At 44.4% G+C, this 72,089-nt stretch overlaps 1 long non-coding RNA gene across 1 annotated transcript; it reads right to left on the bottom strand.

Moving 5' to 3' along the window:
• Positions 1-19,268: 19,268 nt before the first annotated feature.
• LOC144894091 (uncharacterized) lies at positions 19,269-26,325 on the bottom strand. The gene is made up of 2 exons (XR_013624810.1): positions 26,063-26,325; positions 19,269-20,811 (listed from the first exon to the last, which is right to left on the bottom strand). It is a non-coding gene; the product is annotated as an uncharacterized LOC144894091 (long non-coding RNA).
• Between the last annotated feature and the right edge of the window lie 45,764 nt (positions 26,326-72,089).

Consider the following 72,089-nt stretch of genomic DNA (forward strand, 5'->3'; position numbering starts at 1 on the left):
TAGATCTACATGGGAGGTGTGCCAGGAGGAAACCTTTGCTGTCCAGAAAGAACATCAGGGCAAGACTAAAGTTTGCCAATGAACACCGAGGCAAAGACCAGCACTTCTGGAACAATGTGCTCTGGACAGATGAGTCAAAGGTAGAGCTATTTGGCCACAGTACCAGAAGACATGTTTGACGAAAACCAAAGACAGCATTTGACCACAAGAACCTGATACCAACTGTAAAGCATGGTGGTGGAAATATTATGGTTTGGGGCAGCTTTGCTGCATCAGGGCCTGGGCAGCTCACCATCATAGAATCCACTATGAATTCTTCATTGTACCAGAGGGTGCTTGAGGATAATGTGAGGCCATCTGTCGGAAAGTTGAAGTTCAACCGAAGGTGGACCTTGCAACATGACAATGACCCTAAACATACCAGTAAATCCACCAAGGAATGGCTGAAAATAAAGAAATGGAGGGTTCTGGAATGGCCAAGTCAAAGCCCAGATCGAAATCCCATCGAGATATTGTGGGGGAGATTTGAAATGAGCTGTGAATGCAAGAAACCCCTCAAACATTGCACAGCTGAAAGAATTCTGCATGGAGGAGTGGGAAAAATTCTCCCAGTCGATGTCAGAGACTGGTAGACAGTTATAAGAAATGCCTACTTGAGGTTGTTTCTGCCAAAGGGGGAAATACCACCTATTAGAGCCAAAGGTGTACTTACTTTTTCCACATGCGAAATTTGCATTTATGGTTATTTAAATTATACAATGGACTACAAAATGTAAATGTTTCATGATATTTGTTGAATTATATCACCTTTATCTATCAATATTGTTGAAATGAAGATCAAATAGCTGTATGTTGAAATATGTTGAAAAAGTCAAAACTTTACATGGGGTGTACTTACTTTTTCACGTGACTGTAGATCTGTCATGTTCACCATTTTATCCTTGGTGAAATCTTATAATTATAGGGTTAGTTAAATACTTCATTAAAACTTGTATAAATTTGGGGCACGCATAAAATGACCAAATGTAAGTCATAAACTGCCCATGAAATCCTAAAACCCAAACGCAGATTTCTTATACCTACCAGTTAATGGTAAAACTATACCAAGATATATTAAATGACCATCAACAATCCTCACTCCTGTTTTACCCTTGTAAAATCCATGTGGCATCAAAAAAAAAAAAAAAAAAAAAAAAAAAAATATATATATATATCTTCAACTATTAATCCATTAATTCTCAATTAAACTCGGTGTGAATACATGATGCCAGATTTGTGATTTGCCCTTGTAGTCAGAGAGCCTACTACACTCTATTTCAACCCATAGCATACAAAAGGTTTGACCCCCTAGAGTTGTTGGGGGTATCAAGCTGAGTAAAAAAAAGTATGTAAGATTGACCCCCCCTGCTGGAACTAGTCACCAGACCCCCCTAAAATGACCCCAATAATGGGTTATTTCAACCCATCTCATACATGGACCAAATTTGGTTACAATATAGTGTCATGTCAGGACATTACAAAAATGTCAAATCTAACAACTTACCCTGCTGGAAAGGTGATGTTAGACCCCCCGCAAAGTACCCCCCAAAATGGGTTATTTCAACCCATCTCATACATGGACCAAATTTGGTCACAATATAGTGTCATGTTAGGACATTACAAAAACATCAAATCTAACAACTTACCCTGCTGGAAAGGTGATGTTAGACCCCCCGCAAAGTGCCCCCCCCTAAAAACGGGTTATTTCAACCCATCTCATACATGGACCAAATTTGGTCACAATATAGTGTCATGTCAGGACATTGCAAAAACATCAAATCTAACAACTTACCCTGCTGGGTAGGTGATGTTAGACCCCCCCCCCCCCCGGCCCCAAAGTACCCCTGTTTCAAGCCATCGTTTACATGAACCAACTTCGGTCACAATCATGTCATCAGGATATTACAAATTATCAAATGTAACAACTTAACAGCTTAAGACATGTCTGTACATTGACATACATCATCATTTAATGCCCCTAGTTTAGTAAAAGTATGCAAATGACCTTGCTAGGCCCTCCTTGGTAATATTTTTTGTAAACTACGGAAGCCAATAGAGGACAACCAATAAAATATTGTTGATGCACTTATAATAGCATGACATGATCAAATATAATATAATAATAGAAGCCTGAATGAAACCAATCAGAGATGATTGACTTGTAGGCATACTATCCTAAATTTCATGAGCATTATATGGTCAAATAGCAAATACATTTTGTATTTAACTTTCACAGATACTGAACGAGCCCCTCCTTGAGGAACTGCATATTCTAGATTTTCCAGTTTTTAAGCAACATGCTTTCATATAGTAAGTATGGAAACTTAATCTGAAGAATTTATGTTTTCCTCTTGACATTCCCCTCTTCTTTTTGTTAATAATGATAACAAAGTTGATATTTGTTCCACATTAGAGGATATTAAAATGTTTAACAATCAAACATTATTTGAAATGCATTGGTTTGATAATTTTAAATGTTTAATCTTATTACAAAGATTAACTAATAAAGCTCAGAAGCCTCTTACAATGGAGATTAATAGTTAAATCAAACTTCTATACTTGTAGTTGTAACTTGTAGTGTGTATGCTGATTTCATTAACCAACACTTGTAGTGTATGCTGACTTTATTTGATTTGTGATATTAATTTTCAGATACAGATGGACTCTGACAGAGATACCACAATGGATACAGTAAAAAAGAATGTACAAGGTACAAAATTACATCCCTTATATTTTAAGAATTTGATGATGCACATTGGCCCGTTTGAAATTTGATGTTGCAATGATGCTGGTGTGAAAGGAATGCAAGTCACTCTGAAATATAAGTCCACCCTCCTATCCTTGATTTAAAAGTAAGCTTGATGCTCAGTATTGCATAGAGATGACTCCCTTAACCTCACCACGCAAGGTTTACCTATTTCATGTATATTCCGGGGGGGGGGGGGGGGGCTTTTATTCCTTCCACACAGGTTCAAATTATGACAAATTGAACATGACCAACACAAGCCTCAACAAATTTGCTTACCATATATTTCTTTTGTTTTCTTTTGTTTTCCTTAATTATTTTGTGTTAATGCAGGTCCCATTTGTTCACTGCACGGGGAAGGGACAAGCAAAGCTGTAGATCATGGTGCTATTATTCTCTTCACACCCGACACTTTAAAGAGATGCACAAATATTCTAGAAGTACGAAAGCGTTGTTCTCTAAAGTATGCAGATAGTGTGTTACCTGAAGAGGTAGATGGTATGCATGGATATCATAGAAGCTGCTACCAAAAATTCATCGCTTTGTCTAAAGCACATCGAGATGCGATCAGTAAGGGTACGCCCCCAGACACCGAAAATATGCCATCCAGCAGTGTGAATAGAATGACCAGGTCAAATATCCAAACCCCTAAACCTACAGATAGGACAGGTATATTCCCTGAAGTATGTATTTTCTGCAGTCGTGCAAGAAAGATGGTGAACAGGAAAGAGCTAACTTAGTGAATGTCACAACAGCCAACTTTGAAGATAACATACGTACATTTGCGGGTTGGAAACAAGACAACCGAATGCTTACTCTGATAAGTGGAGCTGACTTCACAGCAAAAGAAGTGAAATATCATGCCATTTGCCGATCAAAGTATCAACAGGAAGCACAAGCTACAAAACTTGCCATGGATGAAATGAAAAAGGATGGAAATAAAGCTAAAACAAGTGGTTGGCATCAAGAGAGAGATGTACATGCTACAGCATTTGGTGTCATTATCAGCTACATTGAAGACACAATCATCAGAAACAAAATGGTAATGCAACTAACTGATGTAAACAATCACTACCAACTGCTTGTACGTGACATAGGAGGAGAGGACTACGAAGATGCAATGCCAGCTGTTCACAATATGGAGGTAAAGATAGCAAAACACTTTGGTGATCGTATCAAAATCGAGAAAGGGAAGACCAAGAGAGGAAACATGATATACTAGCGGGGTCACCCGTGGGAATCCCACGGGCATGGATGTGTGTGACATTTCGACATATTGAGTTAGATGCTGCACCTGCACATTCAGTTATATAAAATGGTTACTGGCAATAATTGATCACATCCACAAATGATGTAATCCACACAATTTATGTACTTTACATAACGTTAATAGGAATACATACATGCCCGTGTAGATGGGAAATACAGTTTGTTTGAAAGAAATCACAAATATCAGAAGAAAGTTTTAAAAATTTAGAACTATTCTCACTCAGAGTTAAACAACACCGTAATATTATGCGGTTGCTTCAACGTTTTCGTTGAATTATATGTCATCATTGTGAGATTTTTTTGGAATTTTTTTTTTTGAAATGAGATTTTTAGGCAAAACGGCAAAAAAGCATCAGAACAGCTGTGAAACAACATCAAAACAGCAGTGAAAAAGCATCAAAACAACAGTGGAAAGCGTCAAAACAGCAGTGAAAAAGCATCAAAACAGCTGAAAAAGCATCAAAACAGCAGTGAAAAAGCATCAAAACAGCAGTGAAAAAGCATCAGAACAGCTGTGAAAAAACAGCACTGAAAAAGCATCAAAACAGCAGTGAAAAAGCATCAAAACAGCAGTAAAAAGCATCAAAACAGCAACAATAGTCCGGTGATTTTTCAATCACCGCAACTAAATGTGTCGGAGTAATTAACTATTTTCCTTCGTGACCTCCTTTTGTTGCCTGAATGGTGTCACTGCAGGACCTCCGGGTAAACAACATTACGGGTGAAGATTCCACTGCGGCCATCAATTTTTCCCTGTTGGCCATTACTGACTACCTTTACCTTGACATCCTCAAATCGTTTAGCACGCGACAATGCAACATATAATTGGCCATGGCTGAAGACGGGTTCTGGTAGGTAAATCCCAACTTTGTGTAATGTTTGACCTTGACTCTTGTTTATTGAGAAAGAGAATGCCACACGAACTGGAAATTGATGGCGTTTGAGTACGAATGGTAGTGTTGTATCGGAAGGTGCAATACTAATCCTGGGTAAAAATGTGCGTGTTCCTTTGTGACTGCCAGAAATTATTTCTCCATCTATTATGTTTGGCAACAATCTTTTAACAACCAATCTTGCACCATTGCACAGTCCCTGTTTCGGATCAAAGTTACGGAGTAACATGATGACAGCACCATCTTTGAGACGAAGTTTGTGCAATGGCATTCCAGAAGGAGTTAATTGATTTAGGAATTCCATAGGATAATTTAGTGCCTCTTCAGGGTCATCACAGACAATGGAATCAGCGCTGAAGTACGTCTTTTCTTCCCCAGGAAATGCATCCAGTATCTCATCGTTGATCACAAATGTGGATTCATTCTTTGGACACAACACGGCTCGTTGTGCCAGCGCATCATAGTTTGAATGGATTTCGTTCAAATTACCAAAAACAGCCTCTGCTAAAGACATGTTGTCTTCTACACAGATACGATCAGGCAGTCGTATTAAATCTGAGTCAGGAATTGTTTCCACAGTCCCATTTCCAACCGACAGTAACCATTTTGAGAATTCTTCGTCATCATTAGCTCTCATGTTTGATTTTAAGTTCAGCAGTTTGAACTTTGGCCACAACTTGCTACGCTTGATGCATGTGGCGATGATTGCTGCAGGTGCAGCGCGAGGTACAACGGGCAAAACCTGCCTGAAGTCCCCACCAAGAAGTAAGACCTTTCCACCAAAAGGAATGTTGTTGCTGGTTACATCCCGGAGACATCGATCAACAGCCGCTAAAGCATATGCTGGAGCCATAGGTGCTTCATCCCAAATGAATAGGTTGGCCTTCCTTAGAGTATCTGCATCTTTACTCGTAGGTGATATGTTGCATGTGGAGTTTTCCAAAATGGGCACTGGCAATTTAAATCGATGGTGCGATGTACGGCCCCCTGCTAGCAATGTTGCTGCAATGCCCGAGTACGCCATTGGAAGAACCAAACGACACTGGCCTTGCAAGATGTGCAGAAGCGTATTATAGAGAAAGGTCTTGCCACTTCCGCTCGGTCCATCAACGAAAAACAACCGGTTGCCTGTGTACTGGTCCCTACAATGAACGGCCTGTAGGACCTCATCTACAATTTTGATTTGGTCATCATTTAGTAGTTGTCTGTTGTTTTCACCTTTTTCATGTTCATCTCCCGGTACATACTGATAATCATCGCTCGAAAGATCTTCAACAGTGTCTGGAGGTACTGGTAACTGAAATGCTTCCAAGGTCTGTCCATGTCTTAGGAGGAAGGACTGTATTTCTCGCAATGCCATGAAAATACTTTGTTCCAAGATATGGCCGCTGTGCACAAAATCTTCGCAAAGGTCGTTTTTATATTTTTCCCACAGTGCCGACGTGTCTGTTGGTGTGCAGAATATGCATAGGGTTGCAAAAAGAGATCTCAATTGTTGTGGCATGGCAAAGATAACTCCATCAGCTAAGGACCTGTCCCATTCTGTATCATCTTCTGTTAAATGTAATTTCCTGGCTGCATCCTTGTATGTTTCACAAACTGCTCCATCTACGGTTCTGAGATCTTCAAATGATGTTTTACCAGGGCAGTGCAGCAGGAGTACACGAAGATGAAAGCGCTCAATGTCCATAGGGCTTGCCGAAACCATGCGTCCGATAACCTTGTTGCCGCCCCGGCGTCGAAGTTTCCATGTCTTTCGTCCATCTTCAAATACGTAATATTTTGGAATGTCATGGTACAGATAACTTCGTGCCTCAGGGTCTCTCTGGTTTAACTGAAACCAAGCTGTAAGTGTTGTACCCCTATGTCGTACAATGGCTTCTTCCTCGTTACCATCCCTGAACACAACAGTCTGCAATTCAGGTAAGTGTACCGCAAGTCTGGTGATGGAATGGGACTGTTTGTGCATTTCAAATTCCATCAATCTCCATGCTGCCTCTGGGGCACTGACATATCTACAGTCCAAATAGGTCTTTATTTCGTCCACCTCCACTCTCCCGCGCTCTCGAATTTCGATGCTGGCACAGTCATGTCCCTTGTACACATATTTAAATAAGTACTTTATACTCTTTATGCTTGCGCAAACCTCAATGTTGATGTGTGCTCTGTACTTCTTCAGTAAATAAGCATTGAATGGGACGACATATTGGCAATCAACATCGGTTCCATGAACGGTTATGGTGGGTCCATTTGGGGGACGCTTGTAAAGGGCATAGCCATCTATGCTCGCAAGTGTCTCTGCAGCATACGCTTTTGGAAAGCCTTTACTGCACACTCCATCTTTCACACAAATCGAATGGCGATTTTAATTGCCACACGGACCATGTATCATGTGAGACTTCACCAAGGAATGGATCTCTGGTGACTCATTTGAATTAGGAATTTGTGCGGAAACAATTCTGTCAATGTCTTCAGCGGTACAAATTTTATCTTCTTGGCACAGCATGAGTAATATGTGGGCATGCGGTAGGCCACGCTTCTGATACTCGACGACGTAGAGAAATGCACGTACTTTGCCCAACACGTGCTTCTTCGTTATATCGTCGATTAACTCTTTTAATTTCAGATGAAACACGCGTGCCACTAAATCTGGTCTGCCTTCAGCTCGTTGGTGTTGGCCGATGTTTTCTTGTATCTCTGTCCATTTTGGATTACACGTGAACGTGATGAAAAGATCTGGTTTTCCGAATTTGCGAACAATGGCCATAGCATCTTGGTAGTTCTGCTGCATAGCTCTGGGACTCCCTGCAAAACTCGACGGCAAAATGACGATACGACCGACAGGACGTTGGTTATCAGCAGCAACGTTCTGGACGTGGTCCAGTAGTCCTCTGTATTCCATGGCTCTAAGGGTTTCCTGATTTTGTTTGAAGTATTGCAGTCGATTTGCTTCTGCCTTGCAATAACCGTCGACAACATACTGCTGGAACAATTTCCCCGAAGAATGGATAGTGCTGAATTCATTTCGAATAGCCAGTCGGTAGGCATAGAATTCACGATGAGTTACCTTGTTTCGAACCGCAGTCTGTCGCTGGTGAGGCATGTTTATCATCCATCCAGGCTCGCCATGTGGAAAGAGAATGGGATATGTCATGGGATCAATGTGAGAGGAAAGTGGAGAGAGATTGTGTAAGCCCTGGTCATGCAAATGAACCTGGAAATCCCTGTTTGCAGGTGGTTCACCATCTTGTCCACTAACGAAGACAGCAGCAATTTCATCAGCAGTTGGTATGTTGTAACGTCTTTGGTCGTCTGCACACAGTCGACGAAAATGCATTTCCAAGGTAGAAGGGAGGCGATCTTCAAGGACAGCTTTCCTGATTTCTTCCTGTTCACGCTCGAACATAGTCTTGTAACATGTGACATAAGGATTAACGTCAGATAGTATGTTGTGCAGTTCTGCCATCAATTCTTGCAAACATCTGTGATTCTCAGGTCGATTCATACGTTCCTTTGTAGCTTGAGCTGTATCCAAAATAAATAATTGTGCAAATTGTGCTTGTTCATGTACATGTGATGGATGTAATGGACCACAGCGATGGTAAATTTGACCGTGGATTTTGAAACAGTATGGTCCATTTCCTGGAGGAGATGAGATCTGAGCACCCATTGATGCAAAAGCTAATGCCGAATTGTAATTCCGGATATTGTCTCGGAAGTTGCGACATTTTCCATCGTCACCCTGATAAAGTTGTTGCAGTCGAGCAGGTACGGCAAATAGTGGAGGCAATTTAACTTTTCCCTTGGAACAACACAGTGTAAATCCATCCCCTTGTCCTGTTGATTCATTTGTGAAATGGTGTGCAGAACAGTACACACATGGTGACGTCATTGGACCGCATTTATGCTCTTGAACAATATTATCGGATACTTCGGCCGGATTCATTATGGCTGCGGTTGTATATGTTTGCTGAGCACTCCAACGTCTTTGTTGCTCAGCATGCCGTGCGAGTCTGTGTTGGCGTTCATCGACGGTCTCGTTCTCGCACCTCATCGTTGTTGCAGCAGCATCCTGTGCGAGTCTGTGTTCACGTTCGTCGAGGGTCTCGTTCTCCCTCCTCATCGTTGTTGCAGCAGCATCCTGTGCGAGTCTGTGTTCACGTTCGTCGAGGGTCTCGTTCTCCCTCCTCATCGTTGTTGCAGCAGCATCCTGTGTGAGTCTGTGTTCACGTTCGTCGAGGGTCTCGTTCTCCCTCCTCATCGTTGTTGCAGCAGCATCCTGTGCGAGTCTGTGTTCACGTTCGTCGAGGGTCTCGTTCTCCCTCCTCATCGTTGTTGCAGCAGCATCCTGTGCGAGTCTGTGTTCACGTTCGTCGAGGGTCTCGTTCTCCATCCTCATCATTGTTGCAGCAGCATCCTGTGCGAGTCTGTGTTCACGTTCGTCGAGGGTCTCGTTCTCCCTCCTCATCGTTGTTGCAGCAGCATCCTGTGCGAGTCGGTGTTCACGTTCCTCAACTGTCTCGTTCTCCTGTCTCATTCGTTTTCTTGCTGCAACCTGTTCAAGTCTGCATTGACGTTCGTCGACGGACTCGTTCTCCCGTCTCATTCGTTTTCTGGCTGCATCCTGTTCAAGTCTGCATTGACGTTCGACGACGGACTCGTTCGCCCTTCTCATTCGTTTTCTAGCTGCATCCTGTTCAGGTCTGCGTTCTTCATCCATTTTGGAAATGGAAGTTTCCACGCACCGCATGAATTGTCACGATCCTCAATAGGAAGTGTCTCATAATTATCAAATGACAAATGGCAAGTAAATTACATTGTGAAAATTTAATATTTCAAATAGACCTATTTAAAGTGTATGCGCAAATAACTAATAAATAAAAAAACGAAGAAATATGTCTCGGTAATTTCCTGAACTCGGTAATTTCTCGGTAATTTTACTTCCGGCTAAAAATGTTGAATGAAATAAAAACGAAGAAATATATGTCGTTTTGTGACGACTGTCACCAAAGGTAAACAGTGAATTCACTCGGTTTATTCGGTTCGGCTCGGTTTAAAGAAAAAGCGATAATGTCGAAATGTTGACGTCTGTGTCATGTTGGGCGGTGTATGATACTTGTTGGCTGTTGGGCGGTGATATGGTGTATTTTTAAAAATATATCTCTGCGTTTTCCCGCGTTGCTGACACCGAGTCTAAAACCATGATGGTGAGTTATATTGGAGATAAAGGCGTGAGAGAGACTCAATGGCCTTGAAGTTACAGGCATTTGAGAATTCATTTCGTTCTATAAACGGCAACTTTCATCGGATTTTCTTCTCGTTTTTTTTCAACCGAGTCTAAAACTATGTTAGCGACTGTGAAAAATGAAATGATATATCGAATTTAAAATAGATATCGACACATTGCCGTCGGTGTCATGTTGGGCGGTGTATGATACACCATGACGCGATTTTAAAAAATATATCTCTGCATTTTCCCGCGTGTGTGGAATGTTTGTGGAAAATTAAAGATTTCAAATAAACCTATTTAAAGTGTATGCGCACATAACTAATAAAAAAAACGAAGAAATATCTCTCGGTAATTTCCTGAAACATATTTTACTTCCGGCTAATATGTTGAATGAAATAAAAACGAAGAAATATATGTCGGCATCATTGTTGACGTTTTTGTGACGACTATCATCAAACGAAATAGTAATATATCATAACGGAAAAGCAAAAGCGAATTTTTAATATATATCGACACATTGCCGGCGGTGTCATGTTGGGCGGTGTATGATACACCATGACGCGATTTTAAAAAATATATCTCTGCATTTTCCCGCGTGTGTGGATTGTTCTCAATTATTGCTGACACCGAGTCTAAAAGTAAAACCATCGATAAAAATGAAATCATATGGTGAGTTAGATTGGAGATAAAGGCGTGAGAGAGACTCAATGGCCTTGAAGTTACAGGCCTTTGAGAATTCATTTCGTTCTATAAACGGCAACTTTCATTGGATTTTCTTCCCGTTTTTTTTCAACCGAGTCTAAAACTATGTTAGCGACTGTGAAAAATGAAATGATTTATCGAATTTGATTTGAAATAAAACTGGGGGAGAGCAAGACACCACGGGCCTACAAAACAGGACTCAAAGCTATGCGAGTTAATAAAATGGTGGATATTTGTTTATAGCCACTCCCAGAATGGGTGGAGCTATGGGTGGAGCTACTCTGCAAACCGAGTAAGCCACACCCCGGACAGACACCCAACAGATAGACAGACAGACAGACAGAATCATCTACGGCTATTATAATATAGATAGTAGTGCTCTTACATCAGAAGAAGCCTTGAGGAAAAAATTTCATCAAGTAACAGACAAAAGTACATAATCGCGAATTACATAATTAGTTCAGTAAACAATATATTATTTATTATAGTTTTGGAGTTCTATTTTTACATAATTACTGTGCAAAAAGTTTACATAAGAGATATGTAATTTTTTTTTACATATGAATTATGTAAAACTTAACATAATTAATTAGTAAAATTTTACATATCAGGTCCTATGTAAATGTTTACATAACAGTTTTGGAGTTCTATTTTAACATCAGAAATGTGTAAAATTGTACACAAGCTGTGTAAACATTTCTCTCTGTGTAGCCTTAATAAACTTAATAAACCACGCTGATGATGATGCTGATGACCACACCAATGACCTATTCCTGTATCATTTATTGTTTTAAATGAATTTTAAAACAACGATAAATCATGATGTCTTCCCTAAAATAAGAGCTCTGTTGCTGACAGGAAGTCATGTTTCGTTTATGTTTGAGTCTTGTGATAATAAATAGTAATCCTCATTGACTGATGGTGAGTTTATATATTTGAAGTATCATGTATTTTGTGTGTAGATTGTTTTGAGGAAGGGTCTAACATCACCCACCTTTTCCAGAAGGGTAACGTTAGATTTGTTATATTTGTACATCGTGACCAAATTTGGTTCGTATATGCAATAGGAGATTGCGGGGGGTCTAACATCACCTACCCAGCAGGGTAAGTTGTTAGATTTGATGTTTGTGTAATGTCCTGACATGACACTATATTGTAACCAAATTTGGTCCATGTATGAGATGGGTTGAAATAACCCGTTTTTAGGGGGGGGCACTTTGCAGGGGGTCTAACATCACCTTTCCAGCAGGGTAAGTTGTTAGATTTGATGTTTTTGTAATGTCCTAACATGACACTATATTGTGACCAAATTTGGTCCATGTATGAGATGGGTTGAAATAACCCATTTTGGGGGGTACTTTGCGGGGGGTCTAACATCACCTTTCCAGCAGGGTAAGTTGTTAGATTTGACATTTTTGTAATGTCCTGACATGACACTATATTGTAACCAAATTTGGTCCATGTATGAGATGGGTTGAAATAACCCATTATTGGGGTCATTTTAGGGGGGTCTGGTGACTAGTTCCAGCAGGGGGGGTCAATCTTACATACTTTTTTTTACTCAGCTTGATACCCCCAACAACTCTAGGGGGTCAAACCTTTTGTATGCTATGGGTTGAAATAGAGTGTAGTAGGCTCTCTGACTATTAGCATGGTATGAATTAGATCGCTCTGATCGGGTTCCAATAGCAAGGTAACAGCACTTCGGACCACGTGGTACGCCATCCGCTCGGGTGTACTCAATTACGCGTGGTTCGTGCGAGACTCGATCCCCGCTTCCGCTGCGGCGTGGGCACTTAGGTACGTGTGAAAATTGTCCCGAGACCCTTTTCCACGTCTGCCCGGAAGTGGCGACTCAGTCTCGCAGTTTTAAGACCCAAGGAGAACAAGGGGCTTAATCTCACCTTGGTAAGGGAACGGGCTTCGCAAAACCACAACAATATTAAAGGTCGTGTAAAACAAATTCTGGAAGTTTACCGCCGTTGTACAGTGTCTTATACACAACCTTATTTAACATGTCCAAGTGCTGCAAAAATGTAGGTTTTTGGAAGCGGTAAGAAGGTGATTTGTGTTCTACATAGTTAAAGTATACAATTAAATTTAAATAAAATAAAGATTTTAAAGATTGTATAATTTTTTTTCCGGAATTTACTGCCGTTGATGGAGGACATTCCCACCCGTCTGCCTGATGGAGGACATTTACACAATGTCTTTTACATCACCTTATTTAACACGTTACATTAGTTCTTCATGCCTGTCGTTTGTGTCATTTATGACATCCTTAAAAACAATAACTTTTCTGTACGGAATGATTTTCAGTTTTGTTTGACTGCCAGATTCAATTCACTCACTCCTCTCTGCACATGTGCGACCATGATGAATTCAGACCCAAAGTACTACGAAACTACAGGTTTGTTTTCAAATTCATGTTCCAATTCTTGTTCAAAATATAACATTCAATTAAAATTAACTTGATACTCAATCATAAACTGACATTTGTGGGCACACAGGCAGACAGAAGTGCTTTTCGTTTGGTGTGGGCAGGGTAAATAGGGTATCCAAAATCACCGTTACAAATTCAAACCATAACTAGAGAGTTCATAGAACACCTAACTCCATGCAGTCTTGAGAAAAAGGACATGGGAAGAGTCCTTTAAACTCTTGCATTGCATTTCTGAGCATGATCTATATTAACTTTATTTGGTAACTTTGAATAACAGACTTGATAACAACCATGCAAAGCTGACGGGTCAAAAAGAACAATCCAGAGCCGAACCTTCTCCCAACTCTTCCTGGAGAAACTGACGATTTTGGAATGATCATTGAGAAAAGGATGCACTAAACACAAGTACATTTGGGATGAAGTTAAATTTTACGAATTTGGTAGAGCAAAATGTAGCGCAGAGTAGATCTGAGTTGGTAACATGCTTCGAGATGTCGCGATAAGGAACACTTCCACTGTAATAAGTCCATGTTTAGGCGTTTTGTCGGTTAAGGTGTATAATTGTGAATCTACCAGGAGATTCGTGTGTTAGTGTAGGGGTTAATCAGTAAAGCCCTTGTATGTCTCACCTAGTAGTCAAACCTTTGTCCATTATGGCACTGCAGACCACATAAACATTAGTTAGGACCTTTAGTACAACACTAAATGACACCCTCTCCCCTGACATGACTGAGGAAGAAATCAGGCTGGAACACCGCCACAATTGGCCACCACCATTTACACCTCCGAGAGGCCTACCCGCCTCGCATAGCACGTGCTGTGACCAAGGAATGGGAGGGACGGGAGTGAGAGTGGCGCAGTGGGCGTGCCCTTGGACGAGCCGGTGAGCCGGGGGAGGCTCTGATTGGCAGAGCAGTGCGCCAATGTGACGTCATCGGCCGGAGATATTATCGAGGGCGTGATGCCATTTTCGGCAGTTTTCAGTATAGAGTTCAGCACGTTGGGTGAGGTCTGAGTCAAGAGTTCGTGTGCACCCGAATTGAGTTGAGATCCTGAGTTCAATTAAGAGAGGCAGTCCAGAGAGTTGGATCCCGAGTTGAGATCCTGAGTTCAGCACGAGCTGAGTGAGCATCGGACGCCTTTGCTGGCAGTTGGATCAGGAGTTTGAGTTGAGCGCAGAGAGCCCAAGCAGTGCGCAGTTCGCAGTTCAAGTGCAGAGCCCGAGTCCGTTTTGAGCAGTTGGTTTGAGACGCGGCAGGACTTTGGTCCGAATCGACCTCGTGTGGAGCCGCTAGCCTGCGTGGGACGCGTGGCGCTGGAAGCGAGGCCTTGTGGGACTTGGAGCGAGGGACCTCGTGGTGTGTGTGATCAGGCCGGAAGGAGCGGTGTTGGACGGCAGCCACCAAGACGACAAAGACAAGATAAGGCCGAGCTCCGCGTACACTTGCCATAGAAGACGTGTTTCTTTTTGTTAATCCATATTCCCCCGTTTTGTATTTGAGGTCTGGTGTGCGGGATCCCGATTAGGCTATTTATTACCGGCGCGTGCTTTTTCCTGTCCTTGCCCTTTTCCTGAATAAATCCTTATATTATTTTTGTACATATATCTGAACGCAGTTTACCGGGTGTTTGATTTTAATAGATAAGGCTGCGGGGCTCTCGCCGTTCCCCTCCATTCCGCGCGCTCAAGGGTTTTCGGTGTTGATTTTGGAATCTGCTATTGAGCTTCCGCCTCGGGAGTTAAAGCCTTCGTAATCGGCATCCGCAACTCTGGTGTTAATCGCAGTTGCGTGACAATATATATATATATACAGACTTGGCATTTAATATGGAATTTTTTTTTTTTCTTGACTTGGGTTTACTTTCTGAACTCGGTATATCAGTCTGGTGAGTTTCTTTTACGCTTCGGTGATTTCTTTGTTAAAAGAACCATGTCACTGATTGTCTGTCGCAGCAAGAAGTCAATAACAGGATTATATCACAGGTGGCGTGACAAAATGTACGGACAGGCACATTTGACGATTGGCTTCACAATCGGGTATATAAGGGTTGTTGCATTCTGTATTAGTGGAAAACAACTGCTGCACGTCTACAAAAGTTATTGCCGCTTCCCCTGGAGATGGTCCGTCAACTCGACAATGCTGTTTGTCATTTAGTGGTGGCTTTACGAAATTCCGGCATGAAACAGCGTGCTGTTGCTTGGCAGTATGGCATCACTCAAGGTCAGGTGTCAAATATCCTGAAACAAAATGCTCAGAGGGGTGTCCCTACTCCAATACCGAGGCTAGGACGTCCCTGCAGAACCACAAGGAGGGATGATCGCCAGCTGCACCGGTTAGTCCGCAATGGCCGTACTAAGTCAGCTAATCGGCTTAGGGCTGAGTGGCAGCAACTGACAAATGTGCCTGTATCCAGAAGGCTAGTCAACCAACGACTGGTTCAAGCAGGCTATCGTGCCTGGCGTCCCCTGAGAAAGCCACGTCTGACAAGACAACACCACCAGCGCCGATTGCAGTGGGCCAGAGAGCACCGTCAATGGCAGCCAGGACACTGGAATCACGTGATCTTCAGTGACGAGTCTAGATTTCTGGTCTATCGTCAAGATGGCCACGTCCGAGTGCGCAGACAAGTGTATGAAGCCTACAACGAAGATTGTATAGTGCCAAGAGTCCAAGCTGGAGGTGGTGGGGTGACCGTTTGGGCTGCTTTTCATGCAGGGGGCAAAACTGACCTGGTTGTTCTGAATGGAAACCTGAACCAGTTCAAGCACAGGGCCATTCTGGAAGAAACATTGCTTCCATTTGTTCGTGCAGCCTTTCGAGGAAACTTTGTCTTCCAAGATGACAATGCACGGCCTCATCGTGCTCGCATGATCCAACACTTTCTTGCTGACCGTGGTGTCGAGCATATGGAGTGGCCTGCCATGTCCCCGGATATGAATCCGATAGAGAACTTGTGGGCAGAATTAACGCGTCAAATCGACAACTTCGACCAGCAGCCTGCCTCTGTGCGTGAATTGTAGCAGGCTATTGTAACTGCATGGCAAGCGATTCCTGTCCAAACCTTGGCAAATCTCGTGAACAGCATGCCTCAACATGTACGTGCTCTCCTGAATGCTCGTGGGGGTTACACGAAGTACTGAACTGTAATTTTACTGTCCGTAATCCCAGTCGTAATTTAACTTTTGTTTTTGTTAAAAAAAATTTGGGCTAATGTGCAAAATAAAGAGATACTTCTGGAAAACGCACAGAAGTTTAACACAGTACTGTCTGTGAATTGAGTTCGATATCAGTTTACATCACTTTCAAGGATCAATTTATTTGCTTCGAAATGTCAAATGTGGTTTTTGTTTCTTTTAAAGGTCACATTAACAAAATCTAGAATAATTTCAACATAATTCCAATGAACTTTTGGTTCTAAGTCATCTTGAAAAGTAAGTTCACCCCCACAAAAAAAAATTCCATATTAAATGCCAAGTCTGTATATGCATACACACACATACACATAAATATACACTCATATACACTACATGGCCAAAAGTATGTGGACTCCCGAACATCACACTCGTATGTACTCGTCGAACATTTCATTCCAAAATCATGGGCGTTAATATGGAGTTGGTCCTCCCCTTTGCTGCTGTAAAAGCCTCCACTCTTCTGGGAAGGCTTTCCACTAGATGTTGGCTGTGTGCTTTTGGGTCTTCTGTTTTTTCTCCTCTCTTCCTTAATAAGTTTTTTTTTTTCGCTTGAGCAACGCTGGGTACTTGAGCAACGCCGGGCCTCATTCAGGGGTGTGGGGGGCCGGGAGAGGGCGGTAAATAATTATCTGTGTGAATGTGTACCGTGTAGCGCCACCTGGTGATGGTGGCAGAGGGTGTTACATTTCATTTTTTACCTTGGCAACACTGAGGTTAAACGCTCTTTGCAAGGGGAAAAAAATTCTCCTTCTCATCCTCCCCTCCCATAAAAGTATATGCCTGTCAAAGCCACCCCTCACCCAAAATATGTATATGTACCTAGTATATCTTTCCCCTCCGCCTCCCTCTCCCCTCCCCACCCTTATCCCCCCTGTCCCCTCCTTCTCCTCCTCCCTCTCCTCTCCTCCTCTCTCTCCCCTACCATCTCTTCCATCTCCCCCTCCACTCCCTCTCCCCCTCACCTCCCTCTTCTCCTCTCCTCCCTCTTCCCCCCCCCCTCCCCTCCCCCTTCCAATCCCTTCCCCACCCCTCCTTCTCCTGCCTCCTCCCTTCCCCCTACCCACACACCCTCTCCCCGCAACGTCTGGTACTCCTACTAGTCTTCTATATATTAAAGTAGCGGCAGTTTTGTGTCACGCTACGTCATTACGTCTATGATGTCATTACGTCCATCTTCTACTGAAGTATCAAAGAAGCCCAGCTACATCGCTGTTAGACTTTTGGTCTTGTCTTTTTCTGATTATCACTATTTTTCACCATCACAAAGCATAAAGGATGCAAATGGAAACAATAGGTGGTTCGCCTAGAACGCTAATTCCCAACGTTAATTTTAGTGAGATGTATAGAACACATTTGTTTCCTGATTGTGGCTTTCATTCACCATCATTGACACTTTCATTTTGCAATTTATCATTTATTTTCCCTTCAACGTCTGATCTCTGGGAATATAAAACAATTTCATGATGACATTATTTTTGCAATGAGTGTGCGGGTGACTATAAATTAACACTGGGGTGTTAGCAGTAAACATAAATAGCCTATACACTGCCCAAACAAAGGGAGGGTTGTCCGTGGAACCCTGTTCCACGGGTCCCTGCTAGTTTTAACAAAAGTATAAATGATGATACAATCCACGTGGTTTCGTTTAGTTTGCTCTCCCTGGTAATCCAACATGGCGGGTCGCAAGTATGGTGATGTCACCAGAGTGTGCATGCATGCATGCAACTTATTACCATTAGGGGGGACGGGTTTATTTTTATGTTCCTGAGTTTCATGCATTGTTTAGTCAGTTGCAAATCCTGTCCCTGTTACACAAATATACGTACAAGTATTGATTAGATTTGTTGGAATTTCACTGACCCATTATTTTTCATTTACAGTGTATTAAGCTTTTGTTTGTTTCACATTCAGTCATCCCAAACGAGGGTGGTTGAATTGCTGGGCTTCACTTCTTTCGTTTGAAGAATAAAAATCTCTTTGCTGCATCCATTATGTCTATAAAAAAAAACACAAAAAAAACACCTTCAGATGCCATTTTTCCCCGCAAAGCGGGGTTTGCCCTTTTTCGGGCACTGTGGTTGTTGTTGTTTGTCCCCTTTTTGAAGCAATGTTTTACGGCCGGATGCCCATCCTGCCGCCAACCCTGTTTGTCACCTTTTACGACAAACAGGGAATTACCAGTGAACTGGTACTCAATTTGCCGACCTCGGAAGGGTGACAGGCTGAGTCAACCCCCCTGGCGTTAATTCAGCGATCGAAGGGGATTCAAACCCAGGATCCTAGGATCCTAAGCTGGCACGCTAGCCACTAAGCCAACACCAGGCTCAATATATGTCTATATTGGATGGAATTAATTATTTTTTAATGTTAATTCATCGATATCCCTTTGCGTGTTTTATGACTGACTATGTGTAGCGTTCACTCTGTACTTTCTGCTGGTATATCTGAAGTGATGAAGATTCGTTCAATTCACTCGTCAACTTATACACGATTAGGTCTCTACCTCATCTATGTACTTGCTCTCTTCCTACTCTCTTTTACCTTAAATGCATTCCCCTTTTCCTCTCATTTTTACTCCTCAAAATCCCTTTCTTCCTATTTCCTTACTCTCTTCTGTCTTTAATACACTTCTCCCTTCCCTATCTCGGCACCTTTCCTCCTCCACTGCCTCCCTTCCCCTCTCTCACAATTTCATATTCACTCTTTCTCACTCTCTTGCCTCTCCTCTTCCATCTTCGAAGTCATACTGATTATTGATTGTGCTACAAGGAAGCTTACAAATTTATGTTCAGATTAACTTGACACTTTAGTTGCACAATGTTGGTGAGATGATCTACAAAAGAAAGAATGTATGGTACATCCGATTGCACACAGTTAGTTGAACTGCGAAAGTATCTTTACTGCTTCATGAATGTACACACAAAGCAAGTACATGTACCGTAAATTTCGGACCATTGAGCGCATCGTTATATAAGCCGCATCCCCTAATTTTTTTTTTAAACTGGAATTTAAACACACACAAGCCGCACTGGTTTATAAGCCGCAACCATTTATTAACCACAAAAAGTGAGAAACTCGACAGCCACAGAAACTTGTCAGACGCGCGCAAAGCACAAATTCAATCACGGTTGCCTTTTTTGTTTACAGTCCGATTGAGAGGTAGGTCAAAGGTCAGAGGGACCTCATCCATATTAATTATGTCCTGCGGAGCAATGACGTTCTCTGCTATTTTCTCCTGCGTGTAGTTCCGAAAGTTTGCGATTTTTTCTTCGAAGTCAGGAGGGAGTTGTTGACAGAGAGTCGTTCGTGCTCTGACAGAAAGACCTTTGCGTTTCATAAATCTGAAACACCATGACTGCCCGCCCTGAAATTCTTCTATTTTCTTTTCTGCAGCGATCGATCTTGCTTTGAGTCTAATCTGAACAGTAGAAACACCCCGACCATCCACTCTCTGTGTGCTAACCCAGTCTTCAAGTTCGTCTTCCAGTTCGGGCCATCGGCATTTCCTACCTCTGAAAGCCTTTGTTGACTTTTTGCAGCGAGAAAGTTCGCCCCTCTGCTTTCTCCAACGTCTGATCATGGATTCATTCACTCCAAGTTTATGAAAATTCCATAAACAAGCCGCATCGTTATTTTAGCCGCAGAGGTCAAAGTTGAGGGAAAAAGTTGCGGCTAATAGTCCGAATTTTACGGTACACACATTTGAACATATACATGTATTTGAATTCCATGTGTTAACATGTTATGTCCACTTGCTGAGGGCTCCTTGTAGTTTATATGTTATATGCCCTTAAATTATTGCAATTTTTTTAACAACTTCTCCCATTGCCATACTCTTGCTTCCTGGTGCTCCACTTGACTTCGATTTAGTTAGTTTATCTTTACGCATCTTCCCCTGTTTCCTCGCATAAAAGTGTAACCTCGTCGTGAAGAATTCCATGCAAACTTTAATTGAAGACCTTTTTTGACAGTGTCAGCTGACCATTTATTCCCCGTGTACTTGCATGATTGAGTTTGGCAAGCTGATCTTTGTTGAAGACACTTGAAACTGTCGCCTCCAGCAGTTTATGCTGTTTAAGAACCTTCTTCTTCTCCTCTCTCCTCTCTCCTTTCCTTGGCCAGAGTCTGTTTTAGTCTTGATATCTTGTTTGTCAAAGCTTTCAGTTTCTCTTCGCAGCTCACAGTCTCACCAGAACATGATGCATTCTGCAGGGTGTTGCTTGTCAGATCCAAGTCTGCATGGTTAGGTTGGTAATCTGGAATATCCTGTTCGCTGCCATCTGTTCAAAAAAGCTAAAGAAAAGTGGAGAGAAAACTGATTAGAAACATCTGTTGCATACCCGACACACACATGCGTACAAACTAGAAAATCAAGATAGAATTACACACGTAAAGTAATATAAGAAAATGAATTTCTTAATACAGAAACTAAACATTAATGCCTAAGTCACACATAGGCGGATATTTTGGCGACTACTGGCGACTGCCGGCGATCAAGATTTTTCGGCGACCACTGGCGATTTCGGGCGGTCAAATATGGTCAGGCGGCAGTATGGCGACTGCAGGCGGCCACATTGCGACTGCATTGCGACGACGCCCCGAGTGGGATGGCGACTGTTGAAGATCGACGACGACTGCATTGCGGATGCAAGGCGGCAGCGTGGCGACAGTCTGGCGGATCGCGGCGACTGCATTGGGGCCGGGTGGCGGTTTACTCCGACATCCGCAAGACTGCAATAAGACCGCCGGCGATTGGAGACGATTCACACAACTTTTTAAATATTTATTTCTCTATTTTACATTTCACTTTATTCATTTCAGTGATGTATGACATGAAGCATAAAGATGTTTGATGTACAACAAGAAAGTTAATAAAGATGTATCATTGTAATGTAATAATCAAACTTTTCTGCAGGGAGAGAGAATGGAAATAAAGTCCAACAAATTATTTCCACTGGTCCCAAGTCCCATAAATAAAGTTTCCAAAGGACCAAAGTCCCAAAAATAAAGTTCCCAAAAGTCCCAAGTCCAAACAATAAAGCCATATCCTTGTCGGCACCACAGGACCTCACTCCACGGAGACCCTCACACCATCCTGTCTTGCCATGGAATCGTGGTATGTCGTAATGCAGTCGCCAGGCAGTCGTATCTCTGTCGCCAATGGCCGTAACTCGGCCGCCACTAGTCCTACTGCTGTCGTCGTCAGTCTCCCATAGCCGCAGGGGAGACGTGGCTGTTCTTCTGTAGTCGATATGCAGCCGCAACAGTGTCGGCCCGTAGTCAGGAAGATGCCGCAGGAAGGCCGTATGGCATTCGCATCTCTGCCGTGCTAGCTGGTGGGGCGATTGCGGAAGACTATGAGCGACTGGGTTGCGGCCGCTTTACGCTCTTATTACGGATACCGACGACAGCATGGCGGTTCCATCACGACAGCATGGCGGATTTTTTTCGATTGCGACTGAGCGCGCCGTTTTTAAACATTTAAAAAACTTTTTGGCCCCTTTGCGGCTCTTGCCGACTGCAGCCGACCTGGAGAGAATAACCACGACTACAGGCGACCGTCCATTACGGTTTCATTACGATTGTCGGCGGGTGGTGGCGATTTTTTCAGTCGCCAGTAGTCGCCGACAAATCCGCCTATGTGTGACCTAGGCATAACAAAAAGAAATGAATGGAAGTATCTTGTAAGTGTAACACGATACAGTAAACTCCTGTCCACTTTTTCTTCTCTGTCAAACTTTAAAAACTTATTTGTTAATTGTATTTTAAAAAATTAATATGCGTGGCTGTACTTTGTCGAATTGTTCACATTGCACACTGTTTATACATCGATTTTATCTTGAAGTTAATTAACAAGTCTTTGCAAGCAAATATGTTGTCATAAAGCTAAATATTTTTTAGAAATATATTTTACTGAAATTAATAGTCATATTGATGTTCTTAATGAAACTCTCCATACAGGTTGCTTCTGACAAACCAGACTTGATCTGCTTAACAGAAACTTTCCTCCTTCATGATGTCTCTGATTCCTTAATATCTCTCCCGGGTTACTCCCTCCTCCGATATGACAGACCTGAGCCTCGTCCTGGAGGCGGGGTTGCTATCTTTATCAAAAACTCTCTTCCTCACTCGTCCTGCACTGCCCTCTCTGCACCTCACCCCCAGGAGTACCTCTGGCTACGGCTTCCCCTACACTCCCACCTTTTGTTCATATGTGTGTTGTACCGTCCACCAAACAGTGATGACTCCATCTACATCTCGCTGTCTGATAATATGGACCAACTTCTATCTACTCATCCCAACTCTCTCTTCCTCATATGTGGTGATTTCAATTGTCACCATGCCAGTTCGCTGGGTGTGGGTACCTCTCTCACCAGCCATGACTCCTCAGCAAAGGACTTCTGCGACTCTCTGGGACTGACACAATCTGTCAATTTCCCGACCCTGATCTCAGGCAATGGAGCATCTTCTCTTCTGGACCTGGTTATGACTAACTTCCCTGCAAATGTCTGCTGCTCTTCTTCTGCTCCAATCGGCTCATACGATCATGTGCTTGTTAAAGTGGACATCTCTCTGACCATTCTCAGAGAGCCTCCTCAGCGTCGACGAGTCTGGCATTTCAATCAGGCCAACTGGCACGGTCTTCAAGTAGCCATCATTCATCTGGACTGGACTCCCATCTCGACCGCCTCTGACATCAACTCATCCTGGGAATTCTTCCAAAGTAAATTGCTCTCTCTCATGCACAGATTTATCCCATATCGTCTTCAGTTGTCATACCCTTCCTCCCATCGATGGTACACGGAATCTTGTGGTGAGGCAGTTGCCCAGAAACAACTTGCCTTTGCCTCCTGGAAAGCAAATCCAACGGAAGGAAATCTCATTTCCTTTCACAAAGCCCGAAACAAGTGTGTGTCCACCCTCAGGAGAGCCAGGAAACAATATCTCTCCACTCTCAAGACAGAACTCTCAAACCTGTCTCCCTCTTCCAAATCTTGGTGGCGTCTGGTCAAATCCGTTTCTGGTGTTTGTTCCCCCTCCATCCACCCCGCTTACCTCAATCGGCTACACAGCTGACTCCGCACGTGAAAAAGCTGAATGCCTCAACTCTGTGTTTGCCTCTAAATCTTGTGTCCCAAACCCATCTCTCTCTGTACCCACCGTACCCAGTCGTACCCAGCTGTTCCTGGACTCTGTGTCCTTTCCTCCTGACGAGGTGGAAAAGTTTCTGTCAACCCTCGACTCTGATTCTGCAACTGGACCTGACGGCATCAGCCCACAGGTCCTAAAATCCTGCTCCGCCGCTCTTTCACTCACTCTCTCTGTTCTCTTCACCCTCTCTTTTGCTCAAGGTCATCTGCTATCACCTTGGAAATCAGCCAAGATCACTGCTTTACACAAAAAAGGTGCAAAAACAGATCCTTGCAACTACAGACCAATCAGCCTTCTCCCAATTATCAGCAAAGTCATGGAATTCATCATTGCTTTGGATATCAAATCTTTCCTTTTCTCAAATGGCTTGATCTCTGATCATCAATTTGGTTTCAGACCAGGTCACCCCACTCTGGACATGCTGCTTCTGCCGTCTCAACAATGGATGGAGGTCCTCAATGCCAAACAGGAAATTAGAGCTGTCTCCCTCGACATATCACGTGCCTTCGATACGGTCTGGCACCCCGCTCTGCTCACCAAACTCTCCTCCTATGGTATCCATGGAAATCTCCATGCTTGGCTTGCGGACTTCCTCTCTAGTCGTAATCAACGTGTGGCCCTGAATGGGTTTCTCTCATCTCCCCTTACTGTTCAGGCTGGAGTTCCCCAAGGTAGTGTTCTAGGCCCTGTGCTTTTTCTGGTCTTCATCAATGATCTCTCTGACTCTCTTGAAAATCCTCTCTCTCTCTTTCTTTGCTGATGACTCCACTCTCTGCCGCTCCATTCCTCATCCCTCAGATCGGCAGTCTGCAGCCTCCTCACTCTCTGCAGACCTGGACAAAATCACAGACTGGTCAAGCAAGTGGAACATGTCTTTCAATCCTGCCAAATCTCACTCTTACTATGTCTCTCTGAAAAGACCGACTGGACAACCCTCCCATCCACTTTCTGAATAATCTTCTCGAAGAAGTTCTGTCACTCAAGCTTTTGGGTCTCACTATCTGCCATGATCTTTCCTGGGAAAACCATATTTCAAATCTGGCCTCCAAAGCCAGTCGCCGAGAGGGCATCCTCCGTCGTGCGAAGTCCTTCCTTGGCACACCTGAGCTCCTCACCACATACAAGGCTTTCATCCGCAGCTCAATGGAATACTGTTCTCCCCTCTGGGCTGGTGCTCCTGCCTCACACCTAGCTCGTCTTCACGCTGTTGAAACCAAAGCTTTCAGAATCATTGGAATCTCCCGTGACGAAGCTAACTCCGAGGGCCTTTCACTTACTCACCACAGGCAGGTTGGTGGGCTTTCTGTCTTCTACCGACTCCTCTCCGGCCTTGCTCCCCCAGCTCTCTCTGGGCTCTGTCTCACAAATATTCCTGCAGGTCGCACAAGATCTGTTTACAACCCTCTTATGGTTAAACTGCCAAAATCAAGACTCTCTGCTCACCTTCACTCCTTCATTCCTCTTTTCTCCCACCTCTGGAACAAACTCCCTCACTCTCTTCAATCCCACTCCTCCCTCCAGGTCTTGAAAACAGCTGTTCACCACCATCTCTTATCTTCCCCCATCCAAAACCTTGATCTTTTCTACCCCCACTAATTTCACCCCAGATTCACTTTTTTGAAATACCAACTTCCTTCCTGGAAGTCCTTGCAGTGTCCTTGTGTTTTATACTTCTCCCACCCCTCCCCCCCCCCTCCCCCTTCCCATGCCTCCTCCCCCCCAAGCCCTCCCACAGATCTACCGATGTCCCTGCTCTCAAATGTTGTTTGTGTGTTTCCCCTTCTCTCCCCATCGTGTCTACCTCTACCCTTATTATATGTTTTGTGTGTCTGTTTGATTTTAGGTTTTTTGTGTGATAAATGTTAGCTCTTTCACGAGCCTCGATCTTGTATACAAAAAAAAACAAAAAAAATACTTTGAGTTCACATACTGAAATATGCTCCACCTTCAGTTGTTGCCTCTTTTTCTGTGTGTGTGTGTGTGTGTCATGTGCTGGAATGTATGATTCTCTTTTAAATGTCGACACATTCAAGAATCAAATTATTTATTAAAGACCGACTCTGATGGCCTTTAATCTAGTAAATTTAAAATTTGAATAAATTTACAAATTCGAGAAGAAAGTATGGTAGACATGTGGTATTCTTTTATTTTTTTAAACAACATAATTTACCATAGGCACTGGACTCGCTTCGCTGTATCTGGGACTGAACAGCATCAAGGGATGAAGTACAATCCGAGTGCTCCAGTCGTGTTTTTTTTGTTGCATTGTTGGACGGTTCGTGTACGTAGGCCAGAGCATATCCAGGTGTATTGACCTGAGCATGTGTCTTGCAATTTACTTTGTTAGTTAGTGTTACGCAAGACTGAGACTGTGAGAGGCATGGACACTTACTTCGCACAAGAAAGAGTTGTCGTTTGGTTTCCGGCCTTCTCGTCGAACCTTCATCTCCCAAATTTCCCTTCGTTCTGGGTTCCGGGGATAACGGTGCATTCATTTCCCGCTGTCTGAACGATTCGAACAACCGTACGCCGAACAGCACGGGTTTTTGTTTTTTTTGACTGATGAAAAACGAAGCTAATGCATGCAATGCGATGCGCGTTCTGCGAGTTACGGAGGTCGGGTAAGAACATGGCGCCTGTGAATCACATGACAGCGCTGACGCTGAACCAATCATAGGGCAGACCAGTTGAACCCGGGTTCACCGAACTCCCTGTCGACACGGAGGTATATAATAAACTGGAGAGCCAATGACGGCTGTCGGCTGAAGCTAGCGGAAGTTGCTTGGCGGCCATATTGGGAAGCCGATTGTGACATTCGTCCACATCCATCAGGGCAAGTAATACAATACACCGGACTCGAACATGCAACTAAATTGGAAGTTTATTGTTCAATATTTGTTATTTTTCCTTAGCTATCTGATGCCAATAACTGCAAATGAGGGTTGTATAAATTACAGCACTAGGTGGTTTGCCATTGCCTTCCCACTTCGCAGTAGCAGTAGGTAGGGCAGGAAGTTGTTCAGGGTCCTGGTACGAATCCCGATCCTGGTATTTCACGGGCAGGGCGACTGATCATCCTGGCGAACGTTAAGCCGGCTGTCTTGTCTGCTAGTGAAGGAGCTGGGGCTCCCACGTCGATCGGGGAATCGGAATCGGGGAATGGAAGCTGAATGACAGTTGGAAAGTGCCTGTAGCATACTTTATGATAAATGGATTGTCGGGGAAGGAACAGGCGAATTTGGTGACACAATGTCTACTAAAATTGCATGATATCGGTGCAGAGGTGGTTTCCTTAACTTGCGATGGACCGTCCGCTCATTTGACAATGTTACGTGAGCTAGGTGCCGACATCACGCCGCAGAATGTGAAACCAACATTTCCCCACCCAGCAAATCCCGAAAAGAAAATTTGTGTTGTACTCGATGCATGTCACATGCTTAAACTTGCAAGAAACTGTCTTGGATCCATGAAAATGATGGAGGATGGCAACAAAAAAGTCATCGCGTGGAAATACATCCAGGCACTCTTTGATCTGCAGAAGAGGGAAGGCTTGCGTCTGGGAAATAAGCTCTCCCGGAAACACATCGAGTGGAAGAGCAATGTCATGAAGGTGGACACAGCTGCTCAGACATTGAGCACTAGTGTGGCAGATGCAATTCGGTTTTGCAGGGACACTTTGCAACTATCAGAATTTCAGGGCAGTGAGGCTACCTGCCATAACATTGAAACATTGGACAAACTGTTTGACATTCTAAATTCTCGCAATCCATTGGCACGAAACTACAAGGCACCACTCATGACATCACGAGAAGGACTTTTCCTGCCATTCCTGGATACTGCCTACAGTTACTTGTCCAACATCAAAAACATGAATGGTCAAGTTATGACCAATACGCGTTTGAAAACCCCCTTCATTGGTTTCATGATCTGCATAGAGAGTGTCAAAATTTTGTATTTCACATATGTCAAACCTGCCTCATCTCCCCTGCGATACCTGCTCACGTACAAAATGAGCCAAGACCACATTGAACTTTTCTTTGGAGCGGTCCGCATTGCATGTGGAAGTGGGAATAACCCAACGGCCCGGCAGTTTGTTGCCGCATATAAGCGCCTCTTGATGCGACATGACATCAAGTCTGCAAGTGGGAACTGTTCTGCACAGGACTCAACCAGAATCCTGAATGCGGCTTCCTTCAAGTGCGTTGCAAAGCAGGCTGTGCCTGACGAGAGTCACGACATGTTGGTGGCCAGACGATACGACCTGGAGTTGAGATCGCCGGCAAAAGAGGACCACGACTATGCGGATATTCCAAATTTTGAGCAACTTTCCATCTTTACAGAGTCATGTGTTGGCTATATTGCCGGCTATGTGGTGAGGATGGTGAGGAAGACTCTGAAGTGTAGCCAATGTCTTTCTGCATTGACCAGTAACAACGAAGAATGGCAAACCACACCAATGTACAGCCTGATTGTTACCAAGAACAGGGGTGGCCTCATAGTTCCCTCGCACAGTGTTGTTCGTGTCTGTGAGGCGACTGAACGCTGTGTCAAGAGGCTCCTGGCTGTAAGCAATGGCAAAATGCCTCGTGAAAGTGGGATAAGAGTGGCAATTTCCACTTCTGTCCTTTCTGAGGTCGGTCGGTCTACATTTGCTTCCTTGGATCGGCACATGTTTGACTGTGAGGCAGACAGCAACCATGTGTTTGCTTTAATACATTCTGTATCACAATCATACAGCAAGATACGTTTCCATCATGTTGTGATAACACTCGATGATGACATGAAGGAAGAGCGCATCAGGAAAAAATATTGCAAACTGGTCCTGTTTGCTCACCAGTGAGGCAACACCAGAGCAAGCTGAAATATAAGAGCGACCTCATCTCTACATGGTGTGGGTGTGTTTTGTGGGTTAACTGTGAATTGTGTGGGTTAACTACATGACAGCGTTTCATGTCATTTATGTGACTGACTCACTGTTGATGTGTTGCTGACCCATGTCAGTGTAGAATAAACTCTGGTTATCATTATATCTGCGTGGTTTCTAACATCTCGGTAATAGAAACATACACATCTTAGTTACAATATAATGACTGAATTAACTAACATCATATAACATGACAACAAATCAGATCTTTATATTGAGGAATATTATAGAACAAGCCAAAGAATGGCAAACGACGATGTACCTCAATTTTATAGATTTCTAGAAAGCTTTCGACTCCTTGCCCAGAGAAAGTCTGGGTCATAATGAAGAAATACAGCATACCTGGAAAATTAGTGAACCTTGTAAAAGCCCTTTACCAAGACTTTCAATGTGCGGTCGTCGACCAAGGTGAAACAACAGAATGGTTCAAGGTGAAGACAGGAGTTAAACAGGGGTGTAACATGTCAGGATTCTTATTCCTACTAGTGGGTGATTGGGTCATGAGAAGAACGATAAAGAACACCGAGCGGTAATTTTGGGCACTTTTTTTTCAAACAAGCTCTAAACCATTGGATTCCCCAGGAAAAATGCGTCTAGAACCAACTTCAAACTTAATGAACACCATTTCCTTAAAGAACGGGATTCTGAGCCCGAATATCAGTTCAAATATTAGTATTCTATATTAATTAAATAGTCGGCGGTCCTAAAATTCGCTCCAGCTGCATCATCAGTGCGCCACGCCTTTGCTTTGACAGGCTTACGATCGGCTTCCCAATATGGCCGCTAGACTATTTCCGGTGGCTTCACGGCGGCTAATGCTGCGAGGTGGCCAATTGGCTCTCCATATTATATACCTCCGTGCCTGTCGAAGGCTCTGGACGTCACGTGCTGATTATCGGGGGAGGGGTGGTCGTACGCGGAGGTCAAATGGAAATAACATCGATTAACACAATTACAATGTATTAATTCAAGAAAGGATTTTAAAATCGACATTACTATTATTATGATTAAAATAGAATCAGAAAATCAACTTCCGGTGTCGCAAACCACCCCGAAAGCAACTTCCCGAAAATACATATAGTATAACGATTGCTTTATTTTACAAATTAATAAATATCGATGATGAAGACTTAAAATCTACAAATTAAACTTAACTCCTCATTATTTGAGGACGAGGATGGCTGACGTCACAAAGCTATCACGTGGTGACGGCGCACGACGACGACGACGACGACGACGACGACGACGACAACAACAACAACAACAACAACAACAACAACAACAACAACAATAATAGCAGCGATTCACATTGTCGTTGAGCTGGACGTGTTCTCGTGAGATCGCGAATTGTTCGTTGACATTTTCTCGACACACTCCTCCTCCTCCTCCTCCTCCTCCTCCTCCTCCACCTCGAACGATCTTTGTTTCCCAAGATGCGTCGTCGTAAGAAGACATCGCAACGGAGGTACGTACGGCATCACCTCCTCAAGAAAACGACGTAGTGGAGTTTATTATTTATTAATGACGAGTATAAAATCCGTCAAAAATGACGGGTTGGAACAGTGTTTGCCGGTACAGCGGCGTGAGCATGCGGACGCCTAGGCCTAGTGGCAGCCTCAGGGGCGCTCATATCATCTTTATTTATTAGACATCCTGCAGACGTAAATGGACTCGTTTTACTCTGCGCACTTTGCACGTCACGGTCAGCGAATGTCACCTCCCTCCGCCTTTTATTTATTGTGATTTTAAAAAACGCTTCCGTACACCGACCTTGAGGCTCGGTTTGCAAGCCACCGTCTACAATTCCAATGTAAGAGACATGATTACTCTTATTTTGAGTCTTAAGAGTCCTCTGGGTCTTTTGGGTAATTTGGGTCTTTGGGGTCCACTGCACCCTCAGGGTCTTTTGGGTAATTTGGGTCTTTGGGGTCCACTGCACCCTCAGGGTCTTTAAGTTTATTTTTGGTGTTTTAGATTGACATCCAACAGACGTAAATGAACACTCGGTTTACTCTGCGCACTTTGCACTTCACATTCAGCGAATTTCACCTCCCTACGCCGTGTATTTATTGTAATTTTAAAACTGCTTCCGTACACCGACCTTGAGGCTCGGTTTGCAAGCCACCATCTACAATTCCAATGTAAGAGACACGATTACTCTTCTTTTGGGTCTTCAGAGTCCAAAGGGTCTCTTGGGTTCTCTGGTTAATTTGGGTCCTTTGGGTGCTCAAGCTCTTTTACATCCTTGGGATCTTCAGGTTAATTTGGGTCTTCGGGGTATTTTTTTAGTTTTCATGGTCTTTTGGGTATTTATGGGTCGTTGGGGTCTTTGGATCTTCAGGGTGTTTGGATCTTCAGGGTATTTTGGGTCTTCTGGATATTTTAGGGTTTTTGGGGTCTTCAGGGTATTTTGGATGTTCATGGTCTTTTGGGTATTTAAGGGTCTTTGGGGGGTCTTTTGCGTCTTTGTAGTCTTTTGGGTCTTTAATGGTATTTGGTGTATTATGGGTCTTTGGGGTCATTTGGGTCTTTGAGGGTCTTGGGGTCTTCTCAGTCTTTTCAATCTTTTGGGTCTTTTGGTCTTTATCGGTCTTTGGGGAATTTGGGGTCTTCAGTGTCTTTTGGGTTTTTGTGGTCTTTTGGGTATTTAAGAGTCTTTGGGGTCTTTTGGGTGTTTGGGGTCAATTGGGTTTACAATGACTTTTCTGTCTTTTGGGCCTTTGGGGACTTCTGGTTCTTCATGGTCTTTTGTGTCTTTAACAGTCTACGGGGTATTTGGGGTGTTTAGGGTCTATTTGGTCTTCGGGGTCTTCTGGGTCCTTGAGGTCTTAGGGTCTTTTGGGTCTTTCCAAAATGTTGGGTATTTGGGGTCCATTTGGGTCTTTAGGGTTTTTTCGGGTCTTTTGGGGCTTCAGCGTATTTTGGGTCTTTGGGATATTTTAGGTCTCTGGAGTCTTTTGGGTATTTTTGGTCTTCTGGGTCTTTAAGGGTCTTTGAGATATTTTGGGTCCTTGAGGTATTTAAGGGTCTTCTGGGTCTTTTGGATCTTTGGGGTATTTTTTTAGTTTTCATGGTCTTTTGGGTCTTCTGGGTATTTAAGGGTCATTGGGGTCTTTGGATCTTCAGGCTCTTTGGATCTTCAGGGTCTTTGGGTATTTTGGGTGTTAGTGGTCTTTTGGGTCTTTAAGGGTCTTGTGGTATTTTGGGTCTTCTGGATATTTAAGTCTTTGGGTTTTTTTGGGTCTTCAGGGTATTTTGGGTGTTCATGGTCTTTTGGGTATTTAAGGTTTTTTGGGGGTCTTTTGCATCTTTGTAGTCTTTGTAGTCTTTTGGGTCTTTAATGGTATTTGGTGTATTTTGGGTCTTTGGGGTCATTTGGGTATTTAAGGGTCTTGGAGTCATTTGGGTCTTTAAGGGTCTTGGGGTCTTTTCAGTCTTTTGGGTCTTTGGGTCTTTTTCGGTCTTTGGGGAATTTGGGGTCTTCAGTGTCTTTTGGGTTTTTGTGGTCTTTTGGGTATTTAAGAGTCTTCGGGGTCTTTTGGTTGTTTGGGGCCAATTGGGTTTTCAATGACTTTTCTGTCTTTTGGGCCTTTGGGGACTTCTGGGTCTTCATGGTCTTTTGTGTCTTTGACAGTATATGGGGTATTTTGGGTGTTTAGGGTCTATTTTGTCTTTGGGGTCTTCTGGGTCCTTGAGGTCTCAGGGTCTTTTGGGTCTTTCAAAAATTTTGGGTATTTGGGGTCCATTGGGTCTTTTCAGTCTTTTGGATCTTTTGGGTCTTCAGCGTTTTTGGGTGTTTGGGGCCCATTGGGTTTTTGGGGTATTTTGGATTTTCAGAGTCCTTGCATGGTCTTCTGAGTCATTGGGGCTTTTGGGTCCTTTTTGTCATTTGGGTCCTCGGGGTTGTTTGGGTCTTTTGGATCCTCATGGTCTTTTGGATCCTCTTGGGTCTTTGGGGTCCTTTGGGGTATTCGGGGTATTTTGGGTCTTCAGAGTCCTTGGGGTCTTTGAGGTCTTAATTAGCTTTTGTGCCTGTTACAGTCTTCAGGATATTTGGGATTTTTGGGGTCTTCTGGGTCCCTGGTGGTATTTTGGGTCCTCAGAGTGTTTTAGGTCTTTTTGCCGGTGGACACACAGTCATGTTCAAAGATTGCCCCTTAAACCCCCCTCCCGCCCCCCACTCATATCCCTCCTAAAGCACTACTCAAAGCCTTTAAAACCTAGCTTTATGAAGGGGGACAGACACACAAACACACACACATTGTGTTTTATATGGTAGATCTCTGTGAGGTGGTTTAGGATGAGACACCCTAATTGCGTATGTACTAAATATGTAGATACTTTCCAAACCCTGCAATCCATCGAATAATCCAATTTTTCAATCCCTCATCAGAACTCTCGTAATTCCAATCGGGGAAAGCGAACTCGGTGGTTTAATGATGAGAGTGTCCGCTACATATGGGGGGGGATGTCGGTGGATCCAAGCCTGGCCGAGTCATGCCATAGACTTCAAAAATGGTTTGTGCTGCTTCCTCTGTTGTCGTTCAGCATTTAAAAGGATGAGAAATACGGGGTCCTTCAGGGGCATTGACAATTGTCGTCCGCCCACAACCCCCTCCCCCTTCGCACGTTTCCGCCCCTCCCCGACCTCTCCTCCCCCCGACTCCCCATCCCCCTCATACTCCTTCTCCCCACCCCCTCACCTGTACACCTCCTCTCCCCTCCCTCCTCCCCCGTACACCCCCTCTCGCACATTCCCACACCCCACATCACACATTCCCACACCCCCGCTCGCATATTCCCACACCCCCGCTCGCATATTCCCACACCCCCGCTCGCATATTCCCACACCCCCGCTCGCACATTCCCATCCCCCACCCACCCCATCAACAACAACAACAACAACAACAACATGCATTTTAAGGCCATTTTCCCTACTAGAGCGGGGCTTAGCCTTGCGGTCCCCATGACAATCTTCTCCATCTTGCCCCTATTTTCTGCATCTCTCCTTGTTAACCCCCTTGCCCGCATTTCTTCTTCCACCATCTTTGGCCAAGTCTTTCTCGGTCTTCCCCGTCCTCTACTTCCTTCTACATTCATTTCCATCACTCTTCTCAACCAGTCACTTTCATCCTTCCTCAACACATGACCAAACCATCTCAACCTGTTCCTCTTCACAACATCAATCACAGGCTCTATTCCCATCATTTTTCGCAATTCATCATTTGTCTTCCTCTCTCTCAACGATACTCCGCACATCCATCGAAACATTCGCATTTCCACCCTTTCCAGCCTTCGTTGCTGCTCTACGTTCATTACCCATGTCTCACTCCCATAAATCATAACACTTCTCACACATGCAGCATACACCTTTCCCTTCAGTTTCAACGACACTCCCCTCCTCATCAGCACGCCACCCAGTTCCCGAAACTTCTTCCATGCACATCTCACTCGAGCAACCGTTGCCGAGTCTGATTCACCTTCTCCATTCAGCATGTCTCCGAGGTAGCAAAATGTTTTCACACCTTCCAGCTTCACGCCATCTCCAAGATCCAACTCAACATTTCCTCCATCTGCAGCTCCCTCTGTGCACACCTTACATTTGAATGTAGCTGCCACACTGGTTAATGACCCTCTCAGACCACTACATTTTTGATGAACCCACTCAGCGCACATTGTACATCGAATGGAGTTCACTCCGACACCCTTCCTGCACACAGCACAGGGCCACTTCCCAGTTCTTTCCACCTCACCACATGCTTTACCACTTGCCATCACCTTCGTCTTTCCGATATTCACCTTCAGACCTTTTGTCTCCATACATTCCTTCCACTTGTTCATCTTTTCCTTCAGTCCATCCATACTTTCCGCAATCAATACCAGATCATCTGCATACAACAACTCCCACGGTAAACCCTCCTTTACGTTCTGAGCCAGCACCACCATCACAGCTACAAATAGTAGTGGACTTAGTACCGACCCCTGATGCACTCCCACCTTCACCTCAAACTCACCAATGTTCCCGTCCTTCGTCCTTACAGCTGTGCGCGCTCTTTTGTACATTGCCATCACTACTCTGATCAACCATTCCTCCACTCCTAACTTCCTCATTGCCCATGTCAATACTTTGCGTGGAACCCTTTCGAATGCTTTCTCCAGATCAAAAAACCCAAGAAACAACTTCTTCCTCTTCTCCATGTACTTCTCCTACAACTGCCTCACAATAAAAAGCGCGTCTGTCGTTCCTCTTCCTGGCATAAATCCAAACTGCATTTCGTCGATCTTCACTTTCTTCCTTATCCTCCTCTCCAACACGCTTTCTAATACCTTCATTCCATGCTCCAATAACGTTATCGCTCGGTACGAGCCACACTCCAGAGGGTCATCTTTCCCCTTGTATAGAGGGACGAGGGACGAGGGTACTCGGTTCCCAATCCACTGGAATGCAGCCTTCTTTCACCACCAGATTACAGATCTCTGTCATTCTCTTCACACCCCAACTTCCTGCTGCCTTCAACATATCTCCCACAGCTCCCGTCGGCCCTCCCGCTTTTCTACTCTTCATTGCTTTTCCAATTCCAATTCCAATTCCAATTGCAAAAGCCCTGGTGTTGGGCTAGCGGCTAGGGTGCCGGCTTAGGATCCTAGGATCCTGGGTTCGAATCCCAGTCAATCGCTGAATTAACGCCAGGGGGGTTGACTCAGCCTGTCATCCTTCCGAGGTCGGCAAATTGAGTACCAGTTCACTGGTAATTCCCTGCTTGTCTTTAAAGGCGGCAAAAAGGGTTGGCGTCAGGAAGGGCATCCGGCCGTAAAACATTGCTTCAAAAAGGGGACCGAAAAACAACAACAACCACAGTTCCCGAAAAGGCCAACCCCCGCTTGCGGGGAAAAATGGCCTCTAAAGGTGGTTTATTGCTTTTATCGCTTCCTCAACTTCCTTCTCGGTTATCTTCTCTGCCGGTCCTAAAACTGGGTTACTCTCCATGTTGCCATCCCATTCATTCTCTGTATTCAACAGCATTTCCATATATCTTTTCCATCTTCCTTTAATTCCATCTGGGTCCACAACGATTTGTCCCACTTCATCCTTCAAGCAACTCACCCCCATCACATCACACCTCTCTTTCGCTATCTGCTTTGCAATCCTGAATACTGCTCTCTGACCCTCTTCCGAATCCAAGCGTTCTCCGAACATTTTCCCACATGCCTCCTGCGCCTTTGCTACCTCTTTCTTTGCAGCCTTCTTGGCTGCCTTATAACTTTCATGCTCTGCTGTTTCTGCTCCCGTACCCTTCGCCTTCTGCCACTCCTTGAACTTCTTCCTCTTCTCATCAATCCTCTTTCCAACTTCATCATCCCACCACCATGTTTCCGAGTGCCTCGGTGGTCCTTTTGTCCATCCACATACCTCACCAACGGCTCCCAACAGACTAGCTTTCATTGACATCCAACCACTTTCAAGCTCAACCACATCATCCTCTACCCTACACAGCCTCTCTTTTAATGCCTCCCTTACTGTCACCTCTTTCAACCTCCACACCTTCATTCTCGGTTGGTACTTCACCCGCTGAGCTCTCCTCGCACCTTTCACCCTTTATTTCGCAGACAACCAAGTGGTGCTGTGAAACAGCCTCCTCCCCCGGGATCACCTTTCTGTCCCGGAGGTGCCCCCTATCTCGCCTACGCACCATCAGGTAGTCAACGGTTGTCGTCGACCCACCTGACGTGTATGTAACAAGCTTATTATCCTCTTTCTGGAACTGAGTATTACAAATCAACAAATCAGCTCCAACAGCAAACTCCAAAATCCTTTCACCTTCTCCATTTCTCACACCATATCCATAACCCACCCCCATGAACTCCTTCAAAACCATCCATACTCCTTCCCACATGTCCATTTAGGTCTCCTCCGACCACAACAACTTCCTCATCTTTCACGTTTTCCATCAGCTTCTCTATTGCACACCAGAACTTGTCCTTCTCTTCATCGCTCCGACCAACCTGCGGAGCATATCCCGAGATGACGTTCACCAATAGCTTTCCAATCATCATTTTCACCATCATCAACCTATCACTCACTCTCGTCACACTCACCACACTGTCTACAAACTCCTCAGAAAACAGGACACCAACACCATTCATGCCCTCCAGGCACCCTTGCCACACAAACTTATATTTCTGTCCCTGCCTACCCTTCACCATTCTCACACCACTTCCCTTCCATCTCGTCTCTTGCACACAACATATGTCCACTCTTCTTCTGACCAATACTTGCACCACTTCTCCTGATCTCCCTGTCATTGTCCCTACATTCCATGTCCCAAACCTCAGAAACCGATCTCCATTTCGGGCTGTACCCTGCCCATATGTAGTTGTAATTGTCATGGTTCTCTTTTTGAGGCAATGCTTTCATGGCCGGATGCCCTTCCTGACGCCAACCCTCTTAGTCGTCTCTTACGACACGCAGGGATACGGTGTACCTATTCTAATCCAGGGTACACACTGGGAAATGTTTAAAACATGGAAATTTCTGGGGGGGGGGGGGGCATCACGGCTGCGGGGGCCCCGTCAGCACCACGCCACGTTTGCCCGGTCAGCACCACGGCGGCCCGGTCAGCACCACACCCTTGGAAAGGACTTCGATGCACGTCGGCCCAGGGCCTGGCCCGAAGTCCAAGTCCACCACCCCCATCATTTCAGTGAATTCATCAGTTTATTACCCCGTGAGCAAAGTGCAAGGTAAGGTTAAGCAGTTGGTTCACTCTGTGTGTCTATGATCGAGGAGCAAACTTGATTTCAATTTCATTTGAGATTTTGAACACTACAACACAAATCGGAACATGAAACGGCAGATTAGCAGTAGTTACCCTGCGCTCGCGAAGTTACGTACAGTGCATTCAGAAAGTATTCAGACCCCTTCACTTTTTCACATTTTGTTCGGTTGCAGCCTTATGCTAAAATCGTTTAAATTCATTTTTTCCTTCATCAATCTATACTCATTACCCCATAATGACAAAGAGAAAACAGGATTTCCGAAAGTTTTGCAAATTTATTAAAAAGAAAAAAACTATAAGAGCGCCTCCTCCTTTAGAATATTTTAATGATAATCATGACGTCATCGGTCATGTGTTACAGGCGCCATCTTTGAAAAACCGAAAAACGTTGCACCTCTGTATCTCCAAAACCGCTCCATGGAAAAAAATTGAAACGTAGCTCATTGTAAATAACTCCATATGGGGAATAGGTGTTAACGATGATGTCATTGGTGCCATAATTATGACGTCATAAATCGACAGGGACAACGCTTAGTCTGATCAGCTTGTAATTTATTGAGCATGATCTATGCAACAATTATTGAGAGAATATACATTTATGATGCCGTCGCTCATGTGGTCTGGCAGCCATATTGGATCAAAAAAAAAGAAACGTTCTAGAACAGAAGAGTTGGCTCACACCAAGTTGACTGCGCAGGGTAAGTATTCCATGAATACCATCTAGTTTGACTCTGAAATTGGTACGGAATCTTGTCCCGAGCGCACAGAGGAGTAAGATAATTGTTTTAGTCTGTCTGTCTGTCAGGAGGATGAAATTGAAAATCATTCCAAACATGAAACTTCTTGTTTTTGTGGCGTCATTAAAAAAAAACAAGCACCAGGCACAAATAACGAATTCAACATGTTAAATAAGGTGGTGTAAAAATATCAATGGCGGTAAACTTCTGAATATATTTTTTCTGGAGCCTTCAAAATTTTTATTTCAAATGAATTAAATACTTGAACACTGTAGAACACAAATCGCCTTTTTGACCGTTTTTTTGACCTTTTTGACCTCCAGTTTTGAAAAACCTCCAGTTCAGCAGTACTTGGACAAAATATTACCCCATCTCGACCAATCAAATTTAATGAGCTCATGCTCTCAGCTTTGGGTAAATCAAGATTTGGACAAAATCCCGGCTCGTAGGAAACATAGATCGTGCTAGGAAAGGCAAAGCAAGATTTGAAAAGACCTTTTTCTCAAGACTGCGGGGAGTAAGGTGTTCTATGAACTCTCTGGTTTACTTATTATCACTTGCCGGTGGGAGGAAGGAGTGTTGCGAGAGTGCAGAGGACGTACAGGAGCATCATCAGGGAATGAGGTGTGTCAGCTGATGGATGAACAAACATTGGGAGCACATTCATTTGTCGACCTCCCATCTCGACCAAAATCATGGAGTTTTTTTTGTTATTTTTTATGCACATTTTCCCGATATTGTTTAATTTTATGTGATGTTTAGTGTCGGGGAATTGTAGTGTCAGTTGTTGAAATGGAGAATGTATATACATCCGGTTTAGCACATTTGCACTCAGTTGTGGATTTAAGGGTTCTGTTCTTTTTCAGGGAACGAAGCATGAACAAGTCTACTTGTTCAGATGATGACGGTGTGAACCATTCTTTACCGTCAATTGCAGCGAAGAAACCTAATCTTTGGAAGCGTCTGAAGTAAATCATTTTATTTTCCTCCTCTTCACTTTTTTAACTTGTTTTTGGATATGAACTGAACATCAAAAGAAACTTATCACTTTCATTTTTTGAAATGTGCAGCTTTACAAACACGTTTCTTCAATTGTAATGGCTGATTATGTAACGGAAACTTCACTTCAATCACCTGGTTGATCAACAATGGCATGCTTGAGTGGTTCTATATAGGGATCTTTCCCTTTAATAATGACCCTCATAATGAAATACTTCAGTTCTCATGGTTAGACATTCATTTACTGCTGTCTATAGTCACTCTAGAGGCTTCTGACAGGGAAGACAACAAGAATATTCAGATGCCACGCCTGACATCTGAACAACGTTTCAGGGCAATTGGGATGCTTGAGGCTGGTGTAAGCCAGCGAACAATTGCCCAACGTCTTAGTTGCTCACAGCCTGCAATTTCCAACCTGGCCAGGTGTTACGGTGAAACTGGAACTGTGAATGATGGTCCACGAAGAGGAAGACCATGGGTAACCACCCCAAACCAAGACCGCTGGATTGTGCTACAGCATCTTCGTGATCGTTTCCGCCCTGCGACGCAAAAAGCTGCAGTGACAAAATGTTTCCACAACAACCGCATCAGTGTCTCTACTGTGCGGAGGTGCTTGAGAATTCGGGGACTGGTGGCAAGACATCCTTGCAGAGGTCCAGTGTTGAACGCCGTGCATCGGTTGAACAGACCAAGATGGTGTCTGCAACATTGCCGCTGGACACATCAACAGTGGAGTGCAGTCTTGTTCAGTGATGAGTCCAGATTTTGCCTCCATGCTACTGATGGGCGTCAACGGGTATGGCGCTAAGGTGGGGAAAGGTATGCCTCATGCTGTATTCGCCAGATCAATCGTTGGGGAGGACCCAGTGTGATGGTATGGGCCGGCATTTCCACCCGTTTCAGGAGACCTCTGGTCATCATTGAAGGCAATCTTATTAGTCAGCGTTATGTCAATTAAGTTTTGAGACCTCATCTGCTGCTATTTCTCCAGGCTCATCCTGACATCGCAGTTTTCCAGCAGGACAACGCTCGATCCCATGCTGCTCGCTTGACCACCAACTTCCGCCAGGAACAGGGTGTTGAAGTGATGCCTTGGATGCCTTATTCCCCTGACCTCAATCCCATTGAGCATTTGTGGGATGAGCTTGGTCGACGTCTAGCATCGAGGAGATCAACGGCTGTCAATCGGCAAATGCTCATTCAAGGCTTGCAGGAGGAGTGGGACAGACCTCCCCAGGACTGCATCAAACGCCTGGTACAGAGCATGCGTCAGAGGTGTACAGCCTGCATCACAGCTCAGGGAGGACACGCACGATATTGAGGACTGCTGTCATTCTGTCGTTGACTGTTAGGAGTGTTGTTTCCATTCCTGTGTCATTTTGTTTTGACTGTATTCAGGTGCGTGCCTTTGTGTTGCAGTGCTGTGACTTGTTACACCACCCCTTGTGATGTTCATGCTTTTTGTTTTTTGTGATTGAGGCATCCTCTTGTTTATTGACGTGTTTCGTAAAGATAGCTGAACTTTACCTCTGTGTTCAAATATATTTTTATTTTGGCGTGGAGGATTTCAATGAGTGTCCTTCCAAAGATTTGATACGTTTATTTTGATGTTGAGTATTTCTATTGCAACAAATGTACAAGCAGCTAACATTTAAATAGATATATGTGGGAAAATTACATTCCCAGACCGGGAATCGAACCCAGGTCCTCTGGAAACCCGTACCAGTGCTCTGCCATCTGAGCTATCTGGGTGACCCTGACTGAGCATGCAATTTTCCCACATATGATTGCCACTCTCTTTCCATCAATGTTTCCGGGACACTCGCTGCCAACCATAGGAGCACCAACAGCCTGAACACGAGAGAGACTTCCTTAATGGGGGGGGGGGGGGGGGGGGGGGGGGGACAAATCCATGTCCGCTATTATAAACACCTGATATGGAGGGGACAAATCCATGTCCGCTATTATAAACACCATATATGGAGCCGTGTTCAAGCCGTTAGTTCTCCTATGGTTGGCAGCGAGTGTCCCGGAAGCATTGAAGGAAAGAGTGGCAATCATTTGTGGGAAAATTGCATGCTCATTCAGGGTCGCCCAGATAGCTCAGATGACAGAGCACTGATACGGGTTTCCAGACGACCTGGGTTCGATTCCCGGTCTGGGAATGTAATTTTCCCACATATATCTATTTAATTATTTCATGGTGTTCATTAAGATAACATTTCAATCTTTTTCAACCTAGGCAACAGTTTACCACACATGATAAGAAGAACAAGTGTTGTGGTGATACTGCACCTGACGTGTAAGTAAGAGAAAATATCCCTTTGGAATGATATCCGATTTAGCACATTTGTATTCAGTTGTGGATGAAGAGTTCTGTTCTTTTGCAGGGAACCAAAGATGAACAAGTCTTTACCATCCAAGACAAAGAAAATCAGTTGTTGGAAGCGTCTGAAGTAAATAATGTTATTTTCCTCCTCTTGACTTTTTAAACTTGTTTTAGGATGAATCTACCGCATCAAATGTTGAAGAAACTGACTTTTCAATCTTTTTCAACCTAGGCAAAAGTTTACCACACATGAGAAGAAGAGCAAGTGTTGTGGTGACATTGCACCTGATGTGTAAGTATGAGAAAATATCCCTTTGGAATGAAATCCGATTTAGCACATTTGTACTCAGTTGTGGATGAAGAGTTCTGTTCTTTTGCAGGGAACCAAAGATGAACAAGTCTTTACCATCCAAGACAAAGAAAATCAGTTGTTGGAAGCGTCTGAAGTAAATAATCTTATTTTCCTCCTCTTGACTTTTTTAACTTGTTTTAGGATTTATCTACCGCATCAAATGTATAAGAAACTGACTTTTCAATCTTTTTCAACCTAGGCAAAAGTTTACCACACATGATAAGAAGAGCAAGTGTTGTGGTGACATTGCACCTGATGTGTAAGTATGAGAAAATATCCCTTTGGAATGACCTGGCATGAAACGTGCTCGCAATAGAAATGGTTTTCCTTTAAGGAAATTCAAGGTCTCACTGTCATATCTCGATCACATTTTGCTCTTTAAATATTTTCTGTACTATTGGTTGGAGGTTTGATCCAACCTTTTATCCTTGGTTGGATCCCAGTGTGTACCCTGGATTAGAATAGGTACACCGTATCCCTGCGTGTCGTAAGAGACGACTAAGAGGGTTGGCGTCAGGAAGGACATCCGGCCATAAAAACATTGCCTCAAAAAGAGAACCATGACAATTACAACTACATATGGGCAGAGCACAGCCCGAAGTGGAGATCGGTTTCTGAGGTTTGGGACATGGAATGTAGGGACAATGACAGGGAGATCATGAGAAGTGGTGGAAGTATTGGTCAGAAGAAGAGTGGACATATGTTGTGTGCAAGAGACAAGATGGAAGGGAAGTGGTGTGAGAATGGTGAAGGGTAGGCAGGGACAGAAATACAAGTTTATGTGTCAAGGGTGCCTGGAGGGCGTGCATGGTGTTGGTGTCCTGTTTTCTGAGGAGTTTGTAGACAGTGTGGTGAGTGTGACGAGAGTGAGTGATAGGTTGATGATGGTGAAAATGATGATTGGAAAGCTCTTGGTGAACGTCATCTCGGGATATGCTCCGCAGGTTGGTCGAAGCGATGAAGAGAAGGACAAGTTCTGGTGTGCGATAGAGAAGCTGATGGAAAATGTGAAAGATGAGGAAGTTGTTGTGGTAGGAGGAGACCGAAATGGACATGTGGGAAGGAGTATGGATGGTTTTGAGGGAGTTCATGGGGGTTACGGATATGGTGTGAGAAATGGAGAAGGTGAAAGGATTTTGGAGTTTGCTGATGGAGCTGATTTGTTGATTTGTCATACTCAGTTCCAGAAAGAGGATAATAAGCTTGTTACATACACGTCAGGTGGGTCGACGACAACCGTTGACTACCTGATGGTGCGTAGGCGAGATAGGGGGCACCTCTGGGACACAAAGGTGATCCCGGGGGAGGAGGCTGTTTCACAGCACCACTTGGTTGTGTGCGACATAAGGGTGAAAGGTGCGAGGAGAGCTTGGCGGGTGAAGTACCAACCGAGAATGAAGGTGTGGAGGTTTAAAGAGGTGACAGTAAGGGAGGCATTAAAAGAGAGGCTGAGTAGGGTCAAGGATGATGTGGTTGAGCTTGAAAGTGGTTGGATGTCAATGAAAGCTAGTGTGTTTGGAGCCATTGGTGAGGTATGTGGATGGACAAAAGGACCACCGAGGCACTCGGAAACATGGTGGTGGGATGATGAAGTTGGAAAGAGGATTGACGAGAAGAAGAATAAGTTCAAGGAGTGGCAGAAGGCGAAGGGTACGGGAGCAGAAACAGCAGAGCATGAAAGTTATAAGGCAGCCAGGAAGGCTGCAAAGAAAGAGGTAGCAAAGGCGCAGGAGGCATGTAGGAAAATGTTCGGAGAACGCTTGGATTCGGAAGAGGGTCAGAACGCAGTATTCAGGATTGCAAAGCAGATAGCGAAAGAGGTGTGATGTGATGGGGGTGAGTTGCTTGAAGGATGAAGTGGGACAAATCGTTGTCGACCCAGATGGAATTAAAGGAAGATGGAAAAGATATATGGAAATGCTGTTGAATACAGAGAATGAATGGGATGGCAACATAGAGAGTAACCCAGTTTTAGGACCGGCAGAGAAGATAACTGAGAAGGAAGTTGAGGAAGCGATAAAAGCAATGAATGGTAGAAAAGCGGGAGGGCCGACGGGAGTTGTGGGAGATATGTTGAAGGCAGCAGGAAGTTGGGGTGTGAAGAGAATGACAGAGATCTGTAATCTGGTGGTGAAAGAAGGCCGCATTCCAGTGGATTGGGAACTGAGTACCCTTGTCCCTCGTCCCTCGTCCCTCTATACAAGGGGAAAGGTAACCCTCTGGAGTGTGGCTCGTACCGAGCGATAACGTTATTGGAGCATGGAATGAAGGTATTGGAAAGTGTGTTGGAGAGGAGGATAAGGAAGAAAGTGAAGATCGACGAAATGCAGTTTGGATTTATGCCAGGAAGAGGAACGACAGACGCGCTTTTCATTGTGAGGCAGTTGCAGGACAAGTACATGGAGAAGAGGAAGAAGTTGTTTCTTGGGTTTGTTGATCTGGAGAAAGCATTTGATAGGGTTCCATGCAAAGTATTGAGATGGGCATTGAGGAAGTTAGGAGTGGAGGAATGGTTGATCAGAGTAGTGATGGCAATGTACAAAAGAGCACGCACAGCTGTAAGGACGAAGGACGGGAACAGTGGTGAGTTTGAGGTGAAGGTGGGAGTGCATCAGGGGTCGGTACTAAGTCTACTACTATTTGTAGCTGTGATGGAGGTGCTGGCTCAGAACGTAAAGGAGGGTTTACCATGGGAGTTGTTGTACATGCAGATGATCTGGTGTTGATTGCGGAAAGTATGGATGGACTGAAGGAAAAGATGAACAAGTCGAAGGAATATATGGAGACAAAAGGTCTGAAGGTGAATATCGGAAAGACGAAGGTGATGGCAAGTGGTAAAGCATGTGGGGAGGTGGAAAGAACTGGGAAGTGGCCCTGTGCTGTGTGTAGGAAGGGTGTCGGAGTGAACTCCATTCAATGTACAATGTGCGCTGAATGGGTTCATCAAAAATGTAGTGGTCTGAGAGGGTCATCAACCAGTGTGGCAGCTACATTCAAATGTAAGGTGTGCACAGAGGGAGCTGCAGATGGAGGAAATGTTGAGTTGGATCTTGGAGACGGCGTGAAGCTGGAAGGTGTGAAAACATTTTGCTACCTCGGGGACATGCTTAATGGAGAAGGTGGATCAGACTCGGCAACGGTTGCTGGAGTGAGATGTGCATGGAAGAAGTTTCGGGAACTGAGTGGCGTGCTGATTATGAGGGGAGTGTCGTTGAAGCTGAAGGGAAAGGTGTATGCTGCATGTGTGAGAAGTGTTATGATTTATGGGAGCGAGACATGGGTAATGAACGTAGAGCAGCAACAAAGGTTGGAAAGGGTGGAAATGCGAATGGTTCGACGGATGTGTGGAGTATCGTTGAGAGAGAGGAAGACAAATGATGAATTGTGAAAGATGATGGGAATAGAGCCTGTGATTGATGCTGTGAAGAGGAACAGGTTGAGATGGTTTGGTCATGGGTTGAGGAAGGATGAAAGTGACTGGTTGAGAAGAGTGATGGAAATGAATGTAGAGGAATAGAGGACGGGGAAGACCGAGAAAGACTTGGCTAAAGATGGTGGAAGAAGAAATGCAGGCAAGGGGGTTAACAAGGAGAGATGCAGAAAATAGGGCAAAATGGAGAAGATTGTCATGGAGACCGCAAGGCTAACTCCCACTCTAGTAGGGAAAATGGCCTTTAAAATGCATGTTATTGTGTTGTTTTATTGGTTGGAGGTTTCTGGGCTGAGGGATTGCTTTGAGGTGCTTACCCTGAGTAGTTTAGCCTGGGTTGGAATCTTGCCAGATATGAACGGCCATCCTGGTTTTTTGCATGAAGGGCGAGGCATCGATGTGTGTATCGTCCCAGTAAAGGACGTGAAGTTGGAGGACCATCTGCCAGTGCTGGGCGTGTTGGTGGATGTTAGATGCCATTACGTCTCTTGCATAGAGTTGACAAGTTATTGCCGGTACCCTGAGCAAATTACAAATTCCTGCCAGTCAACAAAAGGATTGGTCAACCACTTTGTGAAAGACACTGGGCCACAACTGTTCCCACTGCCAGACCCCAATATATGGCAGAGGTTGCTGCTGAAGAAGAAGATGAGGTTTAAGGTTGTAAGAATGTCCATCGAGAAGTGCAAATGACAAGCGTCAGGAGATGCCTGATCTGAGGAGAGGGATGCAATACATGGAATACCACTTCAACCAGACATATTAAAATATAATCTTCGTTTGCATATATTTGATCCATAACAAACGATGCAGCAACAGCTTTGTGCAATATTACGTGTATCAGAATAATACCACCAATACTGTCAACCAATACAAGGAACTTTGAGGAGGCCATTTCTCCCATAATGCCTGCTCTCAATAAACACCACATTAATTAAATTAATCATTTCATGTACAGTCACGTGAAAAAGTAAGTACACCCCATGTAAAGTTTTGACTTTTTCAACATATTTCAACATGCAGCAATTTGATCTTCATTTCAACAATATTGATAGGTAAAGGTGATATAATATAACAAATATCATGAAACATTTACATTTTGTAGTCCATTGTATAATTTAAACAAACATGAATGCAAATTTCGTTTGTGGAAAAAGTAAGTACACCCTTGGCTCTAATAGGTGGTATTGTCCCCTTTGGCAGAAACAACTTCAAGTAGGCATTTCTTATAACTGTCTACCACTCTCTGACATCGACTGGGAGAAATTTTTGCCCACTCCTCCATGCAGAATTCTTTCAGCTGTGCGATGTTTGAGGGGTTTCCTGCATGCACAGCTCGTTTCAAATCCCCCCACAACATCTCGATGGGATTTAGATCTGGGCTTTGACTTGGCCATTCCAGAACCCTTCATTTCTTTCTTTTCAGCCATTCCTTGGTGGATTTATTGGTATGTTTAGGGTCGTTGTCCTGTTCCAAGGTCCACCTTCGGTTGAGCTTCAACTTTCGGACAGATGGCCTCACATTATCCTCAAGCACCCTCTGGTACAATGAAGAATTCATAGTGGATTCTATGATGGTGAGCTGCCCAGGCCCTGATGCAGCAAAGCTGCCCCAAACTATAAGATTTCCACCACCATGCTTTACAGTTGGTATCAGGTTATTGTGGTCAAATGCTGTCTTTGGTTTTCGCCAAACATGTCTTCTGGTACTGTGGCCAAATAACTCTACCTTTGACTCATCTGTTCAGAGCACATTGTGCCAGAAGTGCTGGTCTTTGTCTAGGTGTTCATTGGCAAACTTTAGTCTTGCCCTGATGTTCTTCCTGGACAGCAAAGGTTTCCTCCTGGCACACCTCCCATGTGGATCAAATTTGTGCAGCCACTTTCTAAGGGTAGACGCATGCACTTTGACATCAACAGTGGCAAGAGCTATCTGTAGGTCCCATGATGACATTCTGGTGTTCTTAGAGCCTTCTTTCAGCATCTTGCGGTCTGCTCTCGGGCTGAACTTGCTGGAGCGGCCTGGCCTGAACAAGTTGGCAGTTGTTTGGAATCTTCTCCACTTGCAGATGATCTTCCGGACAGTCGAATGATTGATTTCAAATTGTTTGGAGATCTTTGTAAATCCCTTCCCAGACTCGTAGGCATCCATAACCTTCTTTCTAAAGGCCTCAGAGAGCTCTTTTGATCTAGGCATGGTGACGCCGCACACTTCAACAACAAAGAGCAAACCAAACTAAATGTCTGAGGTTTAAATAAGACAGGTTCCTCCAAGATCCTCTCTAACGATGTTCTAATCATTTGCACCTGAGCTGGTGCACCTGATTCTAATTTTAGGTATTTGAATGAATGAATGAATGAATGAATGATCGTTTTAAGGCCATTTTCCCCGCTAGACCGGGGGTTAGCCTTGCGGGCCCCATGACAATCATGGTTCCCTGTTTGAAGCAATGTTTTTATGGCCGGATGCCCTTCCTGACGCCAACCCTTAGTCGCCTCTTACGATCTTACGATACAGTGTACTTGTTCTAAACCGGGGTACACACCGGGATAATTCATCCCAGCAAGCTGGTACTCAATTTGCCGACCTCGGAAGGATGACAGGTTGAGTCAACCCCCCTGGCGTGAATTCAGCGATCGACCGGGATTCGAACCCAGGATCCTAGGATCCCAAGCCGGCACCCTAACCGCTAAGCCAACACCAGGGTTAAAATATTTGAAGTAGTGATAAATGTAAGGGTGTACTTACTTTTTCCACATGCTAAATTTGCATTTATGTTTATTTAAATTATACAATGGACTACAAAATGTAAATGTTTCATGATATTTGTTATATTATATCACCTTTATCTATCAATATTGTTGAAACTAGGGCATGCCCGTACTATATCTATATCTAAAATTATATCCCCCCCTCTATTTACATGAAATGGTTTGGTCCATGAAATGTTTTGGTCCATTCGCAACGCCAAAGCGAACGGCGAACGTTTTACATGAAATGGTTTGGTCCATGAAATGTTTTGGTCCATTCGCAACGCCAAAGCGAACGGCGAACGGCTTGCGAGTACAGTGACAATCCCCCCGGGGTTTTAATTAGTTTTAAAACATCGTTTAACGCCAACATAGCGCCAACATAGTTTGCAAACGTGAAATAAATGAATACGCTCTCAAATGTGCCATCCGAGGCAGAGTGTGTTCGCCACGTTCGGCACACGCGATAGCTCGCTGCTCTCTGATTGGTTGAATCGTTTTTTGGACATAGCTCGGTAAGTAATTGTCCGATTAATATGAAACCTTGAAAAGGCACATCCTCGGGTCCCCAGCAATATACCTGGCAAGTTAAAAGTATATCGGACCCGTGGTTGTCGAGAAACAGCGGTCACAGACAAACGTACAGACGTACAGACAGACAGACAGAGATTACTGGAATTATAGATAGATGAAGATCAAATAGCTGTATGTTGAAAAAGTCAAAACTTTACATGGGGTGTACTTACTTTTTCACGTGACTACTTATCACGGAGAAGATGTTGGGTTTTGAGGTAGTGTTGGGGTGGTGTTGGAGTGTATGGAGAATGGAGATGAGAATATTGTGGAGGAGGGGCAGAAACATCACCAATGGATGAACAAACATCTGTTATGGGTACATCTCCTGGTATGGGGTGGCTTCTCTCAGAAGGCTTCCTGATGTAAGACCCTGAAGCCGACGAGTCATGGACAACTCCGCCATCTCAGGTGATTAAAATCTGGCAGAGTCCCTGCGGCTAACTTTCACTTTACTTTCTCAGTGACTAATTAGTTACATCAGATAGTGACTATGCTCTCGGTTCCCACCTTTATCTTTTTATTACATATGGCTGAGCGAAACTGTAGGTGGGATTCCGGCTGGACTAGCATAGTGAATCAGTGGGGCACAACCTCCCTTCCATTTATTGTATGCTGCGTCTAACCGATGAAGGAAAGAGACAATCGAGCAGGTTTGGAAACAAGAAATCTTGCATTAAACAGGCATGTATTTACAAGAGAATGCAGTGTGACAAAAGAAACGATCCTATCCTGAGCATTCAATGAAACCCCTTGTACAACCGGCTTTAAATAAAATACAGGTAGGCGCCATGTTCATCCGGGGGAATTATATATATAAAAGGGGACATAAAGGAAGCAGTTGGTGCGTGTTGGTGACTCGTTCCTCACCCTCATGTAAACAGGCTTGGCCCCGTAGGGCTCAATGAGGTGTCGATGCAGGTGGATGCATGGTGCAAGTGAGACGTGTGCTGTCGTGGAGTGTATTGTGTGGTGCTTAGCTCTGAAAATAAATGTTGGAGTTCTTGTGTCGTTCATTTAACGTTTGCTGTTGCTGTTTTTGTTGAGTACATGCATTCCCAGGAAATTGTGCACAGGGATATAAAGGTAACCAACTACACGGGTGCAGACCGTTATACTGTTACGTGTTCCTCCCCGACCTCCTGGTCTCGGTATACCTCTGAACCGCGAGAGGAGCCACGGCAGAAAAATGTTATTCCGTGTCAAAATCAATATTGAAACCACACCAATGGTTATCAACAAACAAATGATACATTAAAAATCACACAGGAATAACGATACTACAATGATAGCAATCAACAATACAATCAATATATCTTGAGATGGTACCATCTGCTAAAGTAACATAACTCACTGCGCTCCCAGTGAATGGAAACGAACACCCCTCAATGTCTCTCTAACTCAAAGGTGATCCCGGCGAAGAGGCGATGAGGCGAGTAATGAGGTGTAGGCAGAGCAAACCCACAGCAAACTGGCGGCGAAAAGGGAAATCCCAAAGGTGCGAACCAGACGTGCACATTCACAGTTCAATCAGCGAACCGCAGCGTAATCTTCGAACGCCGCTTTGTGCACACACATCCCCATCCCCGGCAGACGACCGGAGGGTGAGAAAAGTTGACGCGTAGCAAACCTTTTTCAGTGAACGACACGCGAGGTTAAAAATGGTCGACGGCTCTCACATGAGTCGAAGCGACCTGGCGGGGGATTCTTAGAAACCTCAATCCCTATACCTGACGACGCAGGTTTCTCAATCCTACAGCGATAACACCGATCGCAGGAAATTCCTTTCAAGGACTCAAAGTTCACTCTCGACGTTCGCTCGACCATTCTCGCTACGGAGCTTCCGCAGCATTCAGTGATTCAACTCTTTCTAACTTTCGTAATAATCACGGTTGGACCGCTTGCCACTGTAGTCACGTGAATAGCGGTCTCCTTCTCGGCCACTACCCTGATAATCATTCCTTCGGGAGCTGCCGTAACTCCGGGAGCCTCCATAGTAATATCGACTGCGGCCACCACCAAAACTACCGCCACGTTTTCCTCTTCTGTAGCCCCCTCGACGCCTACGGCCTGCCTTCTCTACGGCTATGGTCCGACCATCCAAATCCTTGCCATTCCGATCCTTCTCTGCCTCTTTGGCGTCCTTTGTGTTTTCAAACGTGACAAAGCCATACCCTCTTGACTTTTGCGTTTCCCTGTCCTTTACCAGCCGCACTTACAAAAGCGGTCCATATTTGCTGAAGGCAGAGGTCAGAACTTCTTCCTTTGTTTTGAAGTTCAGTCCACCTACAAATAGCTTGCCAAATTTGCCGCCATCTCTGACTGGTGTGGTGTTATTTTCCCTACTGGGCTTTTTAACAACCATCGGGTCACCAGAAACTTGACCGCCGGCCAAATCATTCCCGATAACAAAAGATACTCTCTCTACAGGAAGAGTGGTTTGTAAACCTACGGTGACCGGTCCTGACACCAAATCAGACTCCAAATGGATGACATGAAGTGGAGCTCTAACACAGTCACCAATCCCCTGTAAACGAACACTATCACCAGATGCCGTCTCCTCTGACAATGGCAAAATGCCTTCAAGCATTAAAGATTGATGTGCTCCTGTGTCCCTCAATACCCTAGCAGGTCTCTGGTTAGTCGAGTCTCCATCCAGTGACACAAACCCCTCTGAAATAAATGGTCGGTAACCCTTTTGAGGGCGATTTCTCACATTTGCCATTGCATTCGGAGTTGTACTAGTCGAACTCCGCTCCTGCTTTTCCTTTTCCAGAGCATAACAATGGGACATCAAGTGTCCAGGTTTATGGCAAAAAGCACAAGTAGGCCCGGAGGAGAACCTCGTGGTCTGCCTCGTGCCCCCCGGAAGATAGGTCTGTCTTGGAACCGTACGGTCTTCTGATTTCTAAAAGTTGTGGTATCCGAAATGTGGTATCCAAAATGTATCCGAAATGTGCCGAAATCTCGGCTCTCTGCTCACCTTCACTCTTTCATTCCTCTTTTCTCCCGCCTCTGGAACAAACTCCCTCACTCCCTTCAATCCCACTCCTCCCTCCAGGTCTTTAAAACAGCTGTTCACCACCATCTCTTATCTTCCCCCATCCAAAACCTTGATATTTTCTACCCCCGCTAAATCACCCCAGATCCACCTTGTTTGAAATTCCAACTTCTTTCCTGGAAGTCCTGGCAGTGTCCATATGTGTTATACCTCTCCCACCCACCCCCCCTTCCCTTGCCTCCGCCCCCCAAAGCCCTCGCCCTCTCTCAGATCTCTCGATGTCTCCATGTCTCTCTGTCCCTGCTCTCAAATGTTGTGTTTGTGTCCTTCCCCCTCTCTCCCCATCTTGTCTACCGCTCCCGATGTTATATGTTTTATGTGTCGGTTTGTCTTTCTGTGCGATTAATGTTCGCTCTTTCCCGAGCCTCGATCTTGTATACAAAAAAAAAAAAAAAAAAAATCAGAGTTGTCCTCGTAGTCATCTCGAGGCCGCCCCCATGAATTTTCGTTCTCCGCACCGGATGTACCATGGCTCCCCTGTTTAAGTCTAGGCGAGAAGTTAGGTTTGTGGAACCCCATCCTGTGTGTTAACGCATAGTCATCTGCCATGGTTGCTGTCTCATACAACTTTGGTACTTTCCTTTCCTCCAGATGTACTTTAATGTCCTCGTGGACACACTGTTGGAATTCCTCCACCAGGATCAATTGTCGCAATAGTTCGAAGTCTTTCCAACCCCTTTTGAATCACACCACCGATCAAACATGGTTTCCTTCATTCTGGCAAACTCCACATGGGTCTCACTCTCCCTCTTCCTGGCATTCTGGAATTTTTGCTGGTAAGCTTCAGGGACCAATTCATAGGCTTTGAGAATGGTTTTCTTCACTATCTCATAATCTGCACATTGGTCAATCGATAAAGCCGAATAAATATCTTGAGCTTTACCCACCAGAACACTTTGCACTAACATGGTCCAGGACTCCTCAGGCCATTTTAGCAGTTGAGGCACTTTCTCAAAGTGAAAAGAAAATTGGCTACCTCCTTTTCATTGAAGGGTGGAACCAGCCTCACATGTCTGCCAATATCCCAGGTGTTCTGACTAGGTGTCGAACCAGTCGGCATGGATGGTACCTCTCCCCGTTCTTTCATTAAATCCAGCTCCTTGAGTTTAATTTCCTGCTGAAGCGCCATTTCACGTTCCTTTAACTCCCTTTCGGCTTTTCTCTCCTCTGCTTCGAGTTCCCTTGCAGCTCTCCTTTCCTCTGCTTTTTTTCTCTTCTCTTCTCTCCGAGTTCTCGTTCCTGTGCGGCTCTTCTTTCCTCGAGTTCTCTTTCAACTCTCCTTTCCTCTGCTTTTTTTCTCTTCTAACCTTTCCTGGTTCTGCAATTGCATCTCCAGTTTCCGGAGCTCCACATTTTCTTGTTCCTCGGGTAACCAATCCAAGGCTCCCTCTTCCCATGTTCCTTGTCCCACCAGAGATTCTATCACCAATCTCTGCATCTCTGCTTTCCTCATATTCGCTCGGACCTCCAAGCTAAAATATCTGGCCAATACCAAGAGGTCCGATTTTTTTTTAATGCTTGGAACTGTGCCTCACTAGGGGACGCTGCAAACTTTTCGGCGTCAAACACCATGGTGACTATCAGTTAACACCTGTTAACCTTCACACAAAATTTTTCCAATTTTCTGAAAAATTTGGGAATGTTGGAAAAAATTTCCAAATTTGGGAATGTTGGGGAATTCTTTCCCGGACGAAATTTAGGAAATTTTAAATCCCGGACGAAGACCCAATTTCGAGCCCACGAGTCAATTGGACGAGCCCCCAATTTCTGTTACGTGTTCCTCCCCGACCTCCTGGTCTCGGTATACCTCCGAACCCCGAGAGGAGCCACGGCAGAAAATATGTTATTCCATGTCAAAATCGATATTGAAACCACACCAATGGTTATCAACAAACAAATAATATATTAAAAATCACACAGGAATAACGATACAAAAATGATAGCAATCAACAATACAATCAATATATCTTAAGATGGTACCACCTGCTAAAGTAACATAACTCACTGTGCTCCCAGTGAATGGAAACGAACACCCCTCAATGTCTCTATAACTCAAAGGTGATCCCCGTGATGAGGCGAGTAATGAGGTGTAGGCAGAGCAAACACACAGCAAACTGGCGGCGAAAAGGGAAATCCCAAAGGCTCGAACCAGACGTGCACATTCACAGTTCAATCAGCGAACCGCAGCGTAATCTTCGAACGCCGCTTTGTGCACACACATCCCCGGCAGACGACCGGAGGGTGAGAAAAGTTGACGCGTAGCAAACCTTTTTCAGTGAACGACACGCGAGGTTCAAAATGGCCGACGGCGCTCACATGAGTCGAAGCGACCTGGCGGGGGATTCTTAGAAACCTCAATCCCTATACCCGACGACGCAGGTTTCTCAATCCTACAGCGATAACACCGATCGCAGGAAATTCCTTTCAAGGGCTCAAAGTTCACTCTCGACGTTCGCTCGACCATTCTCGCTACGGAGCTTCGAGACACGCGTCTTCTCTGACTTTTCTCCTCACGCCCTGCCCTCTTCCTCTTCTCTCTCGTCGTCTTCCGGTTCTCGATCCGGTTTCCTGTTTCATTTAAAATATTAACCCTTTGGCCTTTTAACAACAATAACCTTACCTTTTAACAACAATAACCACCGTTTCCTTCAAACCACAATCACAATACATAACCAGAAATGTTTCAAATGGATGAAAACCACCATCGGAAGTGACGAATCAGTAACAATAAGTTCTGCGTGACACTGCAATGAAAAACATTTTTTGGTGGAGGAAAGGAAGGAATTGGGAGTGGGAAGTGGGAATCACTAGAATGCACATTATCAAGTTGTTTAGACATTCTTTATTCAAGAAGAAGATTAATTGTCATACCGGATACCGATACCACTGGATGGGACTAAACATTTACGGAGAGAGAATTGGGGTCTCCTTCCCACTCCGAATCCACTCCCACAGATATGCTACCCAGACAGAAACCATACTTGGGGTACACTTAGGCAACATGCAAACTTTGAGTATTTTTTTTAGTTTTTGAAGACTATATATAACGAGAGCAATGTGACTGCGTCACCAATATGCCTCCAAGTAGTCCCACAATGGGTAGATAGATGCCCTCGTTCACTGTCCTAAAAATAGAAAAGCTTGATTTAAATCCCTTCAGCTGTTTTCAAGTATCACATTTTCACCAGCCATGACAGGTTTCACATCGATCGGTGAAGCGGTTTCAGAGAAGGATTTTTTTTAAATATTGGCTTCAGTCTAATATGGCTGCCACGCCACGTTTTTCTATCCAAGATGCTGCCAAACCACGTGACCTACGACATCGGCATTTTCAAACTATATGCAACAATGGTGTTAGGTGATATTTATAAAATTTCGCATCGATAAGGTAAGCGATTTCAGAGATGTAATTATTTAATATTTTCCTTCAATCCAATATGGCTGCCACACCGCGTGACTAATGGTGTTTTCTTGATCATCTTTTAATCGCAATGCCTAGTCAATGACGCATGTAAAATTTTGAGTCGATTGATTTGGTATTTGGGGAGATGTTTTTTTTTTTAACGGTTTTATGTTGAATCCAATATGGCTGCCAAACCATGTGACCTATGATGTCACAAATTTAATATTTCAATAAAAATGGGTCATAGATCATGCGCATGCAATTTCAGATTTATAGGATAAGGAATTCAATTAAAACATTTTTGGCTGGGATACCACTTCACCAATGATGACATCATTATCATGCTTTTGTTCTCCATTGGGAGTACTTGACAATGTGCCAGGTTTCAAATTTTTCCATTCAGCGGTTTCCGGGAAATAATTTTTTAATAACTTGCGTTAATCGAGAATGGCTGCCATACCACATGAACTATGACGTCACAATTATCATAAAAACATTCTACATGGGTGTGCCACTCCTACCCTCAAAGTTTCGTCTCAATCGGGCATGTGGTTGCTGAGAAAAACAAGGTTTAGCCCGTACGGATGGATGGACAGACAACCCGAAAACATAATGCCTCCGGCCACCTTCAAGGGTGGAGGCATAAAAAAAACTATTTTCCCCAAACAAGGCTGAAAGCCACTACATGTAAAGAGCTACAAGGAAAAAGAAGAAGAAAAACTGGCAAAACCTTCATCTAGTCCTGAAAAGAGGAAACCTCTTCACAGGACCACTGTGCAGGAGGGGGTAACTCGGCCAGTGGAAAAATTAATTTTCCTACCCCCATTGGGTGTATTTCAAAAGACCCCATGTCCGTACTGGAATGCTGTTGGCTACTGAAGGGAGCTCATCGACCCTTTGTCAGGTGTTGTTTTTAGTCCTTGCAGGGTGTCACAGTCACCCTCCTCGCTAGCAAAGCTCTCAGGTACTCGATGACTTGCATCTTTCCAGGCAGACACTTTCCCATTCACAGCCACTCTTGGGTTCCGATCACTCCTCCAGTTAGTTCTTTGTTTAAACTTCTGAAAGTTTAGATGCAGTACATGCATTACACTTTCCTCGTCCATCCAATCTTGAACTTTCAAAGTCAGCACTCGCTAATGTGGAGGATTGCTGGAAGTGAGCACTGTATTTGAAATTTGCATTTTGATGAAATGTTGGGCTGTTTCGACTCCCCATTAAAGCACTTCCTTCTTTGAGATGCAGATAGATCTTCTTTAGTACAATGCACGTGGCTGTGGAACGCATCATTTGCAGGCAGGTTTAACGTACATCCGAAGAAAGGCACACACATTGATGAATCGTCCTTTCTGTGAATTACCAGGATGGCAGCATATTGCTGAGCAGGGATTCTATCCCAGGCTAGACAGCTCAGAGGTGAGTAGCAGCTAGCGACACGAAGGGGAAAGAAAAAAGTGTGGTTAAAAAATATATATATTTAGTGATCTTCACCCCCTCTTTACCACGTGACATTTCTTGGCTTCATTGTCAACTGCATTTGAAGATGCTTGGTAGGGTAGCACAGGGTAGTGGTGTTGTTTGCTGTCTGAATGTAGAAAACACAAATACCTGATGCAGTCTGATTTTCACTTGCCTGACTGCATTTTTATTCTCGCATTGTTTCTTATTTGTGACATTTATTTAACGACACCTTTGCAAAATCTTTATTTTCTGCAGGTATGCTGAGCCGAAAGTGATAAATGTATCTGCTGAGGAAGAGGATGCTGAACCCCAAGTCACAAATATATCTGCTGAGGAAGAGTGTGCTGAACCCCAAGTCAGAAATGTATCTGCTGAGGAAGAGGATGCTGAACCCCAAGTCACAAATGTATCTGTTGATGAAGAGTGTGCTGAACCCCAAGTCACAAATGTATCTGCTGAGGAAGAGGATGCTGAACCCCAAGTCACAAATGTATCTGCTGAGGAAGAGGATGCTGAACCCCAAGTCACAAATGTATCTGCTGAGGAAGAGGATGCTGAACCCCAAGTCACAAATGTATCTGTTGATGAAGAGGATGCTGAACCCCAAGTCTCAAATATATCTGTTGATGAAGAGCCGCCAACTGGTGAGTTTTGAGAATTAATCATTTCACAAAATAAATTATCGTCTCATTGACAAGTACAACAAGAGAGACCTGAAAATGTTTGTTGTTGATTTGTTTATTTTTCAATTTGCTTGTGGTGGCTGCTTGTTCGTCATGACAGTGACACAAACAACTTCCTCTCATCACAGTAACCTTTTCCGTGAATGCTCCAAACTTGTTTTGATCCTTCAGTAATGCCATGGTGGTGTTTTATCAGCTTCACTCGGTCACAGGTGTAACTAAAGTGCAGAGGGACCCACACTGAGCATCACCTGAACCAATACAAAACAATACTGATTGGCCTTCTCAGCCAACGGTGCTTGCTCCTCCACAGTCTTTTGCTAAGTATGAAAATGGAAGAAGACTTCTTTGTCTAATGATGAAGGTGATGGCAAGTGGTAAGGCATGTGGTGAGGTGGAAAGAACTGGGAAGTGGCCCTGTGCTGTGTGCAGGAAGGGTGTCGGAGTGAACTCCATTCAATGTACAATGTGCGCTGAGTGGGTTCATAAAAAATGTAGTGGTCTGACAGGGTCATTAACCAGTGTGGCAGCTACATTCAAATGTAAGGTGTGCACAGAGGGAGCTGCAGATGGAGGAAATGTTGAGTTGGATCTTGGAGACGGCGTGAAGCTGGAAGATGTGAAAACATTTTGCTACCTCGGAGACATGCTGAATGGAGAAGGTGGATCAGACTCGGCAACGGTTGCTAGAGTGAGATGTGCATGGAAGAAGTTTCGGGAACTGGGTGGCGTGCTGATGAGGAGGGGAGTGTCGTTGAAGCTGAAGGGAAAGGTGTATGGTGCATGTGTGAGAAGTGTTATGATTTATGGGAGCGAGACATGGGTAATGAACGTAGAGCAGCAACGAAGGCTGGAAAGGGTGGAAATGTGAATGGTTCGGTGGATGTGCGGAGTATCGTTGAGAGAGAGGAAGACAAATGATGAATTGCGAAAGATGATGGGAATAGAGCCTGTAATTGATGCTGTGAAGAGGAACAGGTTGAGATGGTTTGGTCATGTGTTGAGGAAGGATGAAAGTGACTGGTTGATAAGAGTGACGGAAGTGAATGTAGAAGGAAGTAGAGGACGGTGTTACATATTTATGTGAATGTATGTGAATTACCATTCAGGTTGCTTATCCGTGTGTATTATATTAAGGGTTGTTGTGATGGGAGGGTCAGGAGCCCTTCGGAACCAGTGGCCGGAAACGGAAGTGGCCGGAAACGGAAGAAGAAAAGACACGAGGAGAGAAAAGAAGGGTGATTTTTCTTCCTCGCCCCGCGACGACAGAAGGTGGAATCGACCTTGCGCTGCGCGGAAAACAGAGGCGTTCCGAAACCCGTTTGGCGAGAGGAGTTACCTGGACGCGTAACTACCTGTTGACACGTGAAGTCCCCGTGAGTTCGTGCACGGAACCAAGCGGTCGCACGTTGGGCCGCGCGCGCGTTGCAAACCGCGCTGGGTTTTGCCCCGTCTACAAGGACGCGTACGGGTCGCACGTTGAACCTCGCACGCGGTGTAAACCGCGCTTGGTTTTGCCCCGTCTACAAGGACGCGTACGGGTCGCACGTTGAACCTCGCACGCGGTGCAAACCGCGCTTGGTTTTGCCCCGTCTACAAGGACGCGTACGGGTCGCACTTCGGGGCCTCGCGCGCGTTGGAAGCCGCGCTGGGTTTTGCCCCGTTGCTTGGCAAGGAGGTGCGCTGCAACAGCTGTCCCCGGTACGAGACGGCACGTTTGGAGCACGTCCGCCCGGGGTTCGTTCAACCGCCCGTGTGCGGAGACGAGAGACATTGTGGGAGACATTGACCACGGAGGGAGTCAGGAGTGGGGCTCACGTGAGGAATATATAAGATGGCCATCTTAGAGTTTGTGTAGATGAGTTTATACCTTTGTAATATTGATTGTGCATTGTTGATGGTTGTTGATTGCTCAGGGAATATATTATTGATTATTCCGGATCCTTGGTGTGGGGTTTCTTCTTGACCGGAATTCATATTGATTGCGTTACGAAAGCGTATAAACCATATATCTTTCTGGCGGGGTCCCTCCCACGGTCCGGGGGTCACCCAGACCAGGTAGTTACCGGGAGGACCACGTAACAACGGGGAAGACCGAGAAAGACCTGGCTGAAGATGGTGGAAGAAGAAATGCGGGCAAGGGGGTTAACAAGGGGAGATGCAGAAAATAGGACAAAATGGAGAAGATTGTCATGAGGACCGCAAGGCTAACCCCCGCTCTTGCAGGGAAAATGGCCTTAAAATGCATGTTGTTTGTTGTTTGTTTGGTGTCTTTCATGAAGAGTTGTCAAGTAAACGCCGGCACCATGAGCAAACTACAAATTCCTGCCTTGACCCACTACAATCATGTCAGGCCGAGCCAACCAGTTCCTGAAAGACGTGGGCCAATTCTGCATGTTCTCAGCCCTTGACCTCTTACTCGGGGATATGGGATGTTAACACCTGGCTCGCAAAGAAGAAGACGAAGACTAATTTGTGAAATCGATGTCTAATTTGCACAATGCACACGCATCTGAACACGTGATATTCTGTCCATTGATCTTTTTCTGTCACAATATCTGTTTTATGTTAATTTTGCCTCTTCTTTCCAGGATGTTCTCTCCATCATGGTGAAGATGATGAGAGCCCTGACAGTGAGGAGCATAAACAAAAGCATGAAGAGTATAATTGCGGGGAGGTCGTGGTAAGCAAGACATTCTATTCCCTTTTTACAGTAATAGTTTGGTTTGCATTGGGGATGCGTTCTGAAAAGTGTGACGATTATCAAAGCGACGTAAATCAAAACAATTTTTATGCCTCCGCGGACAAAGTTGCCGGGGGCATCATGTTTTCATGTTGTCCGTCCGGCTGTCCGTCCATCCATCCGTCCGTATGACCATCCGTTCGTCCGTGCATTCGTCAAAGATAGAATTTCGTTACCGCATTAACTTGAGAAGGTCTGAATGTATCTTAGTCAAGCTTGGTGCAGGTATGTATAGTGAGTTAAAGATGAATTGATTTGATTTTGGGGTCACGAGGTCAAAGACCAAAGATCAGAGGGCATGTTGGTTAAAAATCCTGTTACTGCGATAACTTGTGAACCAGTGATGGGATTCTGACCAAAGTTGGTACAATTATATATTATGATGCAAAGATGAACTTGTTTGATTTTCGTGTCGAGAGGTCAAAGGTCAAAGTCTGTAATATGTCTACAGCTTGAGAACGACTGAAGCGATGTAATTGAATCTTGGTACAGGTATGTTTGATGATTTAAAGATTTACTGATTAGATTTTCGAGTCGAGGTCAAAGGTCACAGGTCACAGGTCATGTTAAGTAAAAAGTTATGTTGCTGCACCAACTCGTGAACCAGTAATGGGATTTTGACCAAACTTGGTATTGGGAAATATGATGCTAACATGAACTGTTTGGATTGTGGCATCAACAGATCAATGTTCAGAGGTCATGTCAGGTAAAAATGTCAGAACTTGAGAAGAGCTGAAGGGATTTAAATCAAACTTGGTACAAGTATATATTATGTTTCAATAATATGGGTGGAGGCATATCAGTCGATGTCATGACGTCATGACGTCGAAGAGTGTCGTTCTCGTTGTCATTAGCATTAATAAGATAAGCGTGGGACGCGTTCCCAACGTCGCCACTTCCCGTATTGTATTTCACTGTTGTTACCGGTGATATTCCTCTTATTATGATTAACTAGGGCATGCCTGTACTATATATATATCTAAAATTATATCCCCCCCCTCTATTTACATGAAATGGTTTGGTACATGAAATGTTTTGGTCCATTCGCAACGCCAAAGCGAACGGCGAACGCTTTACATGAAATGGTTTGGTTCATGAAATGTTTTGGTCCATTCGCAACGCCAAAGCGAACGGCGAACGGCTTGCGAGTACAGTGACAATCCCCCCCCCCCCCCCCCCTCTATTTACATGAAATGGTTTTAATTAGTTTTAAAACATAGTTTAACGCCAACATAGCGGCAACATAGTTTGCCAACGTGAAATAAATGAATACGCTCTCAAATGTGCCGTCCGAGGCAGAGTGTGTTCGCCACGTTCGGCACACGCGATAGCTCGCTGCTCTCTGATTGGTTGAATCGTTTTTTGGACATAGCTCGGTAAGTAATTGTCCGATTAATATGAAACCTTGAAAAGGCACATCCTCGGGTCCCCAGCAATATACCTGGCAAGTTTAAAGTATATCGGACCCGTGGTTGTCGAGAAACAGCGGTCACAGACAAACAAACAAACAAACACACATACAGAGATTACTGGAATTATAGATAGATGACAGCTGTAGTCAAGTACACAAACATACAGTTGTTCTGTGTACGATTTTGCAATCTCGCAATTTTGTACTTTGCGATGTCGTATGACGTTTCTATCAGTCTTGGCAGTTCTGAAAACGTTCGAGAATAAAAGATATGGTTTATAAAGCGATGTAAGTGTGAGTTGAGGCGACCCAAGCCTGGTCGTGGTGTAATTACGTTGCGACATAATTGGTGGTATTGCTATATTTATTTATTATCCCAATTATTTCTTCCTTTTTAGTTCCCATGAGATATCTTAGTCGTTGATGTGAGCTGCCTAGCCTGGGTTTGAATCCCAACCCAGCTATGAACTGTCATTCCGGTGTTACATAGGCCGTGTGATTCATCAATGCGTGTGCCGTCCCTCGGATGGACGTTACACTGGTCATCCTTGTGCCGGAATTAGTTGGTGGACATTAAAGATTCCATGGTGTCCTTCACAAAGAGGAGGCAAACTATCGCTGGCACCCTGAACACATTCCAAATTCGTGCCCGAGCTTCCTGAGTCGGAGTGGTGACGTGACCAGCATTGTGGCCAAGTATCTGCTCTGACGACGCCATGGAACATGAAAATGATGATGATGATGATGATGATGATGATTATCGAGTTGATGTGAAATAAACATTTAAACATGGCTTTGTTATTTCTATTTTATTTCAGAAGCACTGTTGTGAAGCTGTTTGTGCCTTTGTTTTCAGTTCGGGAAGTGGGAGGTTATCTCCAAAATTGGAGAAGGATGTTCTGGATTTGTTTACAAAGCAAAGAATGTCGACTCAGCAGAAGAGGTACGAGCTTGTGGTATACGTGCTCTGTCTTCATTTCACTTACTGGGATATGGAACAGCACACGGGAGAGCGAGATAGAAACAGAACAGAACATGGTGGAAAATACAGATAGCCTAGTGGAGGGACGCGGCAGAGAACACATGGAAGAAGGATGAGAGCAAAGGATCAGGAAATTGTCCTGCATCTGAATGTGTCTTCTCTCTTTCTGATGAGATGAACGATGCTTTTTCTGTTGACTTGCAGGCCTCACATTACTCCTGTAGAACATTACATCATACATGTGATTACAATGAACAAATAATGTGTAATTTGTGACAGATGATGGTTGTGTGTCAGAAATCTCACCAAACATAATGGGGAAAGCCACTTGACACAAAGTCGAGGGGGCTTTTTCATTCCTACCATTGCTTTTTCTTTTTTTGTTTGCCCCAATTTACACTTTCACGCCCCTCACTGACCCCCTCCCCCCCCCCCCCCCGCCCCCCATTCCATTCTACTCCCTCATTCCTCGCACTGGACTAGATTCACTTGTGGTGTGTTGATGTAATTGTTTACCGATTCCCCTTCTTATTCCCCGTCTTTGTGAAGTTGTTCCTTTCTCTCATTTAGCTCCGACGTTGACTTCAGTATAAACAGAAATAATAATTGTATGTCACGACACAACAATATCACATGTTTTACTCATTTTCCCACATTGTAGCTGAGATGTTATAACACGATCTCTTGTCCCCTCTTTCAGGTTGCTTTGAAGAAGGCAATAACTTTGGAAGATTCAATTGAAGTAAGTTTGTGTTTATGTGGAGATAGTGGTGTTTGAACTGCTGAAGTAAGAACACAGTTTAACCCCTGAACTGTCCTGGAAGAACCTTTATCTGTGAAACATCTTTGTCTCTTGACGCCTGAGGCTGTGCGTCTGTGTGTGTGAGTTACAATCTTGTGGTTATTGTAATGGTGTGCCTTCACCTTTATCTACCTTATTGAAGCAATTTGTTGAATTTTCCCTTTCACTTTTCTCCTTCTTTCTTTTAATTTTTTTTTCTTTTTTTGCAGCTTTGGAATGAAGCTATGATAATGGAGGCGCTAGATCACCCAAACATTAGTAAGTGTGGATTTCCATCACACAAAATGTGCATGTTTATCATGTTGTTTAAAGGTGTTTGACTTTGGATGAGTTTCTTATGCCAGATTAACTTGTGCTCCACCATCTTGTTTCCCTTCAGTGAAGTTGATCGACATGCCGACAGAAGATCCAAACAATGAGTGCACGGTCCTCGTTATGGAGTATGTGGAAGCCGGTGAGGTTCCTGACGTCATTTTGCTGAAAAGCCACTGTTTGTGTCTATCAAGTCCAATTTTACCTGAGCAGCTAAATGATTTAGCAATTAGAAAACATGAATTATGATGTCTGATTGTTGGGCCATCTCATTCAGTTCTGACAAATCTCAGTTTCACCCTGTTACTCCCGCACGATTGTCAAAAACAACCAACTGATCTATTTTCCTGGTCAGACACAGGAAGTGGTTCGTTTTCTTGATTTTATAGGCTTCACCATCAGCCATGATGTGGATCACATATCACAGCTGTCTTCCAAACTGAGCTGTGGTTTCCATCATTCCAAATAATTCCTTAAACTCTTAGCCTACAAGGTGTCTGTGTTGGTCAATAGGGACCGCGTCAGAGCTTTATATTCCACATAATCCAGGAAACCCGTTTGTGATTGTGCAACCTCTCATTTAGGTGAAAAAATGGCAGCATCACAAACTGATTTGGTTTCTGTTAAATAAGAAGCTCTGAACATCATTATCATGTCATGTGATGAGGCTGAAACACATTGCCAGTTCCTCACGTGACAGACGGAGCGGCTCATCTCATTTATGGGGCCTGTCAAAAGACAAAGTGTCTTGGAAGATACTGAAAAGTCTCCCGCTCCTTCATGACACAAGTTCCTCCAGTTATCCCCTCCTGATTAAACTCAAAGTGCACACTTTCCACACACACTTTTTGGTTCCTCTTTTCTCCCATTTCTGTAACTGCCCTCTGAAAACGATTCAATCACATTCTCCCCTCCAAGACTTATTGCAGGTGGTGCACCACCATCTCATGTCACCCTCCATCCTTTCCTCAATATTTTGCCTTTGTCCATGAACCCCCTTATCATTCTATCCTTCACTTTCAGTGTCTTGTGTTAACCCTCCTCCCCCTCTCTCTCCCTCTCTCTCTCCCCCTGCCGGCTGTTACGATTTGGGTGTGGCGTCATGGCGGCTGTGTGCGCTGAGCTGTGAGTACTGTGCTGTGTTGGCGCCCTTCCCATCCCCACTTCGCCCCCTTTGTATCTTGTACGTGTTTTTGGAATTTTCCCCGTGTTTTCCTCTCTTTGTCGAGAGAGAGAGATAGAGATAGAAGCTATTTGGAGGCATTGGCAGTAGGCCTTTCCCTGTTCTGGGCGTTGGTTATCGTGATAAAATTTTGCGTTCGTTTTTTTTCTCCTTGTCGTTAACCCGGCATCTTGCCGGGGTATCGACGTTCCACTTCAAATCATATTTATTTTCTTTCGTTTGGTTTAATTATTACTACCTTTTCCTTTTTTTTTTTCTTTTTAATCTCCCCAACCCGAGTTGTTCGGGTAAAACGGAGTTCTTTTGTTTTAGTCATGGCGACGACTCGTTCGCAGCAAGACGCTGCGTTCAAATCGTTAACCCGCAAACATGCTCTTGTTTGTGTCCCTCCTGAAGGGATTCTGACCGAAGAGATCGTCTTGGCGGTTGGAAAGGTTATCGGAATTGAACATGTATGTGCTGCGTCACGTATGAACCAGAAGGTCGTGGTCTTCGTTGCGGATGAGCATCTAGTTCACGATGTCGTGAGTTCTGGGTTAACCACAGAGAATGGTCACTTTGTTAGCCTCCCCGATGGATGTCCCGGCAATGAAAATAATCCTTTCAAATTGTCCTCCTTTCGTGACCAATGAAAAACTCGTGTCGATTTTGTCTCGATATGGTACAATCGTTTCGAGAATCTCGATGAACCCCCTCGGGTGCCGCCATGAAAAAGCGAAGCACGTGATGAGCTTTCGACGGCAGCTTCACATGGTTCTTCCAGACCGTGGGGATGATACGGGTTTAAAGATTTCATTTTAGATTAAAATTGATGACAGTGATTATCAAATATACGCTTCATCAGCGACCTTAACATGTTTTCTCTGTGAGGCGTTTGGGCATTTAAAGAGATTTTGTCCGAAAGCTGCTTGTTCAACGTGTGGGGAATCAGGACACGTTGATCAAGATTGTAAAACTGTTAACAACCCACTACCTCGTGTGGTGGAGGAGGTGACACCCAGTGTCTCAAATGTTTCCGCTGACACTGTGTCCTTAGAGTAAGGAGGGTTTTGTGACTGTGGCAAAAAAACGTAGAGCCTCCGCTCCTCGTGGCCCCACTAGTGCCCCCAAAGTAGTTGTATTTGGATACGAGTGGTGCAGTAGCTGAGGAACCTCAAGATAGTGAGAAAAAAGATGGATTACCTTCCAATGATGGAATTTTAATCCAAAGTGCACAAGGTGGTACGGTTCCATCAAATAGTTGTACAAATGAAGGGTCTATTTATTATTGATGAGATGTTGGTTGAATGTCAGGAGATATCACCATCATCATCATCACCACCACTACCTGAGCCTCAACAAAACAGTGCGTCAATCCTTTCCAATGTTCCCACTGCAACAAATGATCAGAATACAGGTTGTGTGGCCCTGACGGAGGTGCCCGATGTATTAGACAATGAAGTGAAACCCAAGAAGTTTCCTTCCTTTGCGCAAGCGGTAAGAACACCTGCCAAACAACCACCTGAACCCATTCCCACGGACTCACCTCCTGAGCAGCCCTGTACTCCTGTTGTGAGTACACATGAAACTGTTACTCCCACTGTGCTTGATGAACCGGAGATCCCTCGTGGAGTCGATGAGACCCCCTCCCCTCCCCCCCCCCCCCCCCACCATGCACAGATGCCACAGTTAAAATCGATGCACCGGATGTACAAATTGGTTGTGATCTGGAGGTGGCTGTACCTGCAGCATCCGAACAAATTGCTACTGAAGAACCGCGGGAATTTGTGGTTGACAGCATGGGTTACGAGTCTGATGGAACATCTTCTGTTGCTTCGACCCGAAGTGACACAGGCAGCGATATTCCTCCTCACAACCTTGAGGTTGATTCCTCAGTATCTCCCGATGCCGTTCACGCCTTCTTACACAAAAGTTTTCGCAAAAAGGGGGTCAAAATGAAAGATCATTTTCCAGTCCTAGAAGATTTCATTCAAGTGACTCGACTAATGATTTCTAGACCAGATCGGTACAACGTTGCAGACCCTCAACGTCACCGGTTAAGGAAATTTCTAAGTCGTGCTCGGAGCGAACTTAAAGACCATGGTTGTTGTCCTGCCGATGTCTCGTCACAAATGAAACTACGCATTGCCAGCCTTAATATCAACGGTGGTCGCACATCTCTTCGTAAAGTGCAAGTTAAACAACTAATTGAGTGTAACAAGGTTGACATCTTGTTGTTGCAGGAAACTCATTCTACTGAAGGTTCTTCAGCTGAGTGGGAGTTGTTTCTTAAAGGACATTGGTTCTTTAGCAATCTATCCAGCCCACTTGCTGGGATAGTCATCTTCTTTTGGCAAACTCTTCCCTTGACTTCGGTTTCCTTTAAAGAAATTGTGAAGGGATATTTAGCTTCGCTGACTTTCTCTGTTGGTCAGCAGCTTTTCACAATAATCAATGTGTATGCACCAGTACAAATGCTGAAAGATCTTCCTTTTTTGACTGTCTTGACTCGTATCTTGCTGGTGTTCCCCCTGACCACTTTCTATGTCTTGGAGGAGATTTCAATTGCACACTTAACCCCTCCCTTGATAGGAATGGGGCTGAGCCACATGCAGCCAGTACAAGACCTCTCGTTCGCTCAATATCAAGATTCAAGTTGACAGTCATTTGGAGATTGCAACATCCGATGCAGCAACAATTTATTTACTTGGTGTCGCTGCTCTAACAACTTGGTGTCGCTAGCTCGACTTGATAAATTGTACGTTTCTGACCATTTCCTCAACCTCGTTTTAAACACCTCTATTCTCCCATCTGGGTTTTCCGATCACCACATCATTACTATGCATTTTCAATTGCCACTCATAAAGGTGGTGAGCCCTTATTGGAAGTTCAACACAACACTTCTTCAAAACGAATTCTTTGTTGCATCCTTTAGGGCCTTTTGGGCACATTACATCACGATGGATAAAGAGTTCTCGTGTTTACGTCAGTGGTGGGACAACGCTAAAGCTCAAATTAGAGTTTTTTGTCAAAATTTCTCACGACACAGTACTCGGGATCACGATGTAAATATAGATCTGGTGAAGACACAAATTCTTCACTTGCAAAACAAAGTGTCCTCCTCTAGTGCAGCTAATAATGGGCAGCAGCAGACGTTGTATGAAAATAAAGCCCTGTTAAATGAATTAGTGGCCGAACGTGCAAAGGGTGCACTCCTTCGGATGAGAGTGACTCAATTGCAACAACTAAATAACCCGAGCAGACTTTTCTTCAAGCTGGAAACTGCCTAAAAAAAACAAAAACAAATATTGTCCTTGCGTTCTGCTGACGGAAGGATTTTGACTGATCCAAGTGACATTAAACTTACTATCAAGACTTTCTTTTCTCACCTCTACTCCTCCAAGCACACTTTCCCAAACCACATACATTCATTTACCGCATCCTTGCCTGCACTGACTGAGACCCAGAATTTGACTGCTGAAGGCGAAATAACATTGGACGAACTCACTCGTGTTTTAAAGACCTTACCCACCAGCAGGGCACCTGGCTTAGACGGGTTGCCAGTGGAATTCTACAGCACCTTTTGGGATTTGCTGGGACCTTGTCTACTAATTGTCTTCATAGAAAGCATACAAACTGGTGAACTTCCCTTGAGCTGCAGACGTGCCGTCATTTCATTAATCCCTAAAAAGGGAGATCTTCAACTGGTTGAGAACTGGCACCCGATCTCTCTACTCTGTACTGATTACAAAATCCTGTCTAAGTTACTCGCTAATCGCATACAAATCTTAATCAAGCACGTTGTATCCCCCGACCAGTCTTATTGTATTCCCGGCAGATCGATATTTGACAATATTTTTTCTGTTCGTGATTTGATTTCGATTTGTCATTGTCAGAATGTTAACACCGGGCTGATCTTTTTAGATCAGGAAAAGGCCTTTGATAGTGTTGACCATTCGTATTTACTTGAAGTTTTGAAGGGGTTTGGGTTTGGTTCCTTCTTTATTTCTTGTATCGAGCTGCTGTATCACAACAACTTTAGTTTGGTGACCATCAATAACAGTTTATGTCCACCTTTTCCTATTCAGCGAGGTATGAGACAAGGCTGCCCTCTTTCTGAGTACCAGTATTCACTTTCCATTGAACCCTTGCTGATTCACTTATGCCACAAACTTTCTGGGTTCTTTGTGACACCTCTTGCTAATCCTGTCAAGGTGCTCGTGTATGCTGATGATTTGTGTGTGATTGTTAACACTCAGTCTGACATTGCTGCCCTCACAAGTGCTCTATGTGAATTCAATTTGGCATCTTCTGCTACTGTCAATTGGAGTAAGAGTAAAGCCTCGTGTCTTGGTCCTTCTGGGTTATTTATCCCACCTTCCCTGCCTAATGCTTTGCAGTGGAGGTATGATGTTAAACATCTTGGTGTGTTTCTTGGGAATGAGACCTTTTCCTTAAAGAACTGGGATCAGATGGGTGATCAGATCTCCCATATCCTTAATTGTTGGAAAAGATTGTCCAGCCTGCTGTCTTATAGAAGTTGAGTGCTGATAATTAATAACTTGGCTGGTTCCAAACTCTGGCATCGGAGGGCTGTCTTACAACCGCCCAAATCGCAAGTCATTAACCTGCAGCATATCCTTGTGAATTTTTTCTGGAATGGTATGCACCGGCTTCGAGCTGATCTTCTAAGTGTCCCTCTGGATAAAGGGGGTCAAGGACTTGTGGACATTACCAGTAAAATACTGGCTTTTGGACTAACCACCTTGCGCCAACTTCTGTACAAGGAAGTCCTGTCTTGGCGGCCCCTGGCTTCTTGCTTGTTGCAGCAAGCTGGTAAGCTCAGGTGTGGCCCTGAGCTCTTTCTACTTGATCTGCAGCGAATAGACATCTCCTTGCTGCCCTCCTTTTATTGAAGTCTCGTGAATGCCGGACAGTGCCTCCTTCCAGTATGAAACAAGGATACGTATAAATTTTGGAACCTAATGTGTGAACCCATTTTCTTCAACAGCCTATTTTGTCATGACTGCCAAAGTAGGTCCCTAATTCAATCCTTTATTGAATCTGTTTTTTTCCTTGTCAAGGACTTTGTTAACCATACTTATTCTGGATGGCAGACCCCCAACCAGATTTTGGAAGTTTGCAATGTTACCTCAGCTCGACTAATTGGACAAATTCTTCGTTCAATTGTTGAAGTGTTTAACTCTTTTAATTTATCGTGGCCTCCACTGCACAATGTTCAAAACACAAAAACGTAGCACCCTGACTTCCCTGATTTTTGTTTTTCTGGTGCTCCTTCCACAAAGCCTCCACAAGCCTGTGCAAAGGCTACTCTGTACGTGCAATGTCTTAATGTTGTTATTTCTGCCAACCCCAATACCCCACTGACCACCCACTGGAAAGAGCTTCTGCCCGCAGGGGCTCAATCTTCTCCTACCTGGTCCTCCATGTACACATCAGCTGTGTCTAAACGTGCCGGAAATATACAGTGGAGGCTTGCACATTATTCCTTGCCTTCCAACGTGTTTCTCAAAAGACTGACCTCGTGATGTCTGATGAATGCCCTTTTTGCCATCACTCCGAGGACACTTTCCATGCATATGTCGGATGCCAAAGGGTGGCTCCACTTTTTCAACTCCTGAAATATACTTTCCGGAATTTCGGTTTTTGTTTTTCCTTCTATCATTTTGTGTACTGCATGCCTGTATCTAATGAGAGTGCCGGATCTCAAATTATTAATTTCTTACTTGCTGAGGCGAAACTCGCGATATATATATTACACGGAAGACTAGGGTTTCTGGGATAAGTTCACCGGAATGCAGTGTTTTGTTAGCCTTTAAAGGCCTTGTGTTTGCCCGTCTTAAAACTGAATTTCACTTTTACCAAGATACTTCTCGGGTTAATCACTTTGTTCAGAAATGGTGCAAAGCTGAAGTCCTGTGTAAGGTGGAGGGAGATTAACTTTTTTTGGTGCTCTAATTAACATCTCATGTTTTTCTGTTCCTTGATTTAATTATTTTTGTTGACTGCCATTGTATTACTTGTTTTGCTTTTATACTTTCATACTTTTGTAATAAAAGACCCTAAAAGTCAAGTCTCTCTCTCTCTCTCTCTCTCTCTCTCTCTCTCTCTCTCTCTCTCTCCCTCTGTCTCTGTCTCTGTCTCTGTCTCTGTCTCTCGATCTGTCTCTCTCTCTCTCTATCTCTCTCTCTATCTGTCTCTCGCTCTGTCTCTCGCTCTGTCTCTCGCTCTGTCTCTCGCTCTGTCTCTCGCTCTGTCTCTCGCTCTGTCTCTCGCTCTGTCTCTCGCTCTGTCTCTCGCTCTGTCTCTCGCTCTGTCTCTCGCTCTGTCTCTCGCTCTGTCTCTCGCTCTGTCTCTCGCTCTGTCTCTCGCTCTGTCTCTCGCTCTGTCTCTCGCTCTGTCTCTCGCTCTGTCTCTCGCTCTGTCTCTCGCTCTGTCTCTCGCTCTGTCTCTCGCTCTGTCTCTCGCTCTGTCTCTCGCTCTGTCTCTCGCTCTGTCTCTCGCTCTGTCTCTCGCTCTGTCTCTCGCTCTGTCTCTCGCTCTGTCTCTCGCTCTGTCTCTCGCTCTGTCTCTCGCTCTGTCTCTCGCTCTGTCTCTCGCTCTGTCTCTCGCTCTGTCTCTCGCTCTGTCTCTCGCTCTGTCTCTCGCTCTGTCTCTCGCTCTGTCTCTCGCTCTGTCTCTCGCTCTGTCTCTCGATCTGTCTCTCGATCTGTCTCTCGATCTGTCTCTCGATCTGTCTCTCGATCTGTCTCTCGATCTGTCTCTCGATCTGTCTCTCGATCTGTCTCTCGATCTGTCTCTCGATCTGTCTCTCGATCTGTCTCTCGCTCTGTCTCTGTCTCTCTCTCTCTCTCTTTTGACCGTATCGAAGGCACATGACATGTCAAGGGAGACAGCTCTAATTTCCTGTTTGGCATTGAGAACCTCCATCCATTGTTGAGACAGCAGAAGCAGCATTTCCAGAGTAGAGTGACCTGGTCTGAAAGCAAATTGATGATCAGAGATCAAGCCATTGGAAAAGAGGAAAGATTTCATATCCAAAGCAATGATGGATTCCATGACTTTGCTGATAATTGGGAGAAGGCTGATTGGTCTGTCGCTGCAAGGATCTTTTTTTGCACCTTTTTTGTGTAAAGTGGTGATGTTGGCTGATTTCCAAGCTGATGGCAGATGACCTTGAGCAACAGATAAGAGAGGGTGAAGAGAACAGAGAGACGGAGGGAAAGAGCGGTCAAACAGGATTTTAGGACCCGTGGGCTGATGCCGTCAGATCCAGTTGCAGAATCGGAGTCGAGGGTTGACAGAAACTTTTCCACCTTGTCAGGAGGAAAGGACACAGAGTCCCAGAGCATCTGGCTACGACTGGGTACGGTGGGTACAGAGAGGGATGGGTTTGGGACACAAGATTTGGAGGCAAACATAGAGTTGAGGCATTCAGCTTTTTCACGTGCGGAGTCAGCTGTGTAGCCATTTGAGGTAAGGGAGGGGATGGAGGGGGAACAAACA

The sequence above is a fragment of the Myxine glutinosa genome, chromosome 10 (genome assembly GCF_964187855.1).
Source record: "Myxine glutinosa chromosome 10, kmMyxGlut1.1, whole genome shotgun sequence".
In the NCBI taxonomy this organism is placed as follows: Eukaryota; Metazoa; Chordata; class Myxini; order Myxiniformes; family Myxinidae; genus Myxine; species Myxine glutinosa.